Source organism: Heteronotia binoei, chromosome 21, assembly GCF_032191835.1.
Source record: "Heteronotia binoei isolate CCM8104 ecotype False Entrance Well chromosome 21, APGP_CSIRO_Hbin_v1, whole genome shotgun sequence".
Lineage (NCBI taxonomy): Eukaryota > Metazoa > Chordata > Lepidosauria > Squamata > Gekkonidae > Heteronotia > Heteronotia binoei.
This window is the reverse complement of record NC_083243.1, coordinates 99,467,551-99,539,639: the sequence shown is the minus strand read 5'-3', so window position 1 is coordinate 99,539,639 and position 72,089 is coordinate 99,467,551. Positions and strand designations below refer to the sequence as shown.

Here is a 72,089-nt window from a genome sequence, read left to right as displayed (position 1 = left end):
CCACCTCTTCATATCTTTTAATATTGTGCTCCATATCCTGTTATAATTCTTTTCTACCAACTTTTTAACATTTTTAACTATATCTATTCCTAAGTATCTAATTTTCTTGACCCCTCGTCCTATCCCTGTCCATTCATGAATCTTTCCTTTCCTCTTTTTTTACATTAATATACATTATTTTTGATTTTGCCATATTAATTTTTAATCCTGAGTTTGATTCAAAATCCTCTAATATAATCTGTATCTCCTTTACTGCTTCTTTTGGATTAACTATGACTATAATCAGGTCTGCAAATAAGTTAACTTCTTCCTTGTCTTCCTTCAATTCTCCCCGAATTTCTAAGACGTTGAGCTAGCTGTTCCATTGCCATTATATATAAAAAAGGAGAGATCGGGCACCCCTGCATGACTCCCCTCTGGATTGCAAATTGTGCCGTATGTTCTCCATTAAGTCTGACTACAGCCGTACCTTCTCTATATATCTCCTTAAATGCCCGTATTATTGATTGGCTTATCCCGTATTTATCCATAACTGTCCATAAAAATTGATGTGACAATGTATCAAAAGCTTTATAAACATCTAACTTCAATAATGCCAGTTTCCCGGCCTGGTTATGACTCAAAACGTTGGTTACATTTCACACTGGGTGTGCAATAGTCCTGCCTTCTATAAAACCATATTGATCTTCTTTTATAACTTTTTGTATAATATTTTTAAGCCTATTTGCCATTACTTTGGCAAAAATTTTATAATCCTGATTCAATAGGCTAATCGGTCTATATGATCCTACCTCTTGGGGGTCCTTTTAAGGTTTTAGAATCACTGTGATTTCTGCCTTTCTCCATGTATATGGAGCTATGCCCCCTTTAATTATATTGTTAAATACTTGTAATTCCGGTACTAATATTTCTCTCGTTTCCTTGTAAAATTCAGCTGAAAATCCATCCAGTCCAGGAGATTTCCTTATCTTTAAACCATCTATCACTCTTTCTATCTCTTGTCTTGTTATATTATCCTCTAATCCTCTCTGTTCTGTATCTGTCAACCTTATTCCTGTCTTTTCTTCAAAATCCCTCACTCCTTTTTCGCCATATAAATTTTTATAAAAGCTCTCAAATGCTCCTTTTATTTCCTCTAAATTTTGTGTTACCTTTTTATTTACCCTAATACTTCTCACTCTTTGCCTTTGTTTATTTTTTAGAAAATTTGCCAGTCTCTTAGCTGAATTAAGAGTATTTCTCCGATATTCATTTTTTACCATGACCTGTTTCCTCCATAACGCCATAGAATCCAGATCGTCTAGCTTTTTCTATAAGTCCCTGAATAACTTGTGTCTGATGGGACGAAACTTCTGTGCTTGATCTTTTTGCAATTTACCTAGTTCTTGAAGTCTCTCTTCTATGTCTACATACCATTTTTTCTTTATCTCCTTCTCTTTCATGATACATTGTCCTCTGATCACTGCTTTAGCTGCGTCCCATAAGACATTTATTCCCACTGTACCCCTATTCTCTTGAAAGTATAGCTTTGTTTGTTCCATAATTTGTCTTTTATCTTTATCCTTGACCATATCCATATTATTGTATCTCCATGTTCTCTTAGTTTGCTTGTGTGTTATTTTAAATTCTGCACTTATCGGGGCATGATCTGATATCCGTATTGGGTGGGTAGTGACTTTTTAAATTTCCCAATTGCATGTTCTATTAATTAATACATAGTCTAAACATCAAGTCGTTTTGTATCTCCCTGAGAAGTATGTGGGCTCAGGCACCAAATTAAAGGCTTTATATACTTCAATTAAGTTCCATTGTCTCCAATTTATTATTTTATCTTTATTAACATCCTTATTGAAGTCTCCTGCTAATATCACCTCTCCTTCGATAAATTTGCTAGCTTTTTTTAGAACTTTTAATAAGTTTTCTGTCCTGTATTTGGGGCATATATATTTATCAATGTTGTTATCCTGTTCTCAACCAAACACTTAACCATGACAGATCTCCCTTCAGCATCTCTTATCACATCTATTGTTCTTATATCATTTCTTTTATGAATTAGGATCGCCACCCCCCCTTGATTTATTTGATCCCCGTGCCTCTGCCAAAATCTCCCAGTTTAGGTCTCTAATCAAGGGACTTTTCTCTCTTTTAGATTTAAGAGTTTCCTGGAGCCAAGCTATGTCTATATTTTGTTGTTTAAGGAATCTAGAGAGTTTGTACCTCTTTAAATCTGATCCTAAGCCATTGGCATTCAGCGTCAGCACCCTTAATGTTTTATCCATATTTAAATCTAAAACTACCATTCTTTTGTTCCCCCGGCCGGATGTTTAGTTTATTTTTGTACCCCTTCCTGTTCCCAAATACCTCTTCCCTACCCTTCCCCATCTCTACCCCCCCCCTTTGTGTAGAGCCACAGGCAGAGGATGAACATTCATCCCTTCTCTACACCTTAGAGCAAGCGCACTCCCCCCCCTCCTGGGTTGTATTACTACTTATTTAACCGTATTGTTTCCATTTGTATACTTCCCTTAAAATATCTCAGTCTTGAGACAGTCTCAGCCTCTTATCCAAGCGGGTGGATGGTCCTTCTTCTGAGTCCAGCTCCTGTGGCTGAAGTTGATGAGGTTCCTCCATTGGCGTTGATTCACTGTTCCTCCCGTCTGCTCCCAATGTCTCTATTAACTCCCGTGCCTCTTCAGGGTGCCATGCACAAAGTCTCCTTCCATCGTGATAAATAACTAAGGACGCTGGATATGCCCAGCTATATTTAATACCACTTTGATTGAGTTTCTGTGCAAAGGGTTTCATTTGTGTCCTTTGGTATGTTTCTTTACAAAAATCTTCTTTCACATAGACTTTTCTGCCTTTAAAGGTTAATTCTTTAGCTTTTTAAAGTGTTCTGAAGATCCTCTGCTGCAGTTTCTCTCTCACAAGCTTCATTATTACTGGGCGAGGCTCCCCCCCCCCCGCTTCCTTCTTATTTGAAGTCTATGGGCATGTTCTATCTCTTCCAGTCCTATTTCCATCCCCTGCTCTAATAACAGTTCCGCTAGTGTTTGCTCTAAATTACATGTCTTAAATTCTTTTTGAGATACCAAAGAAAATAATGTTCCTTCTCCTGTTTCAGTCTGAAAGGTCTATGTATTGTTTTTTCAATAGGTCAATTTCCCCTTTATTTTGCTGTGTGAGAGCCTTTGCTTCTGCCGCTATACCAGCTACTGTTTTAATTTCTGTGCCTAAATTCTTCATCTCTGTTTTTAAGTCAGTCAACGAAGTTTATTTATTTATTTATTTGAGATTTATATCCCGCCCTTTCCACCAGGTGGCTCAGGGCGGCTTACAACATATAAAAACTGACATAAAAATATAAAATTATGCATAAAAATTAGACATTCCATAATTTACATAATTAAAATCTAAACATTCACATAGTTATGTACTTAAAACATTCAAGACATACGGCGGTCTTGCAACTACACTCCGTTTCAAGTTTCAATGTTTCAGTGCTGGTTAGTTGTAAGCCAGCCGGAAGAGGACTGTCTTACAGGCCCTGCGGAATTGAACAAGGTCCCGCAGGGCCCTTACCTCTTCTGGCAGCTGGTTCCACCAGGAAGGGGCCATTACTGAGAAGGCCCTATCCCTTGTAGTTTTCAAACGGGCTTCCTTTGGCTCGGGGACAATCAGGAGATTTTGAGTTCCTGATCTCAGTACTCTCCGGGGAACCTGTGGGGAGAGATGGTCCTTCAAGTAGGCAGGTCCTAGGCCATATAGGGCTTTAAAGGTGATGACCAGCACCTTGTACCGAACTCGGTAAAGTATTGGCAGCCAGTGCAGAGCCCGGAGTCCAGGCTGAATGTGCTCCCGTCTTGGGAGCCCAAATAACAACCGGGCAGCGGCGTTCTGCACCAACTGCAATTTCCGGGTTCGGCACAGGGGCAGCCCCATGTAGAGGGCATTGCAGTAGTCCAGCCTCGAGGTGACCGTTGCATGAATCACTGTTGCTAGGTCGTCACGCTCCAGGAAGGGGGCCAACTGCCTTGCCCGCCTAAGATGGACGAATGCGGACTTGGCAGTGGCTGCTATCTGGGCCTCCATCATTGATGAAGGTTCCAGTAGTACCCCCAAGCTCTTGACCCTCTGCGTCGCGATTAGCGGCGCACCGTCAAAAACCGGTAGGGGGATTTCCCTTCCCGGACCACGGCGGCCCAAGCAAAGGGCCTCTGTCTTCGCCGGATTTAGCCTCAGCCTGCTCAGCCTGAGCCACTCAGCCACAGCCTGTAACGCCTGGTCCAGGTTTTGTGGGGCGCAGACCGGCCGGTCATCCATGAGCAGATAGAGCTGGGTGTCATCAGCGTACTGGTGACAACCCAGCCCGTACCTTCGGGCAATCTGGGCGAGGGGACGCATATAGATGTTAAATAACATCGGGGAAAGAACCGCACCCTGAGGGACTCCGCAATCAAGCATGTGCCTCCGGTACAGCTCATCCCCAATAGCGACCCTCTGTCCCTGACCTTCAAGGAAAGAGGAAAGCCACTGCAAGGCCAACCCCTGAATCCCCGCGTCGGCGAGGCGGCGGGCCAGTAGCCGATGGTCGACCATATCGAACGCTGCCGATAGGTCCAACAGCATCAGCACCGCCGAGCCGCCCCGATCCAGATGCCGTTGCAGGTCATCTACTAGGGCAACCAGCACTGTCTCCGTCCCATGGCCCGGGCGGAAGCCGGACTGAAGAGGGTCGAGGATGGAAGCATCATCCAGGAAGGTCTGTAGCTGCCTCGCCACTGCCCTCTCGATGAGTTTGCCCAAAAAGGGCAAATTTGAGACCGGCCGATAGTGTGCCAATTGGGCCGGATCTAATGATGTTTTTTTCAAGAGGGGACGGACCACCGCCTCTTTAAGCGGTGTTGGAAATTGCCCTTCCATCAGTGATCTATTTATGATATCCCGTACAGGATATCTAAGCTCCCTCTGGCAAGATTTAATAAGCCAGGAGGGGCACGGGTCCAATTTACAGGTTGTTGGGCATGCAGATAAGAGAATCCTGTCAACTTCCTCCAGGCTGAGAGGGCTGAAACCATCCAGAACACAATCTGAAGACATGCATGGAGCCTCGATTTCACTAACTGTCTCTAATATGGCGGGGAGGTCGAGGCGGAGCGACACGATCTTGTCCGCAAAAAAGTTCGCAAAGGCCTCGCAGTCAATCTCCAATTCTTTGAAATTTGGCCTGCCCTGAGGCAGCATTGTTAAACTCCGAATTATATTAAATAGTTGTGCCGGGCGCGATGTTGTGGACGCAATCTCAGCCGCAAAGTATGTTTTCTTTGCAGCTTTGATTGCCACCTCATAGTACTTCATAATCTCTCTATAAGATGTTCGAGTCGCTTCATCTCGAGTACGCCGCCATTGCCTCTCTAGTCGTCTGAGTCCCCGTTTTAGTTGTCGCAACCCCTGGTTATACCAGGGTGTCGACTTCGAACGGGGGCACAGAGGACGCCTAGGTGCGATCTCTTTGATGGCTCTGGAGAATCTATCATTCCAGGACTCCACCAGATCATCCAAGGAATCGCCAGGGGGCCCGGGATCCCGCAGAGCCGCCAGGAACCATTCCGGGTCCATCAGGCTCCATGGGCGAGCTAAAATATGCTCTCCGCCTAAACAGGTTTGGGGTGGCACATCCACCCGAGCCTTAAGGGCATAGTGATCCGACCATGGCACTGCTCTAGCAGTAATATCGTTCACTAAAACTCCCGCCGCGAAGACCAGGTCTAACATGTGCCCCGCCTGATGAGTGGGCGTTGTGACAACTTGGGAGAGTCCCAGTGTCGCCATGGATGACACCAGGTCCATTGCCTGACTGGAGGCCGCGTCGTTGGCATGAACATTGAAGTCACCCAAGACCAATAGCCTTGGGTACTCCAATGCCCAGCCCGCCGCGGCCTCCACCAGGGATAAGGCACTGGCTGGTGCGTTAGGTGGACGGTACACCAGCCAGATCGCCAACCCCTCCCCAACGTCCCACATCAGGCCGACACATTCAATACCCCTGATCTCCGGGGCCGGGAGAGCCCTAAAGGAGTAAGCCTCCCGTATGAATAGTGCCACTCCTCCCCCCCACCCGCTAGTCCAGGACTGGTGAGAGACCGAGTATCCTGGGGGGGGGGGCATTTGGGAGAGAGCTACGGTCTCCCCATCGCGCACCCAGGTCTCGGTCACGCATGCCAGGTCCGCCTCCTGTTCCAATAGGAAATCCTGGAGGACAGCGGTCTTATTGTTAATGGACCTGGCATTGCATAACACCAGTGTCGGAGGCGGGTACATTCGCCTGGCCCCACTACCTGTCACCATCGGGATGGGACACAGGCAGGAAGGCGGCCGAACACTACCATGTCTCGGCCTCCTTCCCCTATAAGTCTGCCTGTTCCCACCATCATACCTTCCCCTCCCCAGGAGCACTGGAATCCCCGGGCCAGCCATTTCCTGTTGGTGGGAACCAGCTCGTCAACCAGCAGTATTTAGTCCTATTCCTGTTCCCCTTCAACCCTATTATTGCCAACAATAATCCACCTTCGACCAGCCAACCACCAATAACCCCTAGTTATTTAATTTAAGTCCCTCCCCCTATTCCACCTAAAAGTCCTTAGCTAACAATAATTAATTAAACATCTATTGGCTCCTTAATTAAAAAAACCTTACCCACTATCTATCTCCAATTAAATTGCCATAAATAAATCCATTTAGCTAATCGATGAATACAGATTAAATAACTAATAAATAAATTAATTGCACATTGGTAGTTAACTAATAAAAATCAATCACAAATTGGCACTTAAAACCGTCAAGGTTGAAGGGTAAAGTGCTGTAGTTTAGAAAGTGACAAGTGACCGTAATCATAAAGTGCAGCTCTGCTTCTTCTGGTTATTCGATTATCAAGGTGCATCGATGTTAAAGTGCATCAGTGTCCGTCCGTAAGATGCTCGTGGAGTGCCAGGAAGCACTTCGTTCTTATTACTATTGCTATTATTACTATTACTATTGTTACTATTTTAGCTTGAGATTCAAGCATTAAGGACTGGAACTGTGCTAATTGTTCCGAGAGGCTTTTCACAGTGACCGCCATGTTATCTCAGCTTCCCCAAACCTCCTTTCCTTTCCTTTGATATTGTTATTATTTAAACTCACTTATCTTCTCACTTTGCTTCTTATTATGCCAGACATCTCACAGTCGGTTTCAGTGTCTCTCGCCTTTAATTACATTCTTTTAAAGCTTGTAACTTCGTTTTCTTAGGGAGAGTGGGGACGAGGTGTCCAAGTCTTTAGCACGTGCGCATTGCTCTCCAGTTTGGAAACACTGTTAAGTTCTCATAGGAAGCCTAATTTGAAACATCCTAAGATTTCTAAACCTTGGTTTACCAAATCTTGTGTTAAGGCCAAATCCCTTTTGGCCACAGCATATAGGAGGTACATTTATTCGAGACCGGATGAGCATAAGAATAACTACGAGTCTCTTCTTATTAAAAAGAGACTGTACAAAACACAGATTCACAAAGCCAAAATGGATTATTCCAGAGAACAATGGACACTTCTTATTCAAGCCACCAGAGAGAAAAATACATCTACTTTTAATCAGTTCCGAAGGGCTTGCAAAACCGCCCTCTTCCAATTGGCCTTTTAAGACAGAACCCAGTGATTAACATCAAGCCATTTTGTATAATTGAGACGATAGCACCACTATACTGCTTTTAGATTAATTATTTTAATGTTAATTTATATTGTATTTATTTATATTACTTGTATGGATGTATACTGTTGTATTGTTATATCATGATATTTTATATCATGTCTTGTAAGCCGCCCTGAGCCTGCCTCGGTGAGGAGGGCGGGGTATAAATAAAAATTTATTATTATTTTTGGCAAATTATTTCAGGTGAATTTAAAAAGGTAGCTTTGAACACAAAAGTGTCCCCAGACTTCTGGATCACTTATTTTCAGAGTCATTATGATGATTGTCATCTCCCCAGCAACATTTCTCTCTCAGATAACTTGCCAAGTTGGTTTTCGATTTCAGAGCGGGAAGTTAAGTCACACATACATCGCCTTAAAAGGAGTAAAGCTCCTGGAATAGATGGGATTCCAGCTGGTGGGCCCCTTTTTTGGCCTCCCTTTTTACTTATATCAATGCTACAGGTCATATTCCTAGAGGTTGGGAAACAGCAGTCATTGTTCCACTTTACAAGAAAGGTAAGCCAGATGATCCTTCCAATTACAGACCCATCAGTCTATTGTCTATAATTAGCAAACTGTAGCTAGTCATCTTCAAGACAAATGGGTACACTGGTTATCCAGTAATGACATCATTCCAATGAAACAAGCTGGCTTTATGGAGGGTAGATCCACACTAGAGCATTGTTTGGTCCTTCAGCATTTTATCAAAAAGTACGGTAACAAAGGAACCTCCTCCCTATATGCAGCCTTTGTGGACCTTAAGGCTGCTTTTGATTCCATCTCCAGGGTCAAGTTGTGGGATAATTTAAGAGTCATCTTCAAGTGATAAAAGAATACTACCCTAAGAGTTAAATATAACAAGAAGGGACAGCTCACGGAACCCATTACCACATGGAAGGGAGTCAGACAAGGATGTCTCCTTGCCCCTTTACTCTTTATTTTCTATATAAAGATGTAGTACAGCTGTTTAATATAAACAAACATCATCCACCCAAATTGGCTCACAAACATATCTCAGTGTTGCTTTCAAGAACTCCAGTGGGATTAAAAAGAGCTTTTAGCAGTTTTGCTACATATTGCAATGAGCAGCAGCTTGTAATTAATTATGATAAAATCAAGGTAATGTCTTTTAATAAATCCCCCAAAGTGAGACGCTGGTCAATGACTAGACAATGTCTGTCCCAAGTTTCCTCCTTTAGATATTTGGGGATGGTGGTACAAGCCTCTGGTGCCAGGGAGGCCCACAGTAATTATGTGGTGGACAAAGAAGAAAAGATGGCTTTGGGTATTATAAAGTTCTTTAGGTCAAAGGGGGGAAATTTTGTTCCAGCTGCCCTTAAGCTTTTCAAATTTAAGATCCTACCACAATTACTGTACGGAACTTTTCTAGGCCCCTCTGAGTCTCGCTTTTTGCCTTTAGAATGGGTTCAATCTAAATTTTTAAGAGCAGTATTACGGGTCCCAAATTCTATGATTTGATTAGAAACAGGGATGGTAAAAATAACTGCCAGAATAACTCTTTCCTCATTAAACTTTTGGTTTAAGATATATAAAAACTCTTGCGGTCTTGCACCGTTAATTTTGCAGGATGATTTTCAATCAAGCTGGCTTAAAGAAGTCCAAACTAAGTTAACTCAGCTGGGATTTTCCTGATACAGTTTTTCAGTTGGGCCATGATACAGCTAGACAGCTTTTTAAGCAGAGAGTGGAAGACACAGAACGTCAGATTGACATTTCCAAATCACCAAACTTCATTGTTGCTTTCCTTCTTCAACCGTCCCCTTATCTATATAGCCTGCAGAATGCCAATCAGAGAAGGGCCTTTTCTCTTGCAAGGTTAGCTGTATTGCCATCAGCAGTGGTCAAGGGTAGATATAATAAAATCCCTCAAGCTGAGTTTGTCCCTGTAATGTTGATGCAATAGAGACAACAATACATGTTTTACTTCATTGCCTGATATATAATTATATTCGTTTGACATTTATTTCTCCAATATTATCAAAAGGCTCCAAAATTTCTGATGAAGAGATTGTTAATAAATTTCTTTCTTATGACAACCTGGAGATTAGTAAAAAAATTTGCAAAATTCTGTACTCAAGCAATGAAATTGCACTTCATTTATGTTTCTCAAGGAACTGTGGGAAGCTGAATTGTATAACTGTTTTACTAGAGCTGTAAATTTATGTATTTAATTTTAGTAAATTTTAATCATTTTATTGTGTAATCATTTTCCTTGTGTGATTGTTGTGATATTTATATATCTGTATACTGGCCATGGGCTGTTAATAATAAATCTAAATCTAGTGCAATGATATAGCCACCATTTGACCATTGTTCCTGGTTAAATGAACCATTGTTCATGGTGTTACTTATGCTGAGATAGATCAATGGTTTATCATGCTGAGCATTGTCTACTCTGACTTGCAATCACTCTTCAGAGTCTTAGGCAGAGGGCTTTCACATCATTTACTACCTGCTGTTTTGAACTACAGATGCCAGGGGTTAAACCTGGGACCTTCTGAGGGCAAAGCAGGTGCTCTGCCACAGAGCCATGGCACCATGTTGAGGACCAGTAAAGAATCACAGGAGAAAGGGGATTAAGCAGTTGGGAATGCTCCAACAGCATGAGTCTGCTGTACTCTGGAACAGATGACCAGCCTCCTATTCCCATAGTCTTGAACTTTAGTGGTCTAGTGCTATAGCACTAACTGCTAAGGTTGAGGGCAAAGGAAGTAGAAAAATACACATTTAGCTCCAAGCCTAAGTGGTACAGCACAAAATAAAGTGTTTTTTATTTCACCTTTCCCAAGCTTCATGAGATTTGTATGTAGACAATCTGGGATTCTGTATCATGTAAGGGTTTTAATGGGCCGATGTCCCCATCTCCCTGTGATTTTTTTCTTTCTTTCAGTGTTCTGTATCTCCTAAAACATGTTCTGTCCTCTACTGGCTAGTGCACAGTCATATTTTTCTACTTTTTTTGGGGGGGGGGGCGGAGGGGCTGGTTTTCCTTCTTTTGTGAACTAGCCACCTTACATTGTTAAAAATGATTAGAGGGCTTTATAAGGCTTTTTCTGACTATCCTTAAACACCAGAATACTCCAGTAGTGAAACCAGTAATTTTAAAAATACAATATTTTGAGTATGATTCTTGGGTAAAACAAGCAAACAGAAAAGTCAACATAAAGGTTAGAAATATCACATACACACAATTTACTTAGAAGCCATGTAACTGCATAGGAAAACAACCTTACTTGCAATTTAACAGTGCAAACCTACACTGAAGCCAGTGAGTTTAGAAGAGTGTAACTCTGTTTACCATTATACTTTAAGTCCTCTGGAGATCGATAAGATTTATGAGTGAAGCAGCATAATTAAAATCAAGTTATCTGTATTTTTAGCACTTTACAGTATACCGTACTTCTAATGGCTACAGTTTATCTTCCACAGGGTGCCAGATACCACTTTGAAGAAAGTTCACCATGGGATGAAAATAAAAATGCAACAGTAGCAATGTTTCCTCTAAGCTGTGGGAGTCTTGCGAGCAAAAAAAAATTGTGAGCTACTGGCATTAAAGTTGTGAGCAAGCAATTTGGCTACTACATAAATCAGTTTGCTCTGGGGCCATCCTTCCTGAGCAAAGACAAAAATTCGTGAGCCCACGGCTAAAAAACTGAGCTAGCTCACACTAACTCAGTTTAGAGGGAGCACTGGACAGGAGTAATTTTTTGCAGGGCCGAGGTTAAAAAGAAAAGTGTGTGTGTGGGGGGGGAAAGCAAAGTTTAGGACTGATCACGGTTAAACTGAATGGGATTTACTTATGAACATGTCTAGGATCCACGTGCAATTCTCTGCGGTCATCGCGAAAGTAAACCTATTGACTTCAACTGGATTAATTTCTGAGTACCCGTGCCTTTGAACGCCCTGCGCGACTGCAATCCTAAACACACTTCGAGGGGAGTCAATCCCATTGAACCAAGCAATATTTCCTTCCAGTAAATAGACCAAGGATCGAGCTGTGTAGCGGCTGTGGCATCAAGTCCCATTTCCACCCAGTAACAGGGGGGTCAATTTCGCGCAACAGAGGCACCACGATTTGTTCGGAGGCGAGTATGAATCAAAGCTGGAGAGGGAGAATAAAAATAGGTCCGAGCACCGCTTGTGAATCACAAGCGCAGCCTCTCTGTGCTTCGAACAGTTTGCTGCGGCAGGAACCAACTGAGTATGGCGGAGCGGGGGAGGGGGGCGCTGCCAAGAGTGGCTGGCTGGCGAGCAAAGCCATAGGGGCCGAGCCGCGGCACTTGGGGGCAAAATTCCTCTCTAGTGCCGAGGCTGGGCCTGGAAGACCGCGCTGCTTCCCTCCTCCTCCTCCCGGTTCGGGGGGTCCCCGGGCTCGGCCCCCGAACGCCCCTCTCTTCCGTTCGCCATGTCATTTCCTGTGCTAATAAGATGGTGGTCACGGCCGGGAGGGAGGGAGCCGCCGCAGCTGCCGCCTCCTCCTTCTCGTCCACCCAGCCCGGCCCGGCCCCGGGACTTGTCCTCGCCTGGGACTAGTGAGCCAGGCTGGGCTGGCCGGGCCGGCGCCCAAGAGCGAGGTGGGCGACAGCGGCGGCGACGCGTGTCACCGCGGGGAAAGCTGGGCTGCCCCCAGACGAGGAGCCAGGGCCCCGCAGCGCCGAGGTGAGTCAGCCTTTCGGTAGCCAAGGTGGCCACGAAAATGGCTGCGCAGCGCGGGAGGACGGCAGGCAAGAGAGCGAGCCAGCAAGCGCGGGCCTGGGCAGGCGGCTGCTGCCGCGAGAGGAAGAGGAGTCCGGGGTGGGGGGAAAGCGAAGGAGGGGGGGCTCTTCCCGCAGCCCTCTCCCAGCTGCGGCGGCGGCGGCAGAGGGTGCGGCCAGGCAGGCAGGTAAGTGGCCGCCTCGCGCTCCCCTCCTTCTCCTCCCCCGTTGGGCAAGCGCTGGGCTCCGTTCGGCCCAGCCCCTTCCGTCCACCCTCCCTTCACCGCCGCCTCCCTCCCTCCTCTTCTCCTCCTACCCCTGGCTTTGCCTTTCTTCTCCCGCTCCACTGTTGCGCCCCCCCCCCTTGCTTCTCTTTAAGTTGTTATACTATATCCAGAGAGTGACGCAGCCGCGGCCCAATGGGTGGTCGAGTAGGGCGGGCGAGTGTTTGGGGATGGAACATATAGGGGCGGGGTTTCGAAAGAACCAAGTGACTTTGGGAAGTGCTGCCGAGGGAGGCTCAATGCAAGATGTTGAGTAGGCAATGGGTTTAAACAGCCTAATTGGGGAGGTACTGGTGAGCCTTACTCATGAGTATGTATGGCTAAGATTAAGCTACAGCAGCGATCTCGGGGAGGCGAGCGGGCTTCACCGTTCGCACAAAAGAATATTTTGGACAAGGTTATATGTAGAGCTACTGGGGTGTGCTGGAGGACTTAATCTTTACAGATTGCTATCGGTTATGGATTGTTTCCGCGTGTGGTTATTGTCTGTACGTAAACTTTTTAATAAAAAAAAATAACGCTTTTTCTAAGGTCACTTGTAAACGGTATAACTATCCTTATGACGTCTACGAATTACCCCACAAAAGTTACAAAACCCTGTATTCTCTTAACTCCTGTTGCTTTCATAAGACGCTATCTAACTGGAGCAGACCTACCTGAGCGTTTGTTTTTCTAAACTGCAATCATTGGTACCCATAAGAGGCAATTTTTATGACCAGGGCCAGCCCAACACCCTGGGGCACCCTAGACAGACTTGCTGCCTGGCTCCCCCCTCTCCAAGTGTCCCCTCAGGGCTACCCCCCTGCGGCTCTGATCCCCCCCCCCCAAGTTGACATGCATATAATTGAAAGGCATATGTACTGCTTTATGCACTCAAGCAAAGTGTCTTCATCACAATCACATTTATGTATAAGCATTCTTACAGAGGTATTTAAAGACAGAACCCATAAATCATTGTGTACATATGCCTTTCAACAGCTAGGGCTATACATTTAACATGCTTGCATTAGTTATTAGCATCTCATTTAAGCCATGATTCTGGGAAGGGAACATATGCTGTTTTATGTTGTTAGAATTAATTGCATGTTTGTGTTTCCCAGATCTTGAAGGTGATTAAGGAACTGACTTATTCAAGGTTGCAAAGAACATGATGGTGGAATTCTGAATTAGAATTTTGTAGAATTCCCTGTGTTTGCTTTGAATGTGTCTTCTCTTTAACCCTGTAATCTTAAGATTCTAAATATGCAATAAAAATAAACCATCCTAACACCAAACAAGTGTTAAATATCAAATATATTTTGACAATTGTTCAAACTGAATGCTATATTTAAGATGATTATTTTCTGATCAAACAAACAGTTCTGCAACATTACATTTTACCTACTGTATCTCAGAATTATGGGCAGTTTCAGTGTCTGCCTGGAGAAAGTGGGACTATTAAAAGCTGGATGGGAGTGTCATGGACGGCACATGTACAACCTGTGCTATGCCAGTTGCACTGACTTCCAGTGGCATACTGAGTCAAGTTCAAAGTTCTGGTATTGACCTTTATGGTCTTGAGTGGTCAGGGACCAACATAGCTGTGGGACCATCTCCTCTAGTATGTCCCCAGGGAGAGCATTACGCTCTTTGGATAACAGTCTGCCTATGATCCTTGGCCCCAAAGACATCTGGCTGTCCTTGACCAGGGCCAGAACTTTTTCAGTCCTGGTCCCAACCTGATGGAACTCTGCCAAACACCATTAGGGCCCTGTGGGATCTTATGCAGTTCCATAAGGTAGTATGTTCTGCTAGATTTTTGGATTAGGGCATTGATGGTTTGCAATCTAGCTGGCACCCTTCCCTACTCTCCTTCTTCTCAGATTGTTTCACTTCCCCTCTCCCACATTCACGAGGTGATCACTGGGAGGAAATTGTAACTTTCACCACTTGATCTTTTTAAACTGACCTATTAATATTATGTATTTATCTTATAATTTTTAATGTTTTTATTATGCTGTATATCACCCAGAGCCCTGCAAAAGTAGGGATTGGGTGATCTATAAATTTAATATAATAAATCATAAATAACAGCAAGATTGGGTGATTAATAAATAAATAATGAAGTAAAAGTAGCATTACATTGCTATTCATTGCAAAATGCTGCTTTTTAGATTATTTTTGACACATGCAGAATTCTGTAAGGAATTTTGCAGTGAAACTGGGAAAACAAGATTTTTATATTTCTTCTTAAGTTGGTAAAGAATGGGAGATTGGCTTGTTTATTCATTGTTAATAGAGCTATGAGCCTATGCACACAATCAAAATCTGTTGAACATAGTTGGAACTTCTGAGCAAAAATGCATATGATCACTCGTATGGCTATTGACTTCTGAAAATGGTTTTGGCCTACTTTGAGTACATGGGCCACCCTTTCAAATAAGTAAAATGGACACTGTTACAGACATGCTTTGTTAGAATAACTTTTTGGCTCTACATGAGATACTGCAGTTTTTTGTTCTAATTGTATACCAACTTTACGGTGTGCGTATGTATAAATACATGAGAAATACTTAAAACCAAACGTGTGAAAAATGTTATTGACTTCCTTTTGAATATCCCAGAGAAAAGGTATCTTCTTAAGGGAAACAGATATTCAGTTGCTGTAGTGTGTTTGATGAGGAATTGAAATTACTGGCAATCTTGAGACAACTAAAATGATTTAAGTTAAACTAGAGCAGCCTTTTCAGCCTTGGGACCTTTAATCTCTAGGTTACCACCTAGCATTACAAATATGTTACAGGAAGAAGGGCAGGTAGAATTACGATTGTCCTTGGGTTGGGATCAGGACAGTGGACCAAGGGGCAGCACTGCAGTCAGAAGGCTATCACACTGCTTAGTGGGCTGAAATATATGAAAGAAAAACAAAGTTTGAGTCCTTCAAGAACACCTGTCCCAAGCCGTTTAGGGCTTTAAAGGTAATAAGAACCAGCACTTTGAATTGTGCCCAGGCACAAATTGTCGGCCACTGCAAATCTCTTCACACTGGAGTGATATGATCTCTGTATCCTGCCCCTGACAGAAACCTGGCTGCCACATTTTGAACCAGCTGAAGTTTCTGAACCATTTTCAAACTCAGACCCATGCAGAGTATATTAATCTAATCTGGAATAACTCTGCCTAGGATTGTACTGTAAAACAGTTTTTTCTCTCTGTGTATTTGTATTTTTCCTTTCTGTGTATTTGTTGATTGTTAGCTGCCCTTAATCCGCTTGTGGAGAGAGAGGGTGGGATATAAATATAAGGTAAATAAATACATAAATATCACAGACAAAATTCAGTAGAGTCAGTTTAATCTGGAGGCTGACATTTTAAATCGTTTTGGAGTTCAAGGTTTTTGAAAATGCAGTCGTGCTTGTATTTTCCTGTGAGTAAGCAAGATGGAACACAATGGGATATTGTTGCATAGGATGCAGCTGTCATTTTTGCTCACCTGTTGGATTGGTTTTGGGCAGTTTTATGTAGAGAGGTAAAATTTCTAGAAATTTTAAAGTTATGAAAAAATGGGGGGTTCCCCCCAGAAAATGTTTTGAAATTATGGGAAAAATTGAAATACATGCAATACTTACTGCCCTGTCAAACCTAAACTAATTTTACTGTTTTAACATTAAATGAATCATTTATAACCTAGCATATAAAATTTCAATATTTGACATATTTGTGGAATTTAGAAGTTATAAATGCCTTAGTTTGTACAAGCAAATGGCAGATGTACCCAACACTCAAGAGAGAACTAGCATGCTAATAATGCACCCTATACTATCTGAGCACACGTACCTTCGTTTTTGCTATCTGGTTAGAAAGAGCTAAGTTCTCAAGTTTTATGCAGTTTTGCCCCACCGCCTTCTGATCACTTTTTTCTCTCCTTCAACATGGGGTAAAGCTACTTTTTACCCAGTCTGTGCATAATGTGTCACAGTGGTTTGAAGAAGAGGTGAAAAGGTCAACCATATCAGGTTAAAAGGACAAGACATGCAAGTAGTGAAAAGCAATGAAAGCCCTGCTTGCTCCCCTAATGAAGATTAGGTATCCTTCTAGATGCAGAAATACATCTTTGGTTAAGATCTTTGTATGTCTTTAGCATGCCCACTTTGCCTTGAAAAAACATTTCTCTAATTCTAAAAGAGAATATTTCATAGGAGTCCCAACATTTCCAGTTTTCCAGCTGCAGCTGAGAGAAAGGGGGAACCAAACTGGCCAGTTTGGTTCAGGGCCTTTTGGCACAGTTCAAGGTTTGTTTCAGGGGCTATCCTGAACCTAACCAGAATTTTTAGGTCCATGCCCATCTCATAGCTAAAGTGGCACTGCTATTGTCTATGAAAGATCCTCTGCCAGTATCACCCTTGACTAATGCTGCTGCCCAGTAGCTGCCCTTCAAGGGCTCCTCTGCCCCCAGGAAGATTGGTACTGTCTGTTCTCTTCTACTGATATGGCTGTTGATCCCTGAAGGAAGTGGATGCATCTTAGTCTGGTGTCTCAGCTGTGACCATTCCTCCCTGTGTGACTGTGTGAGGCATTTAGACCCCTGCTGGTATTGCTCTCAGCTTTGCTGACACCCGCCCCCCCTCACCACATCAAGGTTTGTTCCCATCTACAATTTGCTTTTAATTTAAAAAGTTGTTGCATGAGTGGTTTAGGTTATACTTGTATACCATTAGTTCCTTCTGTCAACTTTTGGGTTTTTAAACATGACATTGCACTGAGGCTGCCGTTTGGTCAGTGATTTCTTACTAGAGATGCCAGCCAATTGATTTTATTAATCTTCTGTAATTCTTGATACCATTGATCATGAGGTTCTTGGTGGTTTGGCTGTGAGATACCATGGATGTTCATAGAATGGTAAGAACCTTGATGTATATTAATATAAGTTAAGTGAACATATGTGATCAACTAATGAAGTTTATATTTTATTGCTCAGCAGTGTCTGACAAAGGAAAACGTGCTTGCAGCTCTCAATAGATTGTGTCTAGCTTCCAGGGAGTTGAATGGGAGTGTGCAGAGTATTTATTTATTTATTTATTTATTTATTTATTTATTTATTTATTTATTTATTTATTTATTACTTTCCATTTATATCCCGCCCTTTCCACAAGCGGACTCGGGGCAGCTTACAACATTATAAAAACAATCAGTCCAATAAAACATATAAAACCATAATTTACATATCAACTTTAAAACCATTCCATAGCGCTATTTCAGTCCAATATAGGCGGTATTGACTTCTCAACTATGATCACCAGCATTCTGTAGGATGTCCGGTGGCAGCCCTTTTTCAATTAGACCGCAAAAGCCTGTTTAAACAATTCGGTCTTACAGGCCCTGTGGAACGCAGACAAATCCCGCAGGGCCCTTATAGCTTCTGGGAGGGTGTTCCAAAGTTCTGGTGCTGCCACCGAAAAAGCCCTGGATCTTGTTATACTTAGCCTGGCTTCTTTTGGGCCAGGGGCAGACAACAGATTTTTTGTCCCTGATCTCAGTGCTCTCTGGGGGATATATGGGGAAAGGCGGTCCTGTAGATAGGCAGGTCCCTGACCATAGAGGGCTTTAAAGGTTAATACCAACACCTTGAAGCGAACTCGGAACACAACAGGCAACCAGTGCAGCTCTCTCAGCACTGGCTGAATGTGCTCCCGTCGCGGCAGCCCCATTAACAGCCGTGCCGCAGAGTTCTGCACTAGTTGTAGTCTCCGGGTTAGTGTCAAGGGTAGCCCCATGTACAGAGCATTACAGTGATCTATTCTTGAGGTGACCGTAGCATGGATTACCGTCGCTAAGTCGTTGCGCTCCAGGTAAGGGGCCAGCTGCCATGCTTACCGAAGATGAAAGAAGGCAGATCTAACAGTGGCTGCCACCTGAGCCTCCATTGTAAGGGAGGACTCAAGAAGCACGCCTAAGCTCTTGACCTTAGGGACCGGTATCAGTGGTACCCCGTCAAGGGCCGGCAGCTGGATCTCTCTCCCCAGACCGCCCCGACCCAGGTAGAGAACCTCCGTCTTCGTCGGATTCAGTTTCAGCCGACTCAGTCTGAGCCAAGAAGCCATGGCTTGTAACGCCAGGTCTAGATTTTCCAGGGTACAGTCAGACTGGCCACCCATCAATAGATAGAGCTGGGTGTCATCCGCATATTGATGGCAACCCAGTCCGTACCTCCTGACAATCTGGGCAAGGGGGCGCATATAGATATTAAATAACATCGGGGATAGGACCGCTCCCTGCGGCACCCTACTATTAAGAGAGTGCCTCTGGGATGCTTCCTCCCCTATCACCACCCTTTGTCCCCGATCTTGGAGAAAGGAGGTCAGCCACTGTAAGGCAGATCCCTGAATCCCCACATCGGCAAGGCGGCTAGTCAGTAGCTGATGGTCAACTGTGTCAAAAGCGGCTGACAGATCTAATAACAACAGCACTGCAGAGCTGCTCTGATCCAGATGTCTCCAGGAGTACAGTGTCTCCAGTGAGAATTTGTTAGATTGTATACAGCAGGGGTGGCCAACGGTAGCTCTCCAGATGTTTCTTGCCTACAACTCCCTGGGGCTGATGGGAGTTGTAGGCAAAAAAACATCTGGAGAGCTACCGTTGGCCACCCCTGCACTGGGCTGTATTCCTGTCCATTTTGGAAGTGCACACAGCTTGAGTTATTTACATTCTAAACTTTGTTATTGTCATTCTGTTTTATGAAGTGTGAATTTATTCAGCAATTTTCAAGTAACTTCTCCAGCTCTGTTCTGTTTTGTTAAGGTTTCTTTTTCCATTTATCAATCAATTTGATCATGTTTCAAAATGAATTTGAAGAGGAAATGTAGGAGAGTTGTTGATGATAGCCTGCAGGTCTGACCTGGAAAGCAAGAGCATGAGGTGAGAAAATGGAGTAGAGCAGCTTTTAAATCAACACAGAGCAGGTCTCAGCTGGAAATCATGAGCATAGTGATTGTTTTAATGTACAACTCTCAGGATGAGGAGTCGAATAAAGCATGCGGTATTTGTCTATAGTATGCATTGGGGCTGCCACCTGGCCAATTTTAAATCAGTCTGGCTGCTTTCTTTGCCATTTTAACAGTAATGCATCTTTAAAAGAAAGCAGAAGTCCAGACAAAACTGAGTTTGTTTTTTAACAAAACATAAAATCCTAATTTCTATTTAAACTCCCTAGAACCCAATGGTGGAAAATCTGATATACAACATACCAGGCATGTATACAAAAATGTTACTCAGTTTATAATTTTACTTCACTTATTGTAGTTAATAACATCTGCTTAAATTCTTTTTATTCATGTTTCCATTGCCTTCAATGGAAAACACATTTTCTCCCTTCCATTCAGTTGGGATCAAATGACAGCAGCAGTTGGGATCAAATGACAGCAGGTACAGTGGGAGTTAAAACTCTCACTTGCAAGGTAGGCACAGGGAGATCATCTCCCAGAGATGTGACATTGATTTGTGAATGAGATTTAGATTTCTTAGAATCCTTGTGGCTTCTGAATGGCTGAATTTTAAACAAATATGGTATGGCAGGTCGGAAATTACCTTTTTCTCCCATCTTGCTTGTAGTACCTGAGCCAGGCTGGCAGAAAAAAAATTCAAGTACTGCAGGAATGAGGGGGGGGGGGAGCGGCGGGGGAGATGTTCTAACTTTTCTTGCCTCCAGGCTCAAGGCTGCCTGTATTACCATCTGCTGCCGCACACTGGAGCTAAGAGAAGCTAGGGAGGAGAAAATTTATATCGCTAGGAAACATGAACCTAAAGATACAGAGTGGTCCTCAAATCTGATTCTCACCAATCTCTCAGAAAGACATTACAGATCTCATGCCTCAGCTAGTTTTACCCTACTTTTAATTGTGGTGTGTGTGTGTGTGAGGAATATTTCTGTTCCCCCCACCATATATTCTGTTTCAGCCATCTTGTCTGTCTTTCAGATGATACAGGCAGCACTACCGGTATCAGTTCTCCCTGAAGGCATTCTGCCTATCTTGTAGTCTCTGTCTCTTGTTTCTCCTTGTTAGTCTGCAAAGCCTGTGTTCAGACGTGCCCAGCAGAAAGCTCACCCTAAAAGCAAACATGGCAGAGTGGATGATAGAATAGCAAGTAAATAGGACCCACTTCTTATGCTTATGTATTATAGATTCAAGAATGTCCTGAATGCAATGACTGTTGGCGAGTGGAAATGCTGTATGTAGAACCACCTATGGTATGAGTTTGTTTAGTGACAAGATCTGTTGTATTATTTTATTTTAAAAATGTATAGCCAAGGCATCTGAGTCAAGGCAGCACTAGAATCCCTTCCCTCACTGTTCTGCCTATTGGCTTCACCTCATGCACCTTTGAAAACAGGATAGCAAGGCTCTGCAATAATGAGTTTTCAGGGGGGAATTTTTCACTGTTATTGGTAAACATAATTGGATTAGTTACATTAAAAAATGAAAATGGATGGATTTTGGATTAATTTCTAAATGCACATTACTGCACTTGCTATTCCAAAGCATTTTATAGTGCAATTAAGTGTGAGAGAATCTATCGACAAAGTATGTAATATCTGATTGAGGTTTTACGTGCACAGTCATTCTTCGACCGTAGTTGTTATGCTGGTAGCATGTCATTGGTATTTAGCAATAAATACACAAGCCAGCATTACAATATTAACAACAGAAATAATAAAGGAATTGCTAGTGGTAAAGGAATAAATAGTGCCATATATAGGCTTGTCAGCTTCAGGCTGGAAAATTCCTGAAGGTTTTGGGGTAGAGCCTGGGAAGTTTGGGGAGGGGAGGGACCTCATCAGGGTATAATGCCATAGAGTCCATCCGCCAAAGCAACCGTTTTCTACAGGGGTACTGATCTCTGTAGTCTGGAGATCAGTTGTATTTCCAGGAGATCTCTAGCCACCACCTGGCAACTGACAATCCTAACTATATGTACAACCTAGCATGCCAGTGCTGGCATATAGTTTCTGGTGAAAAAATTCTTCAGCATGAGTATTTCCAGTTAATGTATGAGAATCTTGATACTCTGCATTAGTAGAATGCTTAGAATCCCCTCCAATCTTCAGGGGTGTCAAACTCATTTGTTATGAGGACTGGATCTGACATAAATGAGGCCTTGTTGGGCTGAGCCATGTCAGGTGGAGCCATGTGTGTACCTATTTAAGATTAGGTAGCAGAGATATAAACTTTATAAAGGACACAGAAAAATGCAATTACAGATTTTTCTTTTTTTTAAAAAAAAATTCTTCAAACATACTTAAAATGTTAGCACTTGTTGGTCTGAAAGGTGCTTTCTTTGTATCTCTCCCATGGTATCCTGGGAACTGGGCAAAGGAAGCTCTGGCTTTTTCCTTCCTTCCCCAGGGGATAGAAGGAGGAGGAGCCTCACCCAATTGAAGGAAGAGAGGCTTGGCTCAGTAGCTCTGCTGTACAATTAAGGGAGTCTGGTAAAGCAAGCTATCTCTCTCTCCCTTCCTCCCCAAGGAAGGAGTCTCAGGCAATTGAGAAAATAGAGACTTTGCTCTGTAGCTCCTGTGCAATTGAGCAAACCTTGCAAAGCAAGCTATGATTTAGAAGGAAGCAAGCAAGAGGGAAAAGGAAGCAGATGACAGCTAGTTTCTTGGTGGCCTGTTAGGAGCCCCCAGGCCGCATGTTTGACATCCCTGCTCTAGAAACTTAGATATAACCAATCAGGATAGATTTTAAATCACAATTTAAATCACTAGTCAGTAAGACTTGATTTAAATCATGGTTTTCTACAAAAAGGCTAATTCTTGCTGTCCTTAATATTTACAATGCAGATGAAGGTTTCATTTTAGTATAATAACTTTTAAAGTTAGTTTTAATTATATAGATATGAAATCACTGCAAGGTGAACTATCTCCAGTTCAATAGGTTAATCACTCATATTTGAACTTTTCTGCTGTACTTTATTGGAAGAATAAAAATAATTTTTAACAATAACCATTTGAATTATTTTATTTAACCAAAACAATAACAGTATACAGGGCTTTCTTTGCAGAAGCAGCCCAGCAGCAGCTCATTTGCATATTAGGCCACACCCCCTGGCATCACCATTGTTTCACATAGGGCTTTTAGTAGAAAAGGCTCAGCAGGACCTCATTTGCATATTAGGTCACACACCCCTGGCACTAAGCCAGCCAGAACTGCGTTCCTGCTAAAAAAAAAAAGCCCTGACAGTATATAGCATATGTATTCTTGATTTGCTTGCACTTCCATGAGGATTCACACATAAAAATCTCAAGATTTCTGGAGTTTCACTTTTCATTTGTACTGCTTGCCCCTTCCTCCTCACGCTTACCTCTTTACATCTCCTTATCCAAACCTATTCAGCCCAAACAATCATATATTCATTTCACTTCTTGAAATTTAGCACTTAAGAGATAAGGGGTTGATTCTGTCTGCATAGATGGGCAGAGGACCAACAGGACTGAAGTTTCTTAATTCTATATATTTATTTTGTTACATTTTTGTTGTGAAGAAGAGGCATGTTATATCTGCAGACACAAATTCAGTTTTGAGAACTGCAAAACCAAGCAACTTTGATAATATCTTCTGGATAGAAAAACTGTCCAAAATAATATTACAGAAACCCCTGGGAAAGCATGATATTGTGAATGGGTTAATAGAATTCGTTTACCAAAATTTTAAACTTTGCATGAATACACAGCCTCATAATACATAACTAAGAACTACATCCTACATTTCATGATGAATAACTTCTGGAGTATAGTGTTATCTTAAGTAAAAAACTATTTTTAGATAGATTTTGCCTCATTTTATTTTTCAAAATCCAACGTAAATAAAAATCTGATTTAAATAAAAAAATCTGATTTTTAATTTTTTTAAATGACTGCTTTTTATCCACCTTTAACCAATACAACAACACAATCTACTACATACACCCCCCCCCCACACACACACACCTCTAATGATTTTTCTTACCACATATGTCACACTTTAGATGTTGTAGAAACCACCTGCTTAAATCTGGGGAGAAAATGAGAAGAAAAACATTTTTTTTCTAGTAGGTTTAAAAAAAACACCTTCAAAAATAAGATAATTTTCAGGAAAAGGACACTCACTCACTTATTTTTTTTTTAAATTACTAGGGATATTGTGTGAAAGGAGTAAGATTTTAGTCTAGTAACACCTTAAAGATCAAGAAGATTTCCAGGGTATAAGCATTAGAGAGTCAAAGCTCTGTTTATCAGATCTCTGACAATACCTGGTATCTGTCAGAGGGAAGTTTGATTCTTGAAAGCTTATACCTTGGAAATATTGATGGTTTAAGGCGTATTATTTGGTAATATTTCTTTATGGGAAGGAAAGTGCCATAGTATAGCTTGGTCATGTCAGATTTCAGAAGCTAAGCAGGGTTGGTACTTGGATGGGAGACCATCAAAGACTCTGTAGAGGAAGGCAAACCACCTCTGCTTTTCATTTTCACTTGCCTTGAAAGCCACTTGAGGGAGTCACCATAAGTCAACTGGGATTTGACTGCACTTTACATATACATAATATTTCTTTATGTGTGATGAATAACAATAGTCTGGGCACTTTTGCATGCAGTAGGATTTCATTGTGTATAAATGCTGAAGCTAAAAGCATGATGTGTGCATTTATAAACAGTATATGCAAACATATTCAAAATTAGCATGATGTTTTCTTTCAGAATTGGGTATGTAACAAGGCCTAGAGGTCCACATGAACATATTGCACAAATTGAGATGCGAGAGAATTAAAATATCACTGTGACTTTCAGGAGTGATCTCTGCCTGCCAGCTCTGCAGACCCTCAGCATTTAAAATAGTTCAGTAGGTAGGTTTCTCAGACACCCAGAATTCAAATAAGATGTGACTTTTATGTTTACAAAATCAGCAGCTTGAATTACATCTAGAAATTTACACACAGTAGCGACTCCCTGTTGAGTACATGGCAGGACTCCAGGCAAGATGCTTAGTTAGGACACTGAGAAGCTCAGATGGGAATTACCAAGTGGATTAGCACCTGTAGCTGCAAAATCTGTCCACCTTGGCCAAATATACTGTGATTCAGGTGTGGGCTGCTGCTAGCCAGGGTGTGAGCACTGGCATTGATTTTAAGGAAGCAGATCATGTTGTTAATCAGTAGTTGCTCATGCTAGCTGTTGACATCATACAAAGAAATGGCCAAGAGCACCTTCCATTAGCTGCACTTGGTTCACTGACTCTCCTTTCTTAAAGTCAGCCAATATGGCCACACTGATTCTTGCTTTTGCAACCTCGAAGCTGAATTACTGCAATATACTATGCATTGTGCTACCCTTGAAGGTAACCTGGAAACTGCATTTAGCTTAGTCTGCAGGGTTAGCAGATGGGAACATACAGTATCTTGCCTATCTTAAACCAGTTGCATCCACTGCTGGTTTGTTTTGGAATCCTATTAAAAATGCTGGTTATGATTTTTGAAGTCCCTCCATAGCTTAGGTCCAGTGGTTTAGGACATATCTCTAAAGGACTGTGTCTTCCCAGTAAGCCAACTGTGGTCCTCAGGCTATTTCCACCTGGCTTGTCAGCTGTCCCTCTGTCTGTCTCAGTCAGACCTGGCCATTGTGATACATGCCATGATCATCTCCAGGTTGGACTATTGCAAGCGCTCTAAGCAGGGCTGCCCTTGAGGCTGTTGTAGAAACTTCAGGCTATATCGAATGTGGCTGTTAGGTTGCTGACCAATATCTCATGGTCATCCCATATTCAACCTGTACTTAAGCAACTTGACTGGTTGCCTGTTGGTTTCCCAATCAGGTTCAGGGTTCTGGTTCTCACCTTTAAAGCCCTAAATGGTTTGGGACTTTCATACGTACAGGACCACCTCTCTGTATATGCCCCCCCCCGAACGCTTGGGGCCAAGAATCCCAGCTACAAATACAAGTTGATGGGGTGTGAACTCGCAGAGACTGACCAAGAGAAAGATCTTGGGGTTGTGGTAGATAACTCACTGAAAATGTCAAGACAGTGTGCGTTTGCAATAAAAAAGGCCAACGCCATGCTGGGAATTATTAGGAAGGGAATTGAAAACAAATCAGCCTGTATAAATTGATGGTGCGGTCTCATTTGGAGTACTGTGTGCAGTTCTGGTCACCGCACCTCAAAAAGGATATTATAGCATTGGAGAAAGTCCAGAAAAGGGCAACTAGAATGATTAAAGGGCTGGAACACTTTCCCTATGAAGAAAGGTTGAAATGCTTGGGACTCTTTAGCTTGGAGAAACGTCAACTGCGGGGTGACATGATAGAGGTTTACAAGATAATGCATGGGATGGAGAAAGTAGAGAAAGAAGTACTTTTCTCCCTTTCTCACAATACAAGAACTCGTGGGCATTCGATGAAATTGTTGAGCAGACAGGTTAAAACGGATAAAAGGAAGTACTTCTTCACCCAAAGGGTGATTAACATGTGGAATTCACTGCCACAGGAGTTGGTGGCGGCCACAAGCATAGCGACCTTCAAGAGGAGTTTAGATAAAAATATGGAGCAGAGGTCCATGAGTGGCTATTAGCCACAGTGTGTGTGTGTATATAATTTTTTTTGCCACTGTGTGACACAGAGTGTTGGACTGGATGGGCCATTGGCCTGATCCAACATGGCTTCTCTTATGTTCTTATGGTGGTGCCTGGCCCACAGGTGGCTTGACTGTCCTCAGCAGGGGCAAAAGCTTTTTCTATAGTGATCCTTGGCTGGTGGAGCTCTCTACCAGATGACATCTGGACTTCCATAGGACTTCCTGTAAGATGGAGTTGTTCCACCAGGCATTACTCTGAGGACAGTTGAGGACAGTTTTCTACCAGCTATTAGCAGTGTTACATGTTTTTCTGACAGCAGTCTGGGAAGTTGGCTGTTGGAAGGAGTGGGGTATAAGTCAGTACAGATGTATTCAAATGAAGGAAAAAAATTGCTGCCTCCTTCTGGCTGTTCCCCACCTGGCATCAACCAAAGCCTGTGCTTTTTTCCACTGTAGCTCTCACTTTGTGGAACAGGGTGGACAGTATCTCTAGAGGTGCTAAAAGGCCATTTTATGTGCCAGGGCTACTGGGATATAGAATGCAGACATCTTTGCATGTTTGGTGTTTGGGGCTTTATTTTATGTTTCTAAATTGTGATTTTTAAGCTCCCTTGAGGAAATGAGTGATATATAAATATTTAAATAAATAAAAGAAGTATTAATCAAAGTTACCACTTGATTTAATATTTCAGTTTCTTTCAGTGATCTGTAAAAGCAGAAATACAGATAATTAGTGCAATTATTCTTTGCGAATGTCCACAAAGTTACTAGCCCAAAAGACAAAAAAAAAATCAGCTTCTTTGCTTACATTATCTTATTTGCTTAACTGTTTTGGGTATCAAGAACTCTCTACTGGCTTAGAGTAGCTACTTTGTCTTTAGACAGTTCTGATGGTATTACCAAGGCAGTTGGGTGGCTGTGAAAGCCTAGCCTAAACTAATAATAATAATAATAATAATAATAATAATACTTTTTATTTATATCCCGCCCTCCCCGCCGAGGCAGGCTCAGGGCTGCTCACAACACATAAATTATGTTGGGTGTGGCTCATTCTTGTGTTCTTAGCTTTGACAAGAGCTTCAGGGGAAAGACCTTTTAATTTTTGGAGGCATTTAAGTCAATTATGACTGTGAATTTAGCCAAGGGTCCAGGAATTCTATAATAAAAACGTGCCTAACTTTAAAACACTCACTTTCCACCAGGTGTCTGTTACCAACGATAGAAGCTCCACCTGTAACCATTGGCACTACAGCAAAGACTCACCTGCCAACATAACTGATATAGTGGCTGTTAGCCCTGCAAGAAGCGTTTTGTGGTTATCTGGGGGCAGCACTGCTTTTGGGTATAATATTTTTTAAAAAGTTTCCAACCAGATGATTTGAATAAACAAAAGGCAAAGAGTATGGAATGTGGGTAGATGAATTAAAGAGGTGGGCTGGGGCTCTTAGGGATATGAAGTTTCTGTAGGTGTGTTGCCAGAAAAGATGTTTCTCATGGAAAGATATTCTCCATCCCTTCCACAGTTCTGTTCCATGTAGTTATCCCAAAGACACCAACATTTAAACATTGCCTTAGACATCAAATGTTGCACAAGCAGTGGTGGTTTAAGACATTTTGCTGCCCAAAGCTGCTTCCCCATTACCAGCCTGTCCATTTATTAACTCACCATGCCAACCTCCCCCCACCCCACCCCCCACACAGGGAAATGCAAAAGGTAATGCTTCTTTTGTCTTTTCTCTCATCAGAACCTCTCAAGAGTAATTCTGGCCAAACTCTTAGGAGGCAAAGGAGTTCAGACTTCCCACACCGGTTTTGGACAGGCTTAGGGGAGAGAAAAGGCAAGACACATTAGCTTGTCTGGTTCCCAGCCTGGGAGTGAAGGTTGAAGTAATGGTAGGGTAGGGTAGGGAAATACCTTGAGATCTGGGGAGTGGAGCCTGAGGAGGGCAGGATTTGGGGAGGGGAGTGACTTCAATAGGGTATAATGCCATAGAGCTCACCTTCCAAAGTGACCATTTTCTCTAGGTGATTTGATCTTTAACATCTGGTGATTTGCTGCAATCCCAGGAAATCTCCAGCTGGCAACTCCTGGTAATACAGCAAAGACTCAAAAATGTGTCTAATTAAACATATAGAATGCAAATGTCGCAGTTTCAAAGCTTTGAGAGATGCTTTTCCAGATTTCAGTAAGGGCAAAAAAAACTTATATTGTGTTTTTTCAATTTTCAAAGTTCTTCATAGACATTGTGTTGTAATAAGTAAAATAGCTGTATAGGGGGAATGTACTTTTTGAAATGGATCTGACAGGGATACTAAAACTGTTGCTGCTAAATTGAGTTGGACTTTTCAGCGGTCAAATAATAGTCATGAACTTTTAAAGGGCTCAGTTGTTTTAAATCAACAAAGATACTTTAATCATCAACAAGTATGATAAAGTATGCTGCCTCAACAATGTCAACAATTAGGTGACATTCTATGCCCTATCTTGGGTAACCCAGGCTTGCCCAATCTCATAAAATCTTGGAAGTTAAGCAGAGTCGCCCCTGGTTAGTATTTGGATGGGAGACCATCAAGGAAGTCCAGGGTTGCTATTCAGAGAAAGGTAATGGCAAACCACTTCTGACCATCTCTTGCCTTGAAATCCCAAGATTGCCATATGTAAGATGTTGATGGCAAAAAAAAAAGTTCAATAAATATAAATGGTTTGCTGAATAATTCTTTGTTTTGGATTTCATCCTGGAACACGAGAATATGCCAGCAGTTGCCACTGCATACTAAAAAGGACACAAAAACAAATTAACAGCAGATATTTAAAATGTTTGTTAGAAAATCTCTGCAGTCATAGCAGATGGCCAGTAGGAGAAGCTTGTCACACTGCTAGGTCTGCCCTGACTGCTATGATATTAAACAAACTTTTTAGAAAATAAAGACTTCTGAAGAGCGGATAATGTTTCTAAGAAATTGGAGTAAGGCACATGCTATATGTACTGTATAAGAGCACAGCCTTATAATTTTTCAAACTTCTATGTAGAGCTCTGTGTAAATTAATTAGATTTGTAATGTAACTATTATAGAGTATTTTAATCATTACTGAAAGTTTTAGAACATTATTTATTTTTGCTTTAGCTGCGTGAAAATTAGTTTTGAATATCTTTTGCTCATCCTCTGCTTTAAAATTGAAGTTGTTGATAATAATGGAATTGTTGAAATTGATAATAATGGAATTAACAGCATAGGTATAAGCAAGAGGGAGTGGATAAATTGATTTTAGCTGATTTTTGAGGGAGGAATGGTGGTATGGAAATTTTATTTGTAAAGATCTTGTGTTCTGAGAGTTTTAAAATTCTTTTGCAGCTCCAGCACCAAAGAGAGGGGCAGAGATGGGCACCCTGAACCAAGTCCTCTGTGACTGCATATTTTAGTTTAATATACACAACTGAGTTGAAATAACACAGAGAACACAGCATTTTCAGAAAAGTGGAATAAAATTGGCCACAACTTTTATTTGTTACAGCTGTAAGAAGCCTTTGCACAGCATTGGGTAAGGATCCTGTCAATCAACTGCACTTCCTGCCAGTCGATCAGCTGGTAGACGGGCTGGCAGGTTTTGGATCCCACTAGGGCGGAAGCCCAGAGGTGGTCTCCCTGCCACCTGTGCATGAGGGTGATCCCTGGACATGCTCCTGGGCTGGGCACCTCAGCTGCCCCTCACGCCAAGATCCCTTATTGAGATCCCCACACTCAGGAAATGAGAACTCAGGCTGCTTTTCCTGAGAATGGATCCAGCCCCATGCTGATACCGCCAAGTTTTGACGAGAAGGAACATATGAAACATAACTGAACGCAACTTTAAAAAATACTTAAAGGGCTGGGCGGGCGGGCCAAGTGACCAGGCGTCCAAAGAAGGGCAGTAGCAGCCTGGCAACCTAAATAGTTGCAGGTGCCCCCACCCTCTGCTCTCCCCCAAAGAGACCCCATAGGTCTGAGAGGGGCTGTGTGGGCACCCAGCTTCCCGCGCTGGCCCCCTGACCCGCCCCCTCTCCTCCCCCTGTAGAGATGCAGCAATGGCTGCCCTCCCTCTTCACCCCTCTTGCGGTGCTCCAAACAACGGCCCGGGTAAGTCCGGATCCTGGCTTTTGGAAGAGGTATAGCCTCTCCTGCCTTGTATAAGCTGTCTATCATTTGTGCCAGTACTTGTAACTTGCTTCTTGAAGAAGAAAATCCCAGATGAAGCCATTGTGTTTTATGTTACTTTTTTCATAATAGGAGCAGAGCTAAGCATGAATTCCTTAGGGTTTTTGTCTTTGTGCTGTGGTAAGTTTCATGAAGACATGTTTGAGGGTTTTGGCACTTGATTACTTTGGGGCCTTCCTATATACCAGGTATGTCCAACTTCGAACAGGTCGTGATCTATTTTTTCCGGACAAAAGTGCTGGTGATCTACCACCATGAAAATTAAGTTTCAAATTAGTTTTGAATTAGATTTTAACCCACCAAAGTTGGGTTCCACCCCCTCCCCTTTACAATGCACCTTCTGTCATTTACTGATAAGCAAAATAAGCAAAAACAAAACAAAGAGACGAAGATCCAGAAAGAACTGCGAACAGTTTTTCTTAAATTTTTATTGTTATAACTTTCGTCAACTGTCGTAAGATGTCTGAGCCTGCATTTCATCCACCAGCTTTTTGAAGTTGGGTGAATATTGCGTGAGGGCCAGTCTCAGGGAATCCTGGAGATGTTCATCTGTTATGTTGGAACTCGGTCATGTTATGTACTCTTTGTCATTTTCAGATGGGAAAACGCAGATTCACACAAATAAGTTGAACTGAAACAGGAGTATACAGCTTCACTGCATCTTCTCAAGTTGGGAAATTTGTCTCTAGGCACTAGCTTCCAAAACAATTCTTGCTCAGCATGGATCTTGAGAAAAATGTCATTTTTAAGAGTTACTATTTCGTTTTCAAGAGATGCCTTGTTCAATGAGTAATTTTTACTGATAGCAGCTGCAATTTCCTTAATGTTCATATCTGCTTTGAATGGGTATGACAAGTACTCCACAACTTTTTCAATTCTTTGGAAGTCTCAGAATCTTTTTTCGATAACAGAGCAGATACTTCTTGTTCTGAAAAAAACAAGATTTGGATATTGTCCCAGATGGTCCTGCATATTAGGAAAATGATCAAAAGTGTTTTTTGCAAGGTCAGTCATCATTTGCTCTTAGGATGACACTGTACTCATCATCTTGCCAATGCATTTGTTTTTACCTTCGTTCATATCACTTAGTTCACCTGTAAAGTCAGTGAGAAATGCCAGATCACATAACCACTCCTTATCTTCCAACTCTGCTTTGTCATTTCCCCTCTCCTTCAAAAACCTTATTTCATTCAGCAAATCACGGAATCTTTGCAGAAATTTGTGCCTATTTAGCCACCTTACATCTTTGTGCAAAATGATTTCTGCTGCCCCTTCATCAAGAATATTGAAAAGTAATCTTTGAAGTGATCTTCCATGAACTGAATTTACAATTTTGAAAGTGATGTCCATGACAGTCTTTGTATTGAGTCTCTTGCTTGCCAAAACTTATTGGTGAATGATGCAGTGGTAAGAAAGGAAATCTGGAAAGTCATCATGCTGTCTACAGAGGCCTATGAAACCGTTAACCTCACCTGTCATTGCTCTTGCTCCATCAGTAGTGATGGAAACAAGTTTATGCAATGGAAGATTACACTTCGTCACAAAAGAATGGAAAGAGCTGAATATTTCCTGACCAGTAGTTCTCCCTTTTAAAGAAATCATTCCAAATAGTTCTTCTTTAACACTGAAGTCTTCAAAAACCACCCAGATAAAGACTAGTAACTGGGCTATGTCTCTTATGTCTGTAGATTCATCCATTTGGAGTGAGAAAGCAACACAAACTGAAACATCCTCCAACAATTGTTCAGTTGTGTCTCCACACATCTTTTCTATTCGCTGCACGACAGTGTTTCTTGACAATTGTACATCTTGAACAGCAGCTATGATCTCTTTCTTATTCTTAAATCCTTCAAAAAGATTGTCTGCTGTTTCAAGAAAATAATCTTTACAAATTCTCCTTCATTGAAAGGTTTGCATTTCTTTGCAATCAGGTTGCTGACCTTGAAGGATGCCATGGTTGCATTGACTGAATGTGACCTTGCAGCCAATTTAGATTTAAGTTCTTTGAGCTTCAGTTTACGAATTTCACTTTTGGGTGGAAAATCAGCATCAAACTTATTACTATGCAGAGCCTTATAATGATGCTCCAGATTACCCTTTTTTGGCAAGGATACAACAGGGTTACAAAGTAGACAACAATACTTGTCTTTCACCATGATGAAGAAGTAGTCCCATTTCCCATTCATCATGAAAGTGGTAGGTTTTGCTCTTCTTTGGAACACTCATCTTTGTTATACTGGGGTGGCTGGGGTTCTAAGTTAACACTGGCTGAATCTGGTCCAAAAGTGTCACTGTCCTAAAGTATTAAAGATCAAGAGGAACTGAAGACCTCTGGATGATGCCAAAACCACACATGCCAAAACAATCATCAAAACCCCCCAAACACCTCTTCAGCAAACCATGAGACCAAGTGGGGCTGGTGATCTACCTCTGACCCCTCCACGATCTACTGGTAGATCGCGATCTACCTGTTGGACATACCTGCTATATACATTTATTTATTCACAAAGCTTGGTACTTCTGGAGGATAGAAATTTCCCCGCACCCAGCTCCTTTCCTACCTTAAGCTATCCATTTATATTTGATGGTATACTTGCAGGAAGGGCAGCATCGATCAACTTCCAGGACTTATAGGCAAAGATATTACACTGTGATGGAAAGGCTGCTTGACTAGATAACAATACGTTTGTGTTGTCAATGCATAGATGCATGTTCCTAGCTGCTTTTTATAGATCTCCCAAGGCTAATTCAGATGTCTGAAGGTGTCAGATAAATCCCACATGTCTAAATTCCAGATTGTGTATGGCTTGACTTGTTCTGTTTAAAACTTGTTCAAATGGTGATCTGTTTTAAGGTAAATGTTTATGTTTGGAGTTTTTTGCTTGTCTACAGTGCCATTTTTTCAAAGTTCTTCAGCAGTCTGTCTACCAAATTTCAGTTTTAAAGCTGGTATGGTAGTAGTTCTCCCACCACAGTCAGCCAGAGAGGCACAATGACTCCATGCACCATGCAGACAAAAGCTTTATTCAAGCAACAGCCCTTGGAGGGTCCGCTTCTCGCCCCCAAAATACATGTGTCCCAACCCACAGAGGGCGGCATGTCTCCCTGGCGTCCGGGCAACCCCCAACTGGTCATGGGTGCCCTGACACCCAGGACAGTGGCCCTGGTGCCTTCTGCACATGGGTCCCGCCCAGCCGGCCCCCCTGGGGTGGAGTTGCTCCTGCTGGGAAGAGCAGTCTGTCGCCCAGCTTCCAGTGATTGGTCGATGCTACCAAGAAGCCCCTCGACCCTCCCCCACCACTCTTGTGACTGCCTTGCCATGACCAGGAAGCTGGAAAGGTGTGCAGTGGCTGTTGAGATCGTTCTCTCCATCTCCACCATCCAGCGATGAACTGTGGCAGTCGCCTCACACCACTCCTGCTGACCCTCCAGGTGCTCCCTCTCAATGGCTGCCCCACATGGTGGACAAGGTGGAAAGGATTCTCTGCGCAATCCCCAAGCCTGGGGCCTCGGCTCCCACCCCTCCGGGCAGTCATCAGATCCGCCCCCTTCAGGCGGCGCTCCCACCTGCTTCTCTCAGCCAGGGCTTGGTGATTTGCAAGGGGGGGAAGGTGGTGGGGGTCCATCACTTGTGGCTGTCACAGCTACCCCACACCCCAGGACATGTTTCCTCCTGCCAAGGTGGTGCCTGGAAACTCAGGTCCTCACGAAGGGGAGGGCCTCCCGCAAGGATGGCTCCTCATTGCCTCCCTCCCCTGCAGGTGACCATGGTTACCTGTTCCTGCCATATCTGCTGAGGCTGTACCCCGAAGATGTGCCCACAGACTGGGCAGCATAAAACCAGGCACACCGGGCCACTCACATGGTCATCAAGAGTGCATTCTACCAGTTCAAGATGAGTTTCTGCTGCCTGCACCACACCGGGGGGGGGGGGCACACCATGCCTGCTGAAATTTAATCAGTAGTTGCTAGCTCAACATTAGGAAGAAATTCCTGACAGAGCGATTCCTCAGTGGAACAGGCTTCCTTGGGAGGCGGTGGGCTCTCATTCCTTGGAGGTTTTTAAACAGAGGCTAGATGGCCATCTGACAGCAATGAAGATCCTGTGAATTTTGGGGGAGGTATTTGTGAGTTTCCTGCTATGACCGCCCTGCACCCCTTAAGGCGACTTATGGCGAATTATGGAGACCCTGGCCCCTCTTGCAGCCTTTGTTTCTTCCTTCTGGTTTTACCTCACGACTACTGAGTAAAGGGGGTGGGTATAATAAGGATTTCTAGTCTCTTCGGGGCTTTCTTTTATTTTCAGATAGACGGATAACTATGTATGTAGGGGACCACTGCTGATTTGCTGCTGATTCCAAATACTCAGGCACCAGAGAACTTAACAGTTAACCACAGATTTTTATTTACACACAGTCTCCAGCTGGGGGGAAGAGATATATTTACGTAGGCTATTTTGTATCTTGGATGAATAACAGTTACTAAACAGTTCAGGCTTTATAATACAGAGGTTCACTGAGGTATCGCAGGGTCCACAGTTCTTATATTCTTCACTCTCCAAACTCTAATTAGGTTGGCCTCTTTTGCTTTATGTGTCTGGTCTCTTGAGTCGACTGGTGTGTCTGTTCCCAGCCCTCCTGACTCCCTCAGACCCACATCTCTCCCTCAGCAACCTTGTTAGTTCTTAAGAGTAGTGTAAATATTTCTGTGACCACTCAGGTCTTTCACTGTGACACTCGATTGTCACTCTCAGCCACCTGGCTGTCTCCACAGAGTTAACAGCGAGCTTCAGTTCACCAGAAGTCTCTTCACAGCTCTCTGTATCAGCTCTCTCTTCAGCTCTCCTGCTGACCATCTACTACTCACTTCAACTGTCTCCCTCTGACAGTTGCTGACAGTTGACTCTCCAGCCATTATCTGTCACTCACTCATCCTGAAAGTTCCGAGCACTCCCGCCCCCACCCTCAGATCACATGACTCAGACTCCCTGAGTCCTTAGCTTTTCTATTAACCCTTCCAATTCCATCACACCTGCATTGTGCAGGGGGTTGGACTAGACCTCCCTAGAGGTCCCTTCCAACTCTATGATTCTATGATTCTAAAATGATACTGAGTTCAGCAAGAGGAGGGAAAGAAGTTCTGACAAATTGTTTTGGTGTAGCTCATTCATGTGGGCCAACAAAGTGTAATGGGACAAGCTTTATCTGTTTTGTTATTTCCATTTTCAGTGTAAGGCAGCCCTTAGCCAGGCCTTGATTACTAATATGTGGGCTGCCTCTGCAGATGCTGACATACCAGCATTCCACAGCTTCTCTCCAGTTGAGTTGTGACTCAGGGACCATTGTCAGTCTGCTGAAAAATTCATAGCATTATTTAAAAATTAGCCTCTTGATTAATTAGTAATATATTGCACATTGTATTCCATCAGTTTATTCATCTGCAGACTGCATACCACATGGCCTCTTGTCTTTGTCTGAGTTGTGTTACTAGTAAAATATAAATGTTGGCCTCAGTGAAACCAAGTCCTCTGGTATGGTGAAGTTGTCTACTGGATATTGGGAGAAGGGCTAGTTTTATTTTGTAAAATTTCCAAGCTTCATAAGTCATTACAATTCCCAATGTAAATAGTAGTGTCTTGCCTTTTAGGAACTAGATGGCTTTATCAGCTTTGCAGTAGATTTCAGGCATGGTGAGAGCTGAAAGGAATTTGTTATATGGCTTTCAGGTCCCCCTTCCTGCACATCATGTCACCAGCTCCTGGTTGAGAAATACCTGGAGATTTGGGGGTGGAGCTTAGGGGGGACAGGGTTTGGGAAGGGGAGGGGCCTCAGCAGGGTCTGCCCACCCTCCAAAGCAGCCATTTTCTGCAGGAGGATTGATTTCCATCATCTGGAGATCATTTTTAATTCCAGGAGATCTCCAGCCCCCACCTGGAGGTTTGCAGCCCTATGTCAGTGGCAACATGGAGATGCTCTGTTTGGGCAAAAATACAGTGGTAGAAGTCATTTTTATATAGAGGTTTTGTCCAAATTACAAGGGATTCCTTGAATTGCCAGTGATGTGATGTTGTCACTTCTTGTGTGTGTCTGAGGTGACATCACCATATTGCTGGCAACAGAGGCCTAGGCTTCTTTTTGCTGCTAGTATCTCCCTCAGCAGCCAGCTGATCAACTCTGGGGGAGGGGCCCCAGAGTGGGAGATTACTGTGTTACTTTCCACTGAGTGCAAGGGGGAAAAGGATATTAGGTTTACCCAAATTCCCACTTATGTTAGAGGGCGCCTGCTGGTGAACCTACTCTCCTGTCCCTGCTTACTATACTAATGGGAGAAGGGTCCTTGGGTGGAAATGGTGTTGTACAGTGTATGATGTCATGTCCAGTCAAAAGTCTGGATGTGATGTAAGCTCATTCAGCAACATTCTGGCATCCCAGAAAACTCTAAAGTTTGGGAGGGGACAGCCACAACATCGCCCACTGTACTTGTGTCAAATCTGGGGTTTTGGCCAAATGTGATGTAATTTCCATCCCGGATCCATCCTTAAAGCTCTTAGAGATACCCACCACCAGCCTGGCATCACTATTATGATTCAGCACCATGCCAGCTAGACCTCTTAATCCATTGCTGAATTCAGCAGCGAGAGAAGTTATCAATTAACCCTTGACTGGCTTGCCATTTGAGCCTTGGAAAGGGGAATGCTGCTGTGGACACAAAAAAGTAACTGATTTTTGTTGCCAGATAACATGAAGTTTGCTTGCTTTCTTCATAAGGTAAAAAATCAGTTTTTCTAAAGGACTATTTGGGGAACTCCTTTGAAGTGACAGCTAATGAGTTGGATCCTGTAGAGGATTTCTGTCTGTGGAGCACAATTTTCCCACCTGCCCCCTGAAATTCTGCTTAGGGATAGGGACCTCAAGAAACAACATGAGGGAGTTGTTGGAGGGCTACCACAGAAGGAGGGAATCAACATAATTTCCCCACCCCCATTTGCGGAAATCCTCCATGGGATCCAAACCAATGTTCCCAACATCTTTTTTCCAGCTGTTTTGGTTTCCCTTATAGAACATGAGTGAAAAACTGAATGACTGCTTGATCCAAAACCAAGCTTCCATGGGGGAGATGGTTACTATCAAGACAGAGCCCTGCTCACCATGCCAGGAAGAAGAATATGGACAGCTTTGGTAAGAGGACACACTAAGCCAGTAAATTTAAACCTTGTACCCTGCTCCACACTGAGTTGTTTGTCGAGGAACTTCTAGCATGTTGCAGAGTATTTTTGGATGTATTCTAGGCTATGCTTTTGATTTTTGCATAGCACCAGGTAATGCTGATGGGACTAGAGGTGTTTGAGTATGTCTGTAAAGAGAGCAACTCAGGTTGAGAAAACAGTAATTGGAGTGACCATTTGACTGCATGCCCACAGTCAGGTAGAAAAGTCCTCCTGGTTAGCAGTGTAGCAAAATTCCTTCTGGCTGCTCACAGTGGCTTCAAGCATCTCCAAAAACTGAACATACAGGCTTAATCCAGTTATATGCGTTACAGTTGTTCAGTTTCTCTTATCAAAGTTGTGGTTGGTGTGATGATCACTGACTGAGCTACCTGCACTGTAAAAGTCCTCTCGGGGACTAAATTAATTCTGAAGTAAGCCAAGATAAGGGCAGGCAGACAAAAGTAAAATAATTTGTCCAGTATTTTTTTTAAAATAAGCTTGTTCTTTGAAGTAATTTTCTGTCTTTCTCTGCATTCTCTTCAGCTCAGGAAAGGTTGATTCCCAGTCTTTGGACATGGAGCCTAAGAAAATGAAAGGAAAGCAGGATTTGATGATGTCTAAGAGCTTTCAGCAAGTGGATTTCTGGTGTAAGTGCCTCATTACTGAATGCAATATTTATCAATTGGAAATTGTTCTCTTTCAGTTCTTAGAAAGGATGAAGTTGCTAGTTGGGACTCCATGTCTGCCACCTGGTTAGCAGTAGATGAGACAAATGTATTTCCATCTTTTGAAGTATTAGAGGGGAGCTGCAGGCAATTTTCAGCATATGCAACTACATGTCTTTAGCAAAGAATTGACACACAGCATGGGCTGCAGTTGTGAATCTAGAGGGCAAAGCCTCCAGAACAGACACTTAGTAGAACTGCTGATGAAAAGACACAGCTTTTGTCTTGACATAGATTTAGGTATCGGAGAAAAATGTTCTGGTTTGTTCCCTTTTTTGTCTGGTGAATTGTCTTTTAAAGCAGATCATGGAGGTATATTTTCTGTACTCCTTCCTACACAAGTGAGTTGACATCAGCTATTTTTTCCAGGAAATAGCAAAACCTCTGTGATGGATGGCACATGAAAAGCAGGTTTTAAAATGCTGTTTGTTCAGAGAAATCTCTGACAAAGGCTGGGACAGTCAAGTCTTTTTATGACAAAGAAGAAATACAAACTACTGTGGGACATTTCAGAGACAGAAGGAAACTTAAGTTTTGGCAGGGAAAAATCTGCCTGGGAGTTGGGAAGTGACAGGGGTGTATCATAAGAACATAAGAGAAGCCATGTCGGATCAGACCAATGGCCCACCAAGTCCAACACTCTGTGTCACACAGTAGCCAAAAAACCCAAGTGCCACAAGGGGTCTACCAGTGGGGCTAGAAGCCCTGCCACTGTGCCCCCCCCCAGCACAAGAATACAGAGCATCACTACCGCAGACGGAGAGTTTCAACAATAAGCTGTGGCTAATAGCCACTGATGGATCTCTGCTCCATATGCTTATCCATTCCCCTCTTGAAGCTATCTATGCTTGTAGCCATCACCACCCCCTGTGGCAGTGAATTCCGCATGTTAATCACCCTTTGGGTGAAGAAGTAGTTCTTTTTATCAGTTCTAATGCAATTGCTCAGCAATTTCATTGAATGCCCACGAGTTCTTGTATTGTGAGAAAGGGAGAAAAGTACCGTATTTTTCGCTCCATAAGACGCACCTGAGCATAAGACGCACCTAGTTTTTAGAGCTGTTTGTGTGAATTTAGAGGCATTTGTGTGAATTTTTTGCAGTATTCGCTCCTTAAGACGCACATACTTTTCCCTCCACTTTTTTGGGGGGGAAAAGTGAGTCTTATGGTGCAAAAAATACGGTACTTCTTTCTCTACCTTCTCTGCCCCATGCATACTCTTGTAAGCCTCTATCATGTCACCCCGCAGTCAACATTTCTCCAAGCTAAACAGCCCCAAGCGTTTTAACCTTTCCTCATAGGGAAAGTGTTCCAAACCTTTAATTATTCTAGTTGCCCTTTTCTGCACTTTTTTCCAATACTATAATCTCTTTTTTGAGGTGTGGTGACCAGAATTGCACACAGTACTCCAAATGAGGCCACACCATCAATTTATACAGGGGCATTATGATACTGGCTGATTTGTTTTCAATTCCCTTCCTAATAATTCCCAGCATGGTGTTGGCCTTTTTTTAAATTGCAATCACACACTGTCTTGACATTTTCAGTGAGTTATCTACCATGACCCCAAGATCTCTCTCTTTGTCAGTCTCTGCCAGTTCACACCCCATCAACTTGTATTTATAGCTAAGATTTTTGGCTCCAATGTGCATTACTTTGCACTTGGCCACATTGAACCTCATCTGCCACGTTGACGCCCACTCACCCAGCCTCGACAGATCCCTTTAGAGTGCTTCACAATCCTCTCTGGTTCTCACCACCCTGAACAATTTAGTGTCATCCGCAAACTTAGCCACTTCATTGCTTACTCCCAACTCCAAATAATTAATGAACAAGTTAAAGAGCATTGGACCAAGTACTGAGCCCTATGGCACCGCACTGCTTACCATCTTTCATTGCAAAAATTCCCAATTTATACTCACTCTCTGCTTCCTATTAATTAACCAGTTCTTGATCCATAAGAGGACTTGTCCTTTTACTCCATGACTCTTGAGCTTACTAAGGAGCCTTTGATGAGGAACTTTATCAAAAGCTTTCTGGAAGTCAAGGTAAACAACATCTATTGTATCCCCTTTGTCCACATGTTTGTTCACCCCCTCAAAGAACTCTTAACAGGTTAATGAGACAAGATCTTCCCTTACAGAATCCATGCTGAGTCTTCCTCAATAACTTGTGTTCATCAATGTGCCTACTCATTCTCTCTTTGATAATGGTGTCTACCAACTTTCCTGGTATTGAAGTTAGACTGACTGGCCTGTAATTTCTCGGATCTCCTCTGGAATCCTTTTTAAAGATGGAGGTTACATTTGCTACCTTCCAGTCCTTAGTAACGGAGGCATATTTCAATGAAAGATTACATATTTTTGTCAAAAGATCCACAAGTTCACCTTTGAGTTCTTTCAGAAAACCCCATGTCTCCCTGGCTATCATATTTAGTGGCAGTATTGTGATACAAAAATAAAACCCACAATCATCATAATCTCACTCTACTTGAATCAAATACAACATAACATGGTAATACAGGGCGGAATTCTGTGCAGCATCAGTGAAAGGAGGTGAGGGAGAAAGATTTTTCCACCTCTTTTTGCCCCCTTCCCCCCACCTGTGAGCCTCAAAAATCAGTACTGAAGATTTGCAGATTTATGTTCTTATTACTCACTTGGAGAAAACCCATTCAGCCCAGGCAGATGCACTGAGTATTGGCAGAACTGGCAAGGGGGCAGTTTTGCCCACTTTTCCGTGTTTTACTGGGTCAGTTACCCTTGCAACATTTCTCTCTGGGGATTCTTTTTCTCTTGTTTTTGCTTGCAGTTGAAAGAGAAACAACAGAAATAAAGCAGCTATCTAGCCTGGGTTACCTAAATTGGGAAGTTCACCTTAGTCAAGAGAAGAAGCTTTAATATAATAAAGCCAGAAAAAATTGACTGTATACTAGTTAGCATCTGTTTTATTACTTGATTTTTCAGAGCAATTCCTAGTTTTCTTTTGTTGCCTCTTCTTTCTTCAGTCTGTGAATCCTGCCAGGAGTACTTTGTAGATGAATGTCCAAACCATGGTCCACCCGTGTTTGTGTCAGATGCTCCAGTACCCATTGGCATCCCTGACCGAGCTGCAATGACTGTCCCTCCCGGCATGGAGGTGGTGAAAGAGCCAAATGGGGAGCGGGATGTGCGCTGTGTGAATGAGGTTATTCCCAAAGGTCGTATCTTTGGCCCATATGAAGGAAAACTCTCCAGTCAGGACAAGTCAGCAGGATTCTTCTCTTGGCTGGTAGGTATCCTAACTGTGAAACTCAGTAAGGCTTTTAATGCTTTTAATCTTTTACTGGAAAAATGAGTACCTGTAGCTAGTGGAGCTCCTCAAGTTTACAGTAAGGAACTGTTTAAACTTCTGATTGTTAAAACTAAAGTAGGAACAAATCAAATAATTTGCTTAGAATAAATACTTCTGTAGACCAACCTTTAGTATTGTTCCAAACTGCTGTCATGAAACAATAGTTCTCAAAGTGAAAAGTCCTAAGGAATATATCTTGCCATCATTATAAGACCTACGTTGGCTGTCACTTTGCTTGCAAGCACTACTTGGCATTCTAATTATTACCTGTAAAGCCCTAAACTCTCGGGGGACCCAAAGTAATTAAAAGATTGCTTAATGTTATCTGAATCTGCCTGTTAGTTTAGCCCTGCTTAGAAGCTTTGCTCCATATGCCCCCATCTTTGTGGTTGCTGGCAGTAAGGACAGGGTCCTCTCTTGTATGTCTTAATCTGTAGAGGTTCTATTGTCAAGAGGAGAGGATATAAATTTCTTAATAAATAAAAGTTAATTATTCCACTTCCTCATTCTTGTTCAGTATGTGCTCCTACTAGACTTTTCCCCCTCATTTTTGTTTTAGATTGTGGATAAGAACAACCGCTATAAATCCATAGATGGGACAGATGAAACTACATCAAACTGGATGAGGTGAGTCTAGGTTCTTTATTCTTTTTTTCCTCAAAATATTTATGCTGAGACAAAGGAGAAAACCTACTGTTTCTCTCTTTTGGTGATGCTTTCAAGAAATGACTACTGTCTAATGTTTTAGAAAGATTTTTCACTGTGTCATCAAATGTTTTTTCCATTTTCTCCTTTATTTTGGAATTTTAGTGTTTCACAGTAGGTATGGGGGAAGGGTTCAGAAAATTTAACCTCACAGATGACCTTTTCTAAAGTGGTTATTTCTGTCTTGAGGGGGGGTTTTAATTCCCAGATTTATATTTTTTTAAAAAAAATCTTTTTCTGTTCGATTTTATCACTCCTGTCAAATTATGAAAAATTGGAGGTTTCTGCATATATCTGAAATGGAAACTTTCTAGCATTCTTCTGTGGGGTTTTTTTTTCTGATGTGATTTGGAGATCGGATTGCTAGTTTCAGTTGTCCAGCTAATAACATTTAATTAATCTACTATACATGGTATTTTGCAAAGTAGCTAATATTCACATTTTACAAAAAATTATCTTACTGTAGGTCGTTTCACTAAAATTGCTAGTTTTAGTTGTCCAGCTAATAAAATTTAATTAATCTACTATACATGGTATTTTGCAAAGAAGCTAACATTCACATTTAAAAAAAATTATCTTACTGTAGGTCGTTTCATAGGGTAGCCATGTTGATTGGCACAGAGCTAGATTTGAGTTCACTAGAACCTTTAGACACTGACAAGATTTTCAGAGTATGAGCATTCAAGAGTCAAAGCTGATTAAGGGAGCTTTGACTTTCAAAAGCGTATATTCCCAAAATTTTGTTGGTTCTTAAGGTGCTTCTTAAGCCAGTTTAGTGTAGTGGATAAATGTGTGGACTCTAATCTGGGGTTTGATTCCCCACTCCTCCACATGCACCTGCTGAGTGACTTTGGGTCAGTCACATTTCTTGAAAGAGCTGCTCTCTCAAGAGCAGTTCTTGAAAGAACTCTCTTAGCCCCACCTACCTCACAGGGTGTCTAGTGTGGGGAGAGGCAAGAAACAGAGATTGTAAACTGCTCTGAGTGAAAGGCAGGGTATAAATCAAATCTCTTCCTCTTCTTCTACTGGACTTGAATCTAGTTCTTTTACTGTAGGTTGCTTACTCCACAAATTTCCAAATTTGTCTTGGCTTAAATTCTTATGCCTCTTGTGGAAAACAAAATAAATTGACTAAAATAGTTCTGTTGATGTTTTCTCATTGCCCAAAGTGAAGTTTTAAATTAGGGATTTCCCAGTATATATTCCTTGCTGGCTATATAACAATAGAACTCTGAAGCATCTTTATAAACCCAACAGTGGTACTACTATGCAGAAACAGTTCTGTATCCATATGGTATACTCTGCTGAATCATTAATGCCTTCCTTGCAGCCCACAAATCCCAAGCAGTACCATATTTAACATATTTAAGAGCTGCCATATAACACATTGAGAAATTATGAACGTTTGAACAGTGTGATGGTAGCAAACTTCCTAAAAGGGGCTAGCTATTTTCACCTCGCTCAAGAGCATAAATGTCATTGACTACTTCTTATGGCTAAGGTTTAGTCATGTGTATATTTAACTTGTGAATAAAACTCACTGAACATGGAGTGACATCCTTCCAAATAAGCATGTGTAGGGTTGAGTTTCAAGGCTGTTTATAACTGTTTAATATTGATACTGTTCAATAATTTGTTTAAACCGGTATAGAATATTTTTGTGTTTTGTAGTCTGTGACTTTATTGTTTTATAGAAGAATAGCAAAGGAATTCAGGAATGGTTAATTTAGTGCATGTGTTAATATGTTCATGAAACAATTCTGCTACGCTAATTACCAATATGTTTAGGGCAACTATCTTGATGCACATAGGCAATAAAAACAGTTTATCTAGCTTCATCAGACCATGGTCCTGTTTTTCTCTGTGACTAGCCGTTGATCCTGGATGGTTGTGAGCAGGGCATGAAGATTATGGTCATACCCTACTTATTAGTTTGTTTCCTCCAGCATGAAATACTCAGATTTGTGCTATTATATATGGAAGTTCTGTATGCATCTGTTGATAACTCTGCTATTTATAAATTTGTCCTAATCCCTTGGGGGGGAATCTAAGCTAGCAATTTATGATATGGAAGTCCACTGTTGTGTGCCAAAGTACTTTCTTTTGTCTGTTCTAACACTTTCCCTCACTCTGGTCTATCTCTCACAGCCAGATTCCTTGCTGTTAAATTAAAGAGGGATGAAACTAGAAATAGAGAGAACATTGACTTAGAAAACAAGAATGTCTGTTGCGAACTTTCTGAAGAAGGTCATTTTGATAGAATTCTGCCTTTTCAGTTTTCAGATAGCCCCCAAAGAGGAGCATGATGGACAGGAAAAGATTTAGAATCATTTTGGAAAACTGAGCCTGTCTCAGTGGAGAGGGTTTGATTGCATTACTGTTTGATATTATTCCTACTCTCTTGAATCTAGATTTATTCTGCCTGTCTCTTCCAAAAGTAGCCTGGAATTTCTAACGCATATTTAGAACTATACAGAATCTTCTTGAAATAATAAGAAACTTCTTTAAATAATGTTGTCTAAGCTTTAGTATAGCTGAAAGGCATTTTAACCACCTTTTTGGGGCCATGCTATATGTTATAAGGGGGATTTGCTGTGGCTCTCCAAACATCATCTTACGTTTAAAAAACAGATGTTGTAGGGAAGAAGACGAACACCACCACTGCATGTGCTCACACAACACACACACACTTTTCCCATTAGGCATGACTCCTTGGAGCTGTTATTAGTTCTGTGGGGGAGGGTAGGTGGAGGGTAGGTACAATACAAGTATCTTATCATCTCCCCATCCCCACTGTGGCTAATAGCTCTGGTGGAGAGGAGAATTTTGGGGAGAAAGAGCTCAAAGAGATGGAAGAATTAAACCTGTTCTCCCCTTTGCACCTCAGTTCAGCTCCTATGCAAATCAAGGACCCTATGATTGCTTTTAAATATTAAGAGTTACTTGTAATGTATAATATAGCCAGAGTCTGCTCTGCTGCCTCGCTGCTTTCCTGTTCCTCAGATGTTTCCCTTCAGAGTTTGTGTCATTCTTTTTGGGGGGTCCTGTATTGCTTTCTTTCTCATAGAGAAGCATCTGCTACTTCAACTGTGAAATGGGAGGTGGAGATAATCTCGCAACACTGGCTGCTTTTCCCTCCTTTGTTCTGTAAAGAAAAAGATGTAGTGAACAGCTAAGATGAACAAGAAGATCTCTAGTCTTTGTTGAAACACAATTCTCAAGCATAGTTATCTTTAGAAAAACTACCGTGGTAGAAGTTTCTCTTTCTAAGAATTGCTTGGGACGGAAGGACGTATGGTGGTGTTGTAAATGGCCTAAGTTCAGTTTTCTTTAACACTAATGTTCTGGCAAGTCTAGATGGCTTTTTGTAAGCCATGTTGTACTTCTGTACGCATTTGTATAATATGACTTTCTGAGCAGAGGTGGTCCAATATTGAATGCTAAGATGTTTTGTTCTGTTAACATGTATGCAAGAGTTATCCCATGCATGTAGTCATACCATCTGTATGACATAAAGCATGGTGAACATGAGCTAATCACATATTAATTTATTTTACAGAATCTATACCCTGCCTTTCTGCCCTCATTATGGCCACCAAGATGGCTAACGAATTAAAACATATATAATAAAATCACATTTTAAGAATATAGCTAAAATACATACAAAAACATTAAAACAATAATTAAAACATTAGACAGGAAGGGGTCACTGAAAGAATACCAAATGAAGGGGAAAAAAATCTTAATCCACTAACAAAAGTTAGCAACAGAAGGGGACTGGCATATCATGAAATGTGTGGATAGAGTATCAGATGTTTAGCATTTAGGTTTATGGAAAGTTACCCACGCTGATATGGATTACCAATCATATGACTATGTGGTATTTACCTTGTGATACATTTATCTTGTGCAAACCTTCTTGTCCATTTTTGGGAGATTCTTATACATGGATGAAAGCACTGCATTTGAGATATAGTTTATTTATTTTTGATTTAGCAGAAACAGTAAAGTGTCCCTCATGATGTGAGTTTTGGATTAGGATAAGAGAATTATTGAGTATTTTACAAATGTACAAACTTTGAGAAGATTTAGTTGGCTCCAAGGGGGAAAAAGTGCCTTGACTGTACCTCTAAGGCGGGGGTGGCCAAACTGAGGCTCAGAAGCAACATGTGGCTCTTTCACACATATTGTGTGGCTCTTGAAGCCCCCACCATCCCATTGGCTGGCTTGGAGAAGGTATTTGTCTCTTTAAATCACTTCGCCAAACCAAGCCAGCCAGCAGTTTGGACAATGCATTTAAAGTTAAAGTTGCTTTCTTTCTGCCCTCCTCCCCCGGTGCAGGATGTGTGTTGATTTTTTTCCAATCACTATTTTTTTTTAGAAGTAAAGTATCTGCCACTTTCTAGAAAAGCTGAAAGTTTGGTATGAGTTGAGGAAAAGGTGAGCATGAATATACAACTGGCCGAGTTTCTTGCCTGTAGGGTTGGGGGTTCTTCAAATTGATTTCATTTTACTCGTTTGTGCTTTGTGGGATATTGGACTCAAGGAACTTGACTGAACGAAAGAGGAAGCCCAAGTTCTCCAAGGAGGAGCTGGACATTCTGGTCACTGAAGTGACTCGGAACGAAGCCAGACTGTTTGGAAGGGAGACGATACGTCTATCCCATGCTGACAGGGATAAGATCTGGGAAAGCATAGCCAGAAAAATCACATCGGTGAGCCAGGTCCCCAGATCTGTTAAAGATATTAAGCACAGATGGGATGACATGAAGAGAAGGACCAAAGACAAACTGGCTTTCATGCAGAGGTCCCTCTCCAGTCCCGGCAGCATGGGGAGGCCCTCGGCCATTGTCCTGACCGCCCACGAGAGAGCTATCGAGTCGACGCTGCATTCGTCATGCCAGATGCACAGCTTCCGGAGAGCGGATCTGGACGTGGTTGACAGCCCATCAACCAGCTGTAAGTATTACCTTTCCTTCCCTGATCCCTATTGCACATATCAGTTCTAACAAAGAAGTGTATTATGTAAAAGGTCAGACTACCCTACTAGCAAACCATGTTCTCAGGTTTAGTGTTTCCTGTTGTACTTTGGTCTTTTTACCTCGTTGCATTCCTTAGTCCTAGCTAATGAATAGATTGTGTTCAGCTGTACATTATATAAGATGGCATAAACTAGGATCCTTTTTTGCTAATTTGATCAAAGATAGGTGTCAGGCAATTGCTTCCAGCCTGTGGAGATGCGTAGAGTTTTTTAAAAGGTGAAGGTACTCCCCTGTGCAAGCACCAGTTGTTTCCGACTCTGGGGTGATGTTTCATCATGACGTTTTCACAGCAGCCTTTTTATGGGATGGTTTGCCATTGCCTTCCCCAGTCATCTACCCTTTCCCCCCAGCAAGTTGGGTACTCATTTTACTGACCTCAGAAGCATGGAAGGCTGAGTCAACCTTGATCCAGCTACTTGAACTGAGCTTCCACCGGGATCAAACTCAGGTCATGAGCAGAGTTTGAACTGCAGAACTGCAGCTTGCCACTTAAACACACACATATATCCAAGATGTGGAGATGGGACACAAAGTTTTAACCACATATTCATCATTAATTCATGATATAGATTTGTGATTGATTCACATGGAGGAGGGAATGGGCCTGCATTGCATGTAAGACAAGTTGCATGAACTGGTCATATACAACGCAATCTGAATGGATGGTAACCTCACTTTCCGTGATACTTCCACTCCTCAGCTGACACCAAAGATTGTAGAAATAGGGATATAACATGTGTGTGCATTTATTTAATACATGTGGTACTTCTTATCCCCTTGCTGGAATCTCTATCAGGATCCTCTCTTCCTCCCTCAGACTACTCAGATTGAATTCCAATACTAGGATTCCCAGTAAGTAATTTGAGGGGGAAATGTGCATTGGAGGGGGTTACTTGTTTTCACCCCAGTGTCCACAGAGACTGCAGGTGTGAACAGGGACATAGTTATGCAGTTCCACAATGCCAAAGTTTAGAGAACATAGTAAAAGTGTAAGTTTGTTGCTAAGGTTCACCAATGTATTGCAAGTATCAGTATTTCATCAGAGAATAACTTATCTTTGACTGTTTCTGAGAGGGACATCCTCTCACACTAGAGAATAATTTAATTTGCATTAAAGAATGTTACTGAATTCTTGGGAGCATTTTTCTCCCTTAATCAAAGAAGTGCACATCTATGGTACTTGATGATAGGGGGATGGGTTTACCTTATTGCCCTTGATGAAAACTAGGGAACCTAAACAAAGCTTGAGGGCACTTTTATTGCAATCTCTAAACCGCAGGATTGTTGAAATAAGCATGCAAGTCACTTTAAAAAACTCTCATGTTTTAGGTCTCTGCAGATACTGGGGGCAGAATTTAAGGAGAGGGCCATTCTCTGGGGTTCTCTTCCTCAAAGTTCAGAAACTTAGCAATGTCATCAAAGTGAACCCCCAGGAATAAAAAAGGGATCACACCCTAACCAGGGTGAAGCTAGAGGAATCCAGTCATCGGTATTGTGATTTGCTATAACCTCTTCAGGATGAACATGTAATGATATTGTTGTGTTCAGTAGGTTTTCTGTTGTTTTTGTGATGTTTATGATGATATAGTCAATGGTGTGTTCAAATCCATTAGAAACCACTTTAGGAGCATTCTGCTGATAACATGAGATATACATTTAAAAAATCTGGTGTTTGAGGATTTACCACTTAAAACATTTTATTTGGTATTTATAAAATTCAGGGTAAGTATCACAACTGTAAGAAATTACTTTTCATTGCTTTTATGAACAAGAGCACATGGCTCTATGCATAAGGTATACTGCTTTAGCAATAGTATACTGGGTTAAACCTGAGGAAGACTCCAGAAGCACATCAGTGTCCTTCAAGACATGTTTTTGATCTACAGATTTTAGTTTCACTTGACTATAGGTAGAATGACTTAAAATGATTAAGCCAGATGAGGGGCTGTGGCCTGTTGCCTTATTCTCAAGTCTGTACAAGACTACTAAGCCATTCTAGAGGCTTCAGTGAAGTACGTCAGAGCTCCTTTTAATTGGCTTTCTTATTTTGTGTTGGGGTTGAGCTTGACCCGTTTAGAAGATGTATGGTAGAAATGGATGGGTTGGCTCTATAGTAAACTGTGCTGCTACCTTACAGTGGTGAAAACTTTTGCCTTGGGTGGAGAGGCTGCTGGGTTTGGCCATATTGCTGTTGAGCTCTTTTTCTCACCTGTAGCAATTTGTGCCAACATATGAAGCTGCCTTATGTTAAGATAGCAGTGTACACTAGTTTAGTACAGTCTGTGCCAACTGGAAGAAATTCCCAAGTTATTTATTTAGAGCATTTGAATGCTGCCTCTCCATAGGCCAACTGGAGGCAGTGCACAAGTAAATAGTCCTTTAAAATAATAAAACACAATTTAAATTATCAGTATTAAAAACAATATAGGGGCCTAAAACAGCATAAAACAAATACAGAGCAGTTTTTTAAAAATCCATTAAACAGTCTTTGGCTATAAGCAGACCATAAAAAGTCTTAGCGACAATTGCTGGCATCTCCAATTAAGAGAGTCAGGCATTTTGTGATATGAAAAACCTTGATCCAAGAGCCTGGAGAACTGCTGTCAGAGTAGGCAATGCTGACAGTGATCTGACTGAGTATATGGCAGCTTTGTATGTTCAAAACGACTGGGGTGGGGGAATGAAACTCATTAGTTAAAAGCCTGGGTTAAAAGTGCTTTGATCTGATGCCTAAAAATTGTGTGGTAGACACCAGCCAAACTTCAAATAGGATGGCTTTCCATAGTTAAGGTACTACCACTGAAAAAACCTTGTCTCTGGTTGCTACCTACCTTACCTTTGCAAACAGAGATACAGAGAGAGGGTTTGGAAGGCAGAATACTGGTGGACTGGACAATGCAGTGGTATGCAATCCATCAAGTGCCCTAACCCCAAGCCAGTTCCATCTTTAAAGGTGCCTAGAAACACATGGGCAGCCAGTGCAAATCTTTTTATCACAGGGGCTATATCATTCTTGAATCCAGCCCCTGGCATTAGTTTGACTGCCACATTTTGGACCAATTGAAGTAGAGAATTTTCAAAAGCAGATACACACATAACACATTACAGTAATCTAACCTGGAACTTAACATGGATCACCATGACCAGATCACACTTTTTGAGGAACAGCTGTAGCTTGAGAATTAGTAAAAGCAGATAAAAGGTTCAGTGTGCCTCAGAAGAAGCATGGAGCCTCCACCCTTAAGTTGGGATCTAGCAGCACCCTCAGGCTGTGAACCTGCTCCTTCAGGGGAAGTGCAATCCCTTTCTAGGGCAAGGTGACTCCTTAGTTCTCATGCAGGTTTAATTATTAGTTATTATCTATCCCATTATTTTCTCCAGGTACCTGTTCAGGACCTCCACAAACCCACCTGACTCAACTGACAGGGACAAATAGTGTTTGGTGTCATCTTGTTACCCTAGCCCCCTGAATGATCTCTCCTAGTGGCTTCATATAGATGTTAAAGAGTGGTGGGACAAGATGGACCCTTGCCAGGCTCCATAGCATAAATGCTTTGTGCCTGAGCAAGCAGTCCTCCAGCACACCCTTCTGCAACTGGCCACTCAAATAAAAGCAGAACCTCTGAAGCATGATGCACCCTGACCCAAATTCCCAACTTGGCCATCCTTACTATAAGAATACCACGATTGATGGCAGGGTTTTTTTGTAACAGTACTTATTGGCTGTGTGCGGGACTTCCCCCCCCCCCCCCCCTGGAAAAAGAGATGCTGGAACTCTCAAGAGGTAAATGAAGGAAAAGCACATGGGTTCCCTATTAATTTTTAAACATTTTTTTTAGAAGCTTGTTTCCACAAAGAGGATCCGGAACTTCATTCCACCGCATTCCCCCCCCAAAAAGCCCTGGTTATATGTACAGTGGGGGGGGGGGGGCTCCCACAAGTCCTGAGGAAGAAATTGGTGCAAATCAGTGCAACCTTATATATGAGTACTGGGACTTTTCTTTTTACAAAATATGCACTAGTTGATGGTATCAAAAAGCTGCCAAGAATTCCAGAAGACCCAATAGGAATGTATTAACAAAAGTCACTTCTCTGGCAGAGGTCATCAGTTAGGGTAGCAAAGGCCATTTCCATCTCGAACCCAAGACTGAATTCAGATTGAAATGACTGTTGGGTGGACAGCATTGCTACTGATGGAGAAGGTGAAATTCAGCTTGGGATCTTCTGCATGCAAGCATGTTTCCTGCCATTGAGCTACAACTTTCCTTTATTGAGCTATGCCTGCCTTTGACACAGATTTCCAGATCCCATACAAGTAGTGGCAGAAATTGATTAAGGCTTTAAGAATTCTCACAGGATGAGATATAAAGTGATTCCCTGTAACTGACTCAATGTGCATTGGGTTCCTGATGTATCTAGTATGTGTATAGAAAAGCTGTTATCAGCTGTTGCAGTTTGATGTTTTAAGGGAAGTGTTGCATTCAGTGTTGGTTTGTATGTGTCTTTCCATTTACCTGAGTTTTGTAGCTTCAAAGCAGTAGTACTCAGTCATATAATCCAGTGGATATTATGCAAAATACTTAGTGAAAACTTTACAAGTAATTCCAATAGTAATCTGGGAGTAAAGCCTGCTGTGTGCACATTGTTCCTTAGAAATTGAGCACTGTCCACCTTGTCTTTTAATAATATAGTTCTGGTCATTCCTGTTATGACAACATATTTATTCTGCCTGGTTGGCTCTACCCCATATTTTTAAAATGAACATTCCATTTCACAAGCAGTGATCATTAGATGAATCCTATTTTTCTAGAAAAGCCATTGGGTTTTACCAAAATTCTAAGAATATGTTAACTTTATTTGAAACAGATTGTTGAAGAAAAGTTCTCTTGCAAATAATCTATATTTCTTTTTCATTTTCAAGCTGATGATGGTGAAGAGGTTCCAGGCCCCTCGCAGAAACATCGTTTTTCATCTCTGCAGAGGGATTCAATAGAAGCTGACCAGCTGTCTCTGCCACCTTTCCTTCATTCTTCATCTTTATCAAACCACATGGATGTGATTAGCCAAAGACAGAACATGAAGCACTCAAACTCATGTTCGCAATCTTCCTGCAAGCCCTCTAGGCAACATGCTCTAAACTCTCCTGTCTCTGGTTTTGACCATCAGCTCTTCAACTCCTATATTCAACAGACTGAGCTATTCAGGCAGTTCTGTCAAGAGCTGGTGACAGTCCACAGAGACATGGCAAATAACATGCTTGTGATTAGTCAGAAGATGACTGATCTGACTGGGCAGGTTAGTCAGATGTGCCAGACCCTGACCAAAATCAGGGATGAGCTCCAAACTTTGAATAAAGGCCAGATCTCTAATGTGAGTCAGGTAATTAATTTGCAGACAGCTGAATCAAAGAGCCCTTCTGAACCCAAGACAGATACTGACCAAAGTCATCCCAAGCAGACCCTTCCTGCTCGTGTCACTAGGACACGGAAGAGAAAGCACAATTTTTAGCTTTCTTGTATTAACGGGGGAAGTTAATGATGCTAACTTGGCACACTTCTTAAGCATGATTATGGGTGGTTAATAGTATCCTTTCTTAAGAGTAATATAAACCATGGCAGCTTGGCAATAGGACTTTCTCTTTGCACTTTGAATCCCAGCACCAGAACATGCAGTGTATTTGTGACACAATAACTAAGAATAAGCGATATTTAAGAGATTTTCCTGGTCTGCAAAGTCAAACTATACATAGATCTGTTTCCTTGATAGCTTGTGCTCAGGAAGCATTATTATTTATGCTTCTTATTTACACAGTTGCACAGTTAATATTAAAACAATCAACAAAAATAGCTCTTTTTTCCTTCTTGCTTTGCTTCTGCAAATGGCCTATGTAGATGGGAAGCTTAGAATTGCACTGTTAGAACACTTTTTGGGGTATATGCCTCACTGAATAGCCTTGAGTAGGATTCTGAGTTGACTGTTGTTAGAGAACTTTCACAGCTATCAAGGCTTATGCAAGCAGCTGACCTTACTTGCCTTGGATATGGCTACTGAGACTTTAGATGTTTAAAGTGGTTAAATGTTGGGAAAGTGGAAAATGTGATAAATACAGGAAGAACTCCGCACCCCCTCCCCAAAAAGAGGGTAAGAAAATTCCAAAGTTTGCCAACAACTATAGATTATTTTCTCAATCGCTCTTGTCCTACTCTGAAGTTAGAGGCAAAGATTTTGGCAGGGTTAATACAAGGCCTTTAAGAAGGGACTGGGTGCAGAATCCTAGAGTGTTGTAGCACATAAAGTTGCACTTTAGAAGTATACTTGCTTGAAGATAAATTATTCTGAAGCCAGTAAACATATTTTGGATGTGAGAATACCAATTAACATTGATTTTTCTTCATTATCTGTTTCCATCTGTAGTACATCAGAATATGATTAGTGCAGCATGATTAGTTGGTAAACTGCTGTTTTTCATGCCTTATGGGAAGGGGGAGGAACAGGAAGTTTTTCAGAATTAAGCAAAAATGGAGCATGCCCAGATTCTGGTAGATATACCTGTGCAGTCTTATCTGCAAAAGAATTGCTGTATTATGTAAGAGATTGCTACAAACATGCTATATTTGGGTGCACTCCTTGTCTGTCAACGACTTCCTTTTATTATGCCAGTTTAACATTGCAAAGGACAAATGGAAGTCATATGCCTATTCCATATTGCTTCAATTATGACATGACCTAACTTAATATAGCTTGGCTAGGCTCAGCTAGGTATTAAAGAGTTCAAACAGTATCTCACACCTGTTTTATAGCACATATGGTTAAATTGCATGGACATTGCAACTTTCTGGCATTTGTTCCCCTGCCTGTATGTAGCAGTGCACACTGCAGCCATCTGTAATAAGAGAGCTGCATGAAACCACAGCTGCATGAAACCACATTTGACAAGACCTATTCTGTAGTGAGCTTGATAAAATAAATTTAGCAAAGTTGTGATCAAACTGATTTAAAAGAAGCCTGTTTCAGAGGAACCTACTTTTCTTATAATATTGTTGCCTAATTATGGGAGATAAAAAGCCATCTGACATCCAGTAAAGAAAACTTGTGGGTTTGAATTAACCAGGTTAAATATTTGTATATTCAGCAGATGAATTAATCAGATTAATATTTGTATATTTTGCACATGCTATAGCACCAGTTAATTTACTTGAGGGAAACAGGGCACAAAATTTGGAAGCATTTCACCACTGAAATAAGTGGGTCTCGCTCCCTGCAAATATATGTGGATTGTAAGCCGCTTGGGGCAGGGATGCACATCTTTTTGTGTTCATTCTGTTGAGTATCTTGTGTGTTGATGATGCTATATAATGAAATGGCAATTGTTACTGAATAGTGATGATCAAGTTACTTGTGTAAGTCCCCAGGCCATTGGGAGTAATGAGGTTGCTGTGTTTTATCTTTGTCAGAGGTGGTGATGGCAATATAATTGCAGAAGCAGTCCTGGAAGAATTGCTGCTGTAGTATAAGCTTTATAAATAGATGCCGTTCTTGGCTAGTGCTGAGCCTGGAAATCTTTGCTCTTGTCTTTAGTAACATTTACATGGATGATCTGGGCTGGTTTTCTTTATGTGAGGATATGTAGACTAAAGCCCCAACTTGAAAAAGTAGAACTATATAAAACCATTATTTGTATATATGAAGGTATGTCCCACAGTTTACTTCTTTGATGTGAAGAATTCACAAGAAGGGATGAATTTTATTCTCTTTTAAATGCTTAAATGTGATTATTTGAACCTGGCATGTTTTAAGTGCCCCTTTGGATTTTAATGCTGTGCTTATCCAATATTTTATGTCTTATACATGATGGAAATAATTACTATTTTTGTTAACAATAAATATATTTAAACTCAGATTTTTGGTTGAGTCATTCTTTTGTCAGTGACTGAATCCTAAGACATCTAGTTCTAAGCAAAGCATAGTTTTGACATGTATGTATCTCCTTTTTGCCTTTGTGACTCCAAAAAGTGACACTTTGCTACAGTGTTCGGATGTTATTGCTATATTTTCTTGAAGCTTTTCTTTCTCCTGATTTTGCCAGCTGTTTTAGCTCCTACTCACCTGAAAAACTTCTCAATGCAATTGTTTCTACTGATTGCTGGCCAGTATGTTTGCAACATACCCTCACTCTGAAAGCCTTCAGTTACCAATTGTGGCTTATTTGCTTTTGCTTCGGAATCAGATAATTCCTTTTCAGGCATGTGTAGTGCAAGTGAAGTTGGTGGGAAAGGATTTGACTATTTCTAGTAAAAACATATTTTGAGAGGAAATAATTCCAAATAACTGGTTGCTGACTAAAGAAAGCAAAATGTGTATCACATGGTTAGCAGTATTTTTAGTATATACGAGAAGGTTTTTTATTTTACAAATTTCAAATCATATAGTTTTTATTTTGGGGGTCTGTAGTTTCCTGGTAAGCAGGTATTACTGATATATTTATTATGGGTTTTTATTATAAGATACTTCGAGCAGATTGTTGGAAAGATAAGATTAAAACTTTTAAGCCAAAATCTAGTAATAACCAAACCCTATCATAGCTATTTTAAAATTATAGACTATAATGATTAATGAATATTGATCAGTACCTTATTCTGCTGGACTATATGGCACTGGGAACAGACAGAGCGCAAATGATAGAGCCAATGACAGATAGTGGAAATGCATTTCTGAGGACTTGTTGTTTGGGGAGCAGATATCACTCAGAATGCAGAGCAACAAGGAGCAAAAAGAGAGAACTGTTTCTCACAGAGATGGTAAACCTCAATCTTGTTGATTCAGATTGCATTTGGGTTACATCAGATTGAATGCTCCTCTGTACAAAGATTCTGTCCACATGGAAAGCTAGAAGCCAGAGAAAAGAGTTCTCCTTGATGTGCTAACTTTATGCAGACTTCTTTTTTATATACATAATGGAGAATTTAGGGTTTTTTGCAAGGGTGGGATATAAATGTTTTAAATATATGTGAGATCACACTTGCAGTCTGGAATGGTGCAGCTGAGAAATAGTCTTTTCACCTCTATGGGACAGGAGGCAGGTCAGAAATCAGATCTGCAGGACCAGGGACAGCTCCAAGAAAGCAGACTAGTTGTTCTGACAAGAGACAAAATTCAACTGTTGCCTTTATCTCTTGCAAAAGTCCTTGATGGCTATCTAGCGTATTCCTAACAGAAACATTGCTCTGAGTTGGAGTCTTGCATTCCTAATGCTACTTGGTAACCTGTAGGTGTGTCTTCTGAGATTTGGGATGGAGGTTCAAATGGAGAAAAGCTTTAGTATAATGATACATTGGTTTAGACAATCCACATGGTAAGAGTTACTAGCATTTGTTTTCACCACAGATGTCTGAGCTGATCCCTCTCAGAGCATCAGTGGAACTTGGAACAGACATTATTTCTGAACGAGTTTCAGTATTGGCCTCTGAGTCATTCCTAGGGACCAAGGTTTTGGTAATCAGTTCTGGGCAAGCTGGGAGCCTGCAAGAAATCAGGGAGATATAAATTAAATCCTCCCTATATACAAATAATACCTCTTGCAGGAATCTCTAAGCTCTCATGACTTGGGCAGGCTGACATCTCCCACTATCCTTTTTTGCCCCTTTTAAATGACACTGGGATAATCTTAGCATTCCATCCCTTCTGGAACATGGTTAGTCCTCCACAGACTATGTATTTATATCCCCCCTTTTATTCCTTTGGTTAAATTATAAAACCTTTTTTTTTTACATATCTGAAGATTGCCCCAAGTAAGATGATGACACTATTTCCTTGATTGCAGTTGCTTTATTTTGTGGCTTTCATCATCCATGCAGAGTCAGCCAGTTTACTATTACATATAACAGTTATTACCATTTTAAGGGCTACAAGTGCACCACTTTCCTTGACACAGCATATGTTTTGATATTCTATATGAAAGTGCCCACAATGTCTTGAAGTTCCTGAAAGATATTTTACACAAAAATGCCTCTTATTTACACATTTTAACTGTTGTATAGAAAGCAAGAACATATGACTTTACCTGCTTGCATAACTACTTGTCCTGTGAAATTAATCCAATATGTAGAAGGTCCAGTAGATGATGATGATGATTAAAAACATTTATTAGCTGCTTTTGTGGAACTCAAGACAGCTTATAATGTAAATAAAACAATTTTTTTTAAAAAAGACCGCAATTTAAATTCCAATTAGGAGTGCTCATACTTTAAAGCTATATTAAAGTAGTCCAATGCGGTCCTAAATAAAATAAATGAGAATGCTTCACTAGGAAGTAATACAGACTGAGATACAAAGTGTAATTTTCTTACAGTTCCTTGTGCTTCATGCATGTTTTGAGTAGCTAATTGCTTCAAACTCATGATAAATTAAGCAGCCAGGAGAGCGATTTGATCAAGGGTAACAAGACCTTTAAATAACTAAAAGGTTGATCCAGGTCAGTAGCAGCAAGCACATGCCAACTCTGCACCTGAAATAAAGGTTGACTCTTTTAAAAGGTCGTTTAGCTAAAATTACAGAATCTTCCCCTGATGTTCTCATCTTGCAGTACTAGGTAATGTGTTTAGGTGGGACTTATTTGACCATATGGTCTCTGGACCCTCTTTCCTAAGTGTGTAAAGCTTCATATTTGGGTTTCACTTACACTGTTTCCGTAACTACTAATATCCTTGGCTATGTGAATGCTCCTTTATTGGTCACTCAGAAACAGATGAAAGCATATCTCTCCTTTAAAAATGAGGCACAAGCATATATCTCCTGTAAATATAAGGCACTACATGTCCACAAGTTGCATGAGTATAGCTAAAGCAGTTAATATTTGAACAGTGGATAACCAAATCTGATGTGCAAAAAAGAAAGTCAACCCATTCTGTATAATTCCAATTTAGCCATGTCCAATCCTAAAAAGATTTTGGTCTGACAATTACTCTTTTAAAGCATAACATACAAAGGCCTGGATTTTGTTTGTTGCTTCTCAAGCTGCTTTTCAGCTTAGTAGTTAAGACTGGTGTCATAAAACAAGTGTGTAATACAGTAGAAGCAAAATTATATGGTATAGTTTGACCCTGATATGCACCTTGAGAAGGTATTTTCTATTTATAGACGTATTTTGATTGAAAAATATAATTAATTTCCTTGGGGTTAAGACAGAAGACTGAGGTGAAAGTTATTGGTTTTTTTCAAGTGCAGATAAATACACATGAGTCCATCTCAATTTCCTCAAACATTTTCCACCTCCCAAGTATGGTTAGAATCTGGAAGATTCTGCCACTGCACAGTATTCATTAATCTCAGTTAAATCTGGAGCAGAGTTCCCTTTCAAATCCGCAAACACTCTTGTGGGTTTCCTTTAAAACATAACAAGTAATAGCATGATTTATTAGAAAGAGTGAGGTTAGTTTTCCAGTTAAGAGAATAAACTGTGACCCAGGATTCAAATTTTGCTTTTCCAGTGATCTTTAGAGTGTCTTAGGCGGGTCTTTAAGTAGCATCCCTTCTAGCGGCAATATTGGAGATATAATTTATCAACTTTGCAGAGTTGTCATATGGGCCATTAATAGAATATTTATTATGCACCTTGAGCACTCTTTAAGCATGATATAGATGCTAAGCATTACTGTTATTCAAGCTGTAATTTGGTGACTTGGTGATAGATGAAAACTCCAGATTTGTTCACTGTGTTTCTGAGAACTTGTTTTTCACTGGGTGGGGTTTGTTTTGCGCTAATGCAGTGACAGCAGCATGGCTGCTTGACAAGAACATTATTCCTTGAACAGCAAGGTATGCCTCAAGAATAATGATAGAAAAATCTGATCACTGCTTACCACAGCTGTCCCTTCCCTTTTGTCTCACTGAACTGAAACATCCAAAGAAAGAGAATGTATTAGTGTTTTCAACATTTTCAAGTGGAATGGAAAAATACTACAAGACCTATAGTTGCCAAATGGAGTCCACTCTGAATTGCTTTCTTGTGACAGGTGTTCCATATAGTGGTTGGTAGTCAGAATCTGTAGCTCTTAATTCTACGTTTGTAAAGAGAAACAGTGCAGTCCAAGGGCCATGAATTGTATTTTAGTGAAATAAGTATTTTGAAAACATGCTCAAGCTTCTTGGGTGGAGAAGAAGCACCCTTGAGAACAATTTGATCTCTTCCCAAGTAGAAATGGCGTACCAGTCTCAAGAAGTCCTTAAACATTCCTTTGGTGTGCATTTTATTTTATTACTGCTTTGCATATTGTTATTCATGCCATCTACTACTTATGTTTCTGCGGCATTTTTACAGTCACCCTCTGACAGGGTTGTGGCAAAGTTTTGTTTTAATTTTTGTGAAGCCTACTTCTGACTCAAAATCTGTCTTGTTGTCCTCAGATATGTGGCCATATCTCGAGAGGAGAGAGAACAGAATCTGATGGCATTCCAGCACAGTGAGAGGATTTACTTCCGAACCTGCCGGGACATCCGGCCAGGAGAGAGGCTTAGAGTCTGGTACAGTGAGGATTACATGAAGAGATTGCACAGCATGTCTCAGGAGACCATCAACAGAAACCTCACGAGAGGTGGGTGATTTCCCTTCTTCATGCTCTGAGGCATGTTCACTATTTCTTTCTGAATGTTTAGCACATTTCAGCAAATGAAACCTCTCAAAGCAGGAACATATCTAGTAACATTTATTGGTTCACAGTAAAGCTGACAAAAATTGCTGTGTCTTGAGACTGAAATCAACAGAAACCCATTTGAAATAAATTATCCCTGATTGGGCATTCTAAGTGTGTGGAGAATTTTAGTTAATTCTAATTTCTAGGCATATATTATGAAGTCAACAGTGGGGTTCTGTATTTGATTCTCAGTGCACTTTTTGAGAAGCAGTTCCCAAAGACTAAACAGAGAACATTCTCCCCTCATTCTGTGGTGTCTTTGGTGACTGCAGACACCAGGGAATTTCTCCCCCAGTAATACCATAGATTGTTTTTGAGTCAAAGAATAGCCTAAGGGGAGGAGGGACATCATCATTCTATTGCAAAACCCACAGTAATGGGATTTCCTTATCCTCCCATGTATTTAAAAGTGTATTGGGGACTTATGCTATGCCTCTGCTGCACCCTTCTTCTTAACAGCAGTACCTGCTTGTTTTTGCCCTGGATTTGTGTACCTCAAGTCCTGTTCCCAGCCCTCCTTTTTGTAAGTTCAACAAAGGATAATTGAATGATAAGATGGCTGTTTCTACATAGGAGGCTTTCTTCTGCCTTGGTTCCCTTACGGTAGTGATGTTTTCAGGATCAACTACAAGCTATGATGAGGGTGAAAAAGTGGTATAGACGAACACACATGGAATAGGGCTACCTATGGTTACTTGTTATGACAATAAAACCTCCATGCTTAGAGGCAGTATACCTACACATATTGAGAAACTGGGGATAACAATGGAGTAAGACTTGGATGGTGATATTTCAGAAGAATCTGGCTACCTACTATTGAAAACATGATGTTAGACTAGATGGATGCTTAAACTTATTTTCAAAAGTTACCTTCTTATCCTCCATTCCCAACTAGTGCCATTTTCCAGACCCAATTCAGCAGAGAGATACAAAAGTGCAACATTATTACTATAAATGGCAGTAGCTTTGTTAGAACTGTGTTCCTGGTTTTCATTGTAATGAAGTGTTCTAGAGCAGATTAATTTACATTCCTGTTGTGTATTGTGCACACAAAATTTAATTTCATACACTTCTCTTTTCTCTACTTTTGAAATGGCACTTTCACTGAACTATATCAGACATTTAAAATATATTCATACTGTATGTGGATTTGCCTTTTAGTTGTTTTCAATTTGTGGATGTACAAGAGAAATTTCATCTGAATTACATAAAACTGGTAACTGCATTTAAACTCAGATACCCACAATTTATGAGATCTCTTACTTCATACACATTGGATTAAAGCTGTTCTGTTGTGAGCTGAGGAATAAATACAGGGGACCAGATCCTGGGCCCAGTGTTGAATACATGCTCAGTTGAAAAACAATTCTGGATAGTTCTAATTTGGCTCTGATCAGTCATGTAGTGCTGTGACCAAAGGATATGTGAAGGACTGTTGTACTGTAACATAATAAGCAGATACGACCTACAAGAGGCAGATTACCTAACTTTGTCTCTCTAACTCGCACCAGCATCATCACTTTCAGCTGCTGCTTTGATGTTTTGACTTGGTAAAAGACATTCCTTTGTAAAATGTGATCCCCTGGAAGGTTGAGGAGTTGTTCTTGGGCCCACCATTGTATTTGAGTGCATGGAACATATTACCCAGGTGCTATGTTAGTTCTCTAAATAAGATTTCATTCTCCCTTACACACACACACACACACACAAATATACCTAACCTGAAACAATGAATTTCAAAAGCCTGTTTTGTTTTGTTTTTGTTTTAAAAAATTGAGAATACCATCTTGAGAGTTAAAATGTATCAACTGCTAATGAAGGGAATGAACCCTCTCTATGAGGCAATGAAGTCCCCCCCCCCCCATGCACAAGGTTGGGGGCAGAAGATACCTAACTGTGCATGAAGGCATTTGTCATGGAGCAGGAACCAGGGTATGCTAAGCTGGAAGAAGAACTGGAGGGCCTAGAGCTAGGTCTACACATGTAGCAGAAAGCAGTGGAAAAGTGCTGAGGAGGTAGAATCAATCAGACCACTTAAGTCTGCAGATAAGAGACTAAATTTCTCAAAGGTCCCTACCTTAATTTTCTTGTAAGTTAAAACAAACAAACTAACAGAACAAAAGAGCATGTGTGTGTGGTGGGTGGAGAGGGGGTTCAGAATCTTTTTCTCCAAAATGCTATTTTTTAAATTTAGAGTTTTTTCATGATAGATCATTAAGAATATGCAACAAACACCTCCCTAACAGTCTGTCCATTTTACTGCCTCAGATTTCTACCACCAAATTCTGTATGTATAGACCAGGCCCTCCAGTAATATGTTATCAACTCACAAGATGAATCCATGAGTACTACACCTAGCAGGTATCTGGAGAGAGGGACAAAGCTTAGTTTAGTCATGGATTTCCTGAGTGCTCATTAGCGGTTGAAGGACTTGTGTTGTTAGTTCCTAAACAGAGAGGGTGTGGTTTGTACTCCTTGCCTGGTCTCTCATCTTGGATGTGAAACTGGGACCTACGTGCTTTATTTTGGAGAGGCTTGTGATTGGTCTCTGTGAGACCCAGGTATAGTGGAGCTCAGAAACCCAGTTCCCTTTACTCTCATCATGAGAAGATTTCATCATATCTCAGCCTGTACTTAAGACTTCTCTCTGTTTAAGTTTTTCATACATACTCCTTACTGCAGTTGTTTATACAAAAACAGATTTTAATTGTGGTGCTCTGTAATTTTCTCCCTGATAATAGTTAAAACAAGAGAGAGATATTCACCTTAGTACATATGCTCTGGGTATTGCCAGCTGTCACAAAATCCTAAGATCCTTAAATTCTGTCGGTTTATATAAGATCTGCCCATTCCTTGAGATACACCTTTCTCATTATAAAATGAAACTTGATGGAGTCATTGAGACATGCCCGTAGGAGAAAGCTTTACTGGGGTGAAAGGTACCAAGAACCATAATTAAAATGAGGTCAGGTGAAATCCCAGCACATGTTTTCAGACCAGTATTTTTGCCCTGACTTTTGGATTTTTCCTGATTTTAAAACTTAATACTTCTCTTTTCAAAGGATTTCTTAAATTATTTTTCTTGTTCATTTGTCTTTAAAATGTCATTTGTTTCAAAGGAATCTCTTTTAAGTAACCTGCTTTGTTTCTGGCCAGTCCTCTGTTAAAGGAAAAATAATAAGCATTCATGCTCAGGGATATGTATACATAGCACTGATTTTTTTTAAAAAAAGGTTAAAAAACAGAATCTGTAGAAAAATGCAAGTTATACATGTTTGTAATCATTTGCTTAATTTATTCAGCACCTGCTGATCATAGGAGGGTTTGGTGGAACAGCCCCACTGACCTGTAGACCCTGTTTTGTTTTGGGGCTTTCCCCCTCCTTTTGAGGCATCTGGGCACCAGCAGTCATTCAAGGTTTCTGTCTGGTTTTTCCAACCCTTGAAAGAGCTTTTCTTCCCCTCTTTCAGTTTAACCCCTGCCACCATCTAGTCTTTGTAGGAACCACCTCCTGAGAGGACCAGGGCTCCCAACTTTGCTTTCCTGTGTTGCCATCCTAAAGCCTCACCTTATGCTGGTGTCTCTGCCTATCCAATTTCTACTCTGGGGACAGCTTACTGCACTTGCACAGTGCTGGGGGACTAGCAGTTGACTGCCCCCTCCACTTGTTCTTGTTTTAAAATAGCATGTCCAAATAGCGAAGGTTTGTGTGTAACAGAAAACAGCTACCAATATTAAGAGTTATAAAACTTTTATTAAAAAGAAAATGCCCACACACACATACTCTCAGTACAGCAACATACTGAACAAGAGATCCAAAAGAAAAGTGTAAACGTGACGTTCCTCTGTCCCTCTTTCTGTATGTGCCATAGCTGATTTTAATCTAAAGCAGGCTGCTTAACAAAAACCCTTCAGCAGTTTTACACTAGCCATCACCAAAACCCTTTAGCAATTTTACACTAGCATTACAGAGAACATCAATGCAAAATGTTCAGGCCTGGAGCATCAGCATTTGAAATTCCACACTTAACCTATAGTTCTTACAAGAAAATAATTATGCTTTCAAAATGAAAAAAACAGACCATCACAAAGCAGCATCTTGCTTGGGAAGCAACCTTATGTCTTGATGCTTGGCGTTATTTACAAGACAGAAGAAAAATGGAAATTGAGCCAAACTCAACATCTTTTGAATTTCAAGGTAAGGATATCTGGCTATTCCCTTTGTTCTAATTGCTAATATGCATAATGTCTCAACTATTTTGATAAACTTTACACTTAGCAAGGCAACCTTTTGGGACTAGCACTGTCTTGTATGTAACATGTTAGGTCCTCACTCAGTTTGGTACTAAGCGAAACGGAAACGGAGAGTGTAATTTCTTTGTGCTCTCATGTTTCACGTCACACTAAGAAAAGGTCCATAATTTTTTCTGGTTCATGTGGAAATCTGTGGATTTCAATCTTCATGATTTACTGAATACCTTTTACCAAGTCAAAGCTATCAATACATTTTTCAAGAAGTCTGTGTTGTAGTCTCATTTTGACTATCTGTTGTGCTAAGCCAGCTATTTTTTTATTTGTCTTCCCTTAGAAGTGTCTGAGTCCTACTTCTGTAAGGCAATCTGGATATTGCTTTGCTTAAAAATAAACAAAACACTTATCCTGAACCTTTATTCCAGTAATTTTCAGTATTGGGTACTGCAACATTTTAAATGCAGGAGTTTGTCCTTGTTTTGTTTTAACTTTTGGGTGAGGAATGTTGCAAAGTTCCCACTGATAGTTCCAACTCCTGACTTTTTTTCTTTTTAGGAGATAAAAAATTATTAAGGGAAAGATCAGACAGGAATATTGAAAATCAAGAGGATGTGAGCTATCCTCTTGAGCTCACCGTGTCAAAGCAAGGGAAGAGCTCTTACAAACGGAGCTTTGAAGAAGGAGCACCTCCTCCCCAAACAAAGAAAAAGAAAATAGATCTTATCTTCAAAGATGTCCTAGAGGCTTCCCTGGAATCAACAAAGCCAGAAGAGCACAAGTTTACAAAAAATTCTACTCCTTCCACTAGGAAGTCCTCCAGATTCCAAACTCAAGATGTCTCAGAAAGTAGTGGACTTGGTATTCAACACAGCTCTCTAAATCTCAGAAGCAAAAATGAGGGTGAGTGGAAGGTTCCCCAGGGCTCCTCTTTCACCATGTCCAAAGAAGCTGGACTGCTAGATGATGAAGGTGAAGAACCTTTGTCTTTTAAAGTGAACAGCCCTACTGATCTGTCTCTGACACCAGCTCAAGAAGATGCCCTTGATATCCCAACAACTTCATTGTGTCCTAATTGTATACGATTGAAGAAGAAAATTCGTGAGTTGCAGGCTGAACTAAATATGCTAAGATCTGGCAAGTTAGCTGAGCCACCTCTACTACCTCCTCAGGTACCTGAGTACCAAGCATTTTCATACCCCACAGGTAAGTCACACACCATAAAAGTGTTCCTCAGACACTGTGTAAGAAGAATTCTTTTTGCCATTCATATCCAGGCTTGAGTGTTCTTGAAAAGCATCTGATCTCATTGAAGTGTTATGCTTGGGGTTTGTGAAGTGGGTACCTAGTCCTGTATGAAGAAAGCTTTGGGATCGTGTCTGTAATGATAGAACATCTTTTTCTTGTAATTGATTCACTTTCAATAATAAAAAAAAACATTGCAGGGAATCTGTTTGCTGTATTCTTGATGCTTTCCTTTCAGGAAAAAGTAGTGTGTTGTGATGAGTTTTACCAGGAAAGGTACAACTGGTTTTCAGTGTTGAGAGTGAAATGTAATGGTTTTTGGAAGCTTTGTGAAGTATGAAATGAATCCTTTCCCACTCCCTCAACTCCAAAGGAACATTGTGTACTCTGTTGTGGTTTTCTTTCTTAAGAGTTTGATTTTCTTTAAGATCATACATACTCTCTCAATAATACCTTCTGTGAATGCAAAAGCAGACCGAACGTTAAATTATGTTTCAATTATTAGAAACTGTAATTTAACAACTAATTTCAACATATTTATATTCCAAATTTCACTGTAGTAATATTTGCTCAGCTGTGATTTAAAAAAAAAAGTGTCGTCAAAGATGGAATGTGGGGTTGGTGGTTAGTACTTCTCATGTTTTTAAGTTGTTTCTATACTTGTTTCTGAACTTTTCTCCACTATTTTTGCAGCTTCAGAAAGCATCATGTCTGTTCCCACGATCATGGAAGATGATGACCAGGAGGTAGATTCTGCAGATGAATCAGTCTCAAATGACATGATAACAGCTACAGATGAGCCCTCCAAGATGTCTGCTGTCACTAGGAGGATTCGCCGCTTCAAGCAAGAATGGCTAAAGAAGTTTTGGTTTCTGCGGTACTCCCCTACACTGAATGAAATGTGGTGCCATGTCTGCCGGCAGTATACAGTGCAATCTTCTCGGACTTCAGCCTTCATCATTGGCTCTAAGCAATTTAAGATACATACTATAAAACTTCACAGCCAGAGCAACCTCCACAAAAAGTGCCTGCAGCTCTACAGGCTCAGGATGCACCCAGAGAAGACGGAAGAGATGTGCCGAAATATGACTTTGCTCTTCAACACTGCCTACCATTTAGCTATGGAAGGCCGGCCCTATTGTGATTTTAGACCTCTTGCAGAACTACTGAGGAAATGTGAACTCAAAGTAGTGGATCAGTACATGAATGAGGGAGACTGTCAAATTTTAATTCACCACATTGCTCGAGCTCTTAGGGAAGATCTAGTTGAGCGGATCAGGCAGTCTCCCTTTCTCAGTATCATTTTGGATGGGCAGAGTGATGACTTACTGGCTGACACAGTTGCTGTTTATGTACAATATATCAGCAGTGATGGCCCTCCAGCCACTGAATTTCTCTCTCTCCAAGAGCTAGGCTTTTCTACAGCAGATAGTTACATCCAGGCTTTGGACAGGGCTTTTTCCTCCTTGGGAATACGGCTGCAGGATGAGAAGCCATCTGTGGGTCTGGGGGTGGATGGTGCTAACATTACTGCCAGCCTTAGAGCCAACATGTACATGACAATCAGAAAGACTCTGCCTTGGTTGCTCTGTCTACCCCTTATGGTACACAAGCCACACTTGGAAATATTGGATGCAATCAGTGGGAAAGAGCTTCCTTGCCTGGAAGAACTCGAGAACAACTTGAAACAGTTACTCAGCTTTTATCGCTATTCTCCCAGGTTGATGTGTGAGCTGAGGGTCACTGCTGCTACCCTTTGTGAAGAGACTGAGTTCCTGGGAGACATTCGAGCAGTCAAGTGGATCATTGGGGAGCAAAATGTCCTCAATGCTCTGATTAAGGATTACCTGGAAGTGGTGGCCCATCTCAAAGATGTCAGTGGCCAGACACAAAGGGCAGATGCATCTGCCATTGCCTTGGCTCTCCTGCAGTTTCTTATGGACTACCAGTCAATTAAGCTGATATATTTTTTGCTGGATGTAATTGCTGTGCTTTCGCGCCTTGCCTTTGTCTTCCAAGGTGAATACCTCCTTGTCTCTCAAGTGGATGACAAAATAGAGGAGGCCATCCAAGAGATTAGCAGGCTGGCAGATTCTCCTGGTGAATATCTACAGGAATTTGAGGAAAACTTCCGTGAAAGCTTTAATGGCGTTGCTGTGAAAAACCTACGGGTGGCTGAAGCCAAATTCCAGTCAATTCGAGAAAAAATATGCCAGAAGACGCAGGTGATTCTAGCACAAAGGTTCGAGCCCCGCAGCCGGGCATTTGTGAAAGCATGCCAGGTATTTGACCTTGCAGCTTGGCCAAGGAGTGCAGAGGAACTCATGAGCTATGGCAGGGAGGACATGGTGCAAATATTTGAACATCTGGAATCAGTGCCAACCTTTTCCACAGAAGTCAGCAGAGAAGGTATGGACACCAGAGGGAGTTTGCTCATGGAATGGAGAGAACTCAAGGTGGATTATTATACCAAAAATGGTTTTAAAGATTTAATCAGTCACATTTGTAAATATAGGCAGAGATTTCCACTTTTGAATAAAATAATCCAGATCCTCAAAGTCCTCCCCACCTCCACAGCTTGTTGTGAAAAGGGTCGCAGTGCCCTTCAGAGAGTACGCAAAAATAATCGTTCTCGGCTCACTCTGGAGCAGCTCAGTGATCTTCTGACCATTGCTGTTAATGGACCACCTATTGCCAACTTTGAGGCCAAGAGGGCACTAGATAGTTGGTTTGAGGAGAAATCTAGCAATAGTTATGCACTGTCTGCAGAAATGTTGAGCAGGATGTCCTCCCTGGATCAGAAACCAGTGCTGCAGAGCATGGACCATGGATCAGAATTTTACCCTGATATTTAGCAAGGAATGCCTCTTGTTTAGAAAGCTGTTGAATCTTTTTTTAATTGATACTCTAAGCTTTGATATATTATATGGAAAATATATATTATATATAAATATATGTATGTATGTAAACCCCACACTGAAATTTTAAACTTATCCGATGGAAGCTATGAGAAATTTTTATGAGACAAACACTTAACATTTACTGACATCTTCAACTGTGGCAGCTGCAGTATAGGTGGCAACATTTCATTCTTTAGAAACATGCTGGGGCCATAGTCTACATTTTTTCAATTCAAATCAAGTCATAAGCTAGATGTGGCAGGCCGATGTCATCGTACTTCTCACTATACTTTTGCGTGTGTGTATTTTATTTCTACCATTTCCCCTTTGTTAGTATGCTAATGAGCCATTAAGCCGTTTACTAATGATTGACTGGGCCCTTTGGGAATTTCTGGGGAGTTCTTGCCTAATTTCATCGAAGTTAGAGTAGATTCCTACATCTCTTTTAAGAATCCAGTTAACTATTTTTTTCTGACCCTTTCTTGGTCTTGTACACCCATGGGCATTTTGAGTGCAAAGAAAATCATTCTGCCACTCCTGTGAAAATTCTACTAACAATTCATATATCTTACTATATGGTATAGCATGTGCAAACAAAAATAGCAGAAAGTGGGCTTTTTGTGGTTGTTTTTGCATTTATATTTTTATATATCTGTAGGGAATAAGCAAAAAAAAATTACAACTCTTGACTGAAAACCCAGGCTGCTGTGGAAGCTAAATGGCCAATGAGTCATGTCCCATGGTAGGGTAGAGACTCCAGGGCTTAAAATATGTGTATGCTAATTTTGTGTTATTTATACTCAGTCTTTATAATCATAAATGGTTGTGTCTTCTGTTTCTATGGGTTTTTAATAAGTGTAAGAAATGCCTGCTCTAATTCTGTGGCAGGAGATATCAATGCAAGATCCATCTTTAGTTATTATCATGGGGCTATTGTTTTTTAGAAGCTCACATATCCTCCTCAAGTTCAGCATTCTTTCATGGGATGAAAGAAAAATGGAAAATTGTATGAATTCCTGTGAAGAGTGTGCAGTCTGGTAGAAATTTGGAAATGGCATTTGCAACTGAAACAGTAAGATTTTAGGAGATTCTTTTTAACCCTTGTGGTTCAGGTTAATAAGCCAAAACAAGCCCAGAATCTTCACTCATGCATGTGCTATGTTTTCTTAAGATGGTTTAAGACAGCACTGGTAATAACACATGATCACAGGAATAAAAGGAAACCCTGTTCCCTGTCCCCATACAAAAACCTCTTAGAGTGGCATGTTTCCCAGAGGGACAGATCTCATGCCAGTCTTCATCGTTTTGGGAATACAGTATGTCAGTTACACTGAACCTTTCCTCATTCCTTTCTCCCAGTTTTCTCCCACTCCTCCACTGTCATGGTGCTAAGGTATCTCTGGAACTTTTGCTGCTAGATGATAGCTTTTCATTTGTATAAAATTTTCAATCAGTATATTTTCAGTGGTAATGTAGCATGTTGTTGAAGCAATTTATCTCCAGGTATATCTGCACTGGGTCCCTTGTTGCATTTATGTTCTATTTCATTTTGTCCTGCATTTTTCCATGCACTTTCTTTGCATATTTTTCATACAGCGTTATTTTTAGAACTCTGGGTAATTTTTTTCTGTCAATAACTTATCGTACATTTTGGAAGAAAGGGTAGAGAAAAAGGTCTATGGATATATTGTCTATGAGATTGTGAGGGGTCTAAAACAATCAAAGATAATAAGCACATATTCTCGCTCTACCTACAGACAAATGAAGAAAGTAGCAGGTTGTCCATAGCAAATGCAAAAAGTTAATATTAAGACTTTTAAAATGAAAAAAATATGATGAGGTTAAGTAAGAGGAATGCATGGAAAAACTGAGAAGACAAATGTCACAAAACTTTTGTCCAACTTTATTGGAGGAAACGTAGTATCTCTTTAATGTGGTACTAACTTTCACACAGCAAACAAAAACAGGTAGAGGGGGCCTGGTATGGGAAAAGAAACAGGACGGGGTACAGATTCTACCAGTTATCTTTCTGAAAAAGAACTGATGCAGATATACCTTTTAGTCACTTCCACTGCCAATGTTCATGCACTGCCTTCTCACTCTTCCCCCCAACCAAAAAAGAAGCACAAAAATATTATGGAAGTATGCGGTTTGTCTTCTTTCCAACAGTTTCTCTGTCTTATCCTCACAAGCAACATTTTAGTTACTGAACTTTAAAAATTCATTTTCTCTATATGTATATTATCCCCTGTGCAACTGAAGAGTGATTGTTCGACAGCTTATGTGAGTAAAGGGGAGAGAAAAGGAATTATAAAGAGTGAGATGTTTTAGGCAACATTAAAGCCAAATAGTTTTTAATCATATTTTTCACAGGAATTAGAGTACCATTAGTATTAACACCGCTACAGAGTTACTGATGTAGAATAGTTTACAAGACAATGTACCACAGCACTTTTTCCTAAGCGTAGCAACAACGTTGAGATTTAAAAGGTTTTATGTGTTTAATGTCAACTGTATGCCATAGGCAATAAGAGAATAACACTGCAAATAACAGTATGTGCAACTATCCTTTTCTTTTACCCATTAATGAAAGTAACTTCAGAATAGCTGTTATCACTCATTAAAGCAGAACAGTTTACTTCTTATACAACTGACATCAATATTGTCCACTGTTAGAATTTTCTTACTGCCAGTGGTTTTTGGTTACATCCATATACCCTTGAAATAACCTACAACCCGGTAATCTATGAGTCCATGTAATCTGCTTAATTGAACATTTTACTGGTTGATTTTTGAAAGATTTCCAGTTAGTTACACAGCCTCAGGGTACAAGTAGTGATATGTGTGATAATAGGTTGGATCTCCATGTAAAATCTCTGCTGACAGGAAGGATTTTCCTCAGTAGAACAAAACTTTGCCTTCCCTCCCCACACTGGAGGGAGAGGTGAGATAAAAATCTAATAAAATATAAGTAAGTAAACAAAGGAGCATCAGAGGTCTGCCATAAGGGATAGGAATTTCTCCCATTCTGTCAACAAAAAGTTCCACTGGGTGCAACCCAATTTATAGGTTACAGAAAACAGCTTACATTTTTCAGTGCATATCTTTTTCTATGCATATACAAAGAAAATTCACTAGGCAGAGATTATGGTGAATCCAAATAGTTCATGAACCCATATAGGGTTTAATGTGCTATGAATGACACTGGAAGTCATCTTTCTCCATCCCAAATTATCAACAAATTACTTTGCATTGCATTCTTCTTCATTATTACTCTGAATGGGAAAGAATTTCAAAGAGCTCAGAGCATCCTCAGAATCTGCCTGGAAGATAAGATACTATTCATTTAATGTTTTTAAAACCATCTGGACTATTCCCCTTCTATATTAATTTCCCATTGTTAATTGGGAAGGGAAGTTGGAATATGCATTTCTGTGCTCTGATTTATGCCTAAACATTAATGGATTATGGAAGATGAAAAAGTAAATCACCTGTAAGA

The 72,089-nt window shown here is 41.1% G+C and overlaps 1 protein-coding gene across 3 annotated transcripts; it reads left to right on the top strand.

Annotated features, from left to right (window-relative positions):
• Positions 1 to 12,139: 12,139 nt before the first annotated feature.
• On the top strand, positions 12,140 to 71,217 carry PRDM11 (PR/SET domain 11). 3 transcript variants are annotated; one of them, XM_060262999.1, is made up of 8 exons: positions 12,140 to 12,405; positions 37,536 to 37,675; positions 38,248 to 38,351; positions 41,436 to 41,698; positions 42,321 to 42,388; positions 59,911 to 60,098; positions 65,004 to 65,651; positions 66,384 to 71,217. In XM_060262999.1, the coding sequence occupies exons 2-8, from the start codon at positions 37,560 to 37,562 to the stop codon at positions 68,543 to 68,545; spliced, it is 3,549 nt and encodes a 1,182-aa protein (XP_060118982.1). In that variant the 5' UTR covers positions 12,140 to 12,405; positions 37,536 to 37,559; the 3' UTR covers positions 68,546 to 71,217. The 3 variants fall into 3 exon arrangements, with proteins under 3 accessions (XP_060118982.1, XP_060118981.1, XP_060118983.1); XM_060262998.1 differs by having other exon boundaries at positions 12,141 to 12,405; positions 37,557 to 37,675; XM_060263000.1 differs by lacking the exon at positions 65,004 to 65,651 and having other exon boundaries at positions 12,142 to 12,405; positions 37,557 to 37,675.
• The last annotated feature ends 872 nt before the right edge of the window (positions 71,218 to 72,089 follow it).

Excerpts from the sequence above, each read along its gene's own strand:
- PRDM11 (XM_060262999.1), top strand. The coding sequence starts at position 37,560 with ATGAGTGAAAAACTGAATGACTGCTTGATCCAAAACCAAGCTTCCATG. Across the intron at positions 38,352-41,435 it reads TCAGCAAGTGGATTTCTGGT|TCTGTGAATCCTGCCAGGAG; the intron begins GTAAGTGCCTCA and ends TTCTTTCTTCAG. Across the intron at positions 42,389-59,910 it reads ACTACATCAAACTGGATGAG|ATATGTGGCCATATCTCGAG; the intron begins GTGAGTCTAGGT and ends TGTTGTCCTCAG.